A 72,089-nucleotide genomic window follows, 5' to 3' on the forward strand; every position below is an offset into this window, starting at 1 on the left:
AGGGTCAGTATCCTGTTTTTCTCCATCCTGAATTCCCCTCAGGACACACGGTCCAAGGGCAGTTCAGTGGCTGATGGCTTGATGGCCGGCAACATTCACTGTTTACTGAAATGGCAGGCAACATTATTTTGTCCGCAATGTGATGATTAAATGAGGTGCTGTATGTAAAAATCTTAGTGCAGGATTCAGCCCATAATAGAGATAAAATAAATGTTAGTATCATCATTGTCGAGAAGCTCAGTAACTTTCTCCTGGACAAGCCCTCCCGGCTCCCCTGGCACAGACCCTCCTCTGTAGCCCAGGGCAGACGAGCATCTCTCCTTATCCTTTTTGAGGATGTCACATTCTCCCTAGGACCACCTGGTCCACTTTCCCTTGCCCTCCCAATTTCTGCTTTTGTTGGTCTTTGATAGTCCAATCTCTGATTCTGGGGTTTGTGGGCAGGTGAGGGGCACTAGGATACAGAAGCTGCAACCCACTTTCCACAAGAAGTGTCCCCTTGGCTAGAAAACCAGGGTGTAGAGCTGGTACTAAGTTATGGCTCTATTTCCAGAGCTGGCCTTAGGTAAATAATCTCTTTACCAAAAGAGATGGCTCTTGTGAAAAACTGCTGGGTGTTTGCATTTCTATCCATTCATCTATTCAAAGAACAGTATATTTTCTGATCCTGGAGTCACAAAGATAAACAAGGAAGAAAAACCTCTGCTTCTCTTCTTGTAGGAAAGGAAAGGAGACACCATGGAAAGCAGGCTTAACACCAGTGTTTATTAGAGCAGAAAAGGAGAGAAAGAAAAAAAAAAAAAAAGCAATGACCAAAACCCCGGCCGCCCCAAGTGGTGTGCTTACTTAGCTGAACAAGGCTTCCTCGCTAACCCCTCTCCTGTTCTGGAGGTCCCAGCTCCACCAGCCCCAGGAAAGATTCTCCTTCTTCTCACCCTTCCACAGCGGTAGGAAGGCCATTGCGGGGGAGGGAGGGGGGCCTATAGTTTAAGCGATTGGTTTTAATGAGTTGTGCAGGTTAGTCAAATGAAGCAGCATAAATATCTGCCATCAATCCCCAAGGCAACCTTTGCTGTGCCCACAATTCACAAAACCTGAAGACGTCCATTCCACAGCTGCAAAAAGAAACGAAAGGAGCCTCATCTTGTGTCAATAGTATCCGGGCCGTTGTTTATCAAAATGCTTGCTGGAAAAGAACAAGAAAATAATGTTAATGTGATGATGATGTTGATAAAAAAGAAGAAGAAGGGTGGGAAAGAGAGGAGGGAGAGGAGGGGAAGGGGGGAGGGGGAGGAGGAGGAAACAGCTATCAAGCTGTCATTTCCTGAGCACTTCCTAGCATGTGCCAGGGCAGCGCTGTTTTCCATGCACTGACTTTTTTGATGCTCAGAACAGCTTTATGAGGGAGGAACTCTTACATGTTACAGGTGAGGAAACCGAGACAGAAGTTAGGAATCTTTTCCGAAGTGGAGTCACAATCTGAATGCAATCTGACTCCAAATTCCAAGTTGACCCATCCCTCCAGGCACTACGGCCTGGTCTTCCTGGTCGAAATGGATGTTGCCTGGAGCGAGGCCTCCAGTGGAATCCTCTGTTTGGCAGGAGCAACCCCGCCCCGCCACCACCAGCGTCCAGGAAGCCTCTCCCCTCACCTGGCCTGCACCATGGTGACAAGCGCCTCTGCTCATGAAGCCAGTCACTATGCTCCAGGCTCTGTAGATATCATCACTACCCCAGTTTACAGATATAGAAATGGAGACTCAGAGAGGTTAGGTGACTTGTCCAAAGTCACAGAGCAGGAACACAGAGCACCAAACCCAAGTCCACCCAACTCCAGAGTCTGAGCTCTTAAGTACTCCGCGGTGCTGTGTTCTGAAAGAAGCCAAGAGCGGGCTTCTGGTGCTGGAGGAAAAAGGTCCCTGGTGCCAGGGGTGGGAGAAGCTCTGACCTAGAACAGGCATCCAGAGTCAGTGGGGACCAGAGCAGGATGTCAACCCAGTCCCTAGCCCTCAAAAGCAGAACTCCTGTTCCATTCCTAGGAGATGCTCCTCTCACTGTTTGTTAAAGCCCCTCACGAGGACCGTGCCCGCCCCCATCCCCAACACAGACACACACCCCCAGGTTCCAGCAGTACAGCCCGCGGAAAGCTTGCAGGATTTGGAGTTGTCAGAAGACAGGCATACCAACTACTGCCCAGCATGACTTAGTAGCTTAATCACGCTCAGTTAGGTCCCCTGTGAAACAGAGTTAAAACACACGCCCTGCAATGACACAGGGGTGTTAAGAGGATCAAATGAGAGATTTTGTGCGATAGCACCCTGAAAATTATAAAGAGCAATCTTCTAAAGGGAGTGTTCCTGTGTCAATTCACAGCAGCACAAAATAAACAACAAGGAAACAAGATTTCTCTTAACAACAAATGATCAAGTATCCAGTTATATCCTGTCCTGCTTAATACACACAAATTACAGAGGAGAAATGAAACTCACTAGGCTTAACCTCTGAAGGGATTTTGTTATGTAATCTAGCAAGAATTGGAAAGGGGACGAGGAGATGGACACAGACACACTGTGAGCGAAGCAGCAAACAGCCTCCGCAGGAACAGAGGTGCAGAGGTGGGCTGTGCTGGGAATGCTGGACCATGCAGGTCAGGGGGACTGAAAGGGCAAAGCCAGAAGAAGAGGGAAGATGGGACAGGCTGGGCAGAGTCCCAGTCTGGATGGCTTGTGGGGAGGCAGTAAAGAAGTTGCTGATCCTGGTGACAATGGTGACGGTTGTGATGGATGTCACCAGTCAAGCCCATTGATGCTGACCCCACCTGGAGAGACCCAAGTCTCAACAAGCCATGTTTCTCCAAATTTGTATCCCAGAGGGACCCTTTCTGGATGGCAAATAGGGTCACATCCTTCCTGTACTTGGGATCTCTTGGTGACTCAGCAGGAGTCAGGCCCCCGTGCGCGTCCCCAGTGGTCCTCTCAAGCTGCCTCCCGCCAACCTCTCCTGCCTTGCTCTTCCCATTCCCCAGCCCATAACCAGCTCACCCGCTGGTTCCCCTAACACCATGCTCTCGAAGGCCCCCGAGCCATGCCTGCACTGCCCACCGCCGTCTCCCTGAAACAGAAGGCCTGGGAGAAGGAGCGTACCGGGGGCTGGTCCGAGCTGCTTACACAGGATGGACCACGTTCCTGTCGCAGTGGGGCTTGCAGCGCGGGTTCAGCCAGTGCTCCAGGAACTGCTCCTCAGCGCGGTGCTCCAGGCGGAGCAGATGGTGCATGTACTCCTGCCAAAACAAACCCACGTCGAAGAGAAGCTTTTATTCACGGTTGATGGTCGAGCTGCCCATGTGCCGGGTACAGCTGTGGTTCTGAGACAGGGCAGCACAGCCAGGGAGGAGAAACCGCCACCAGCCCTAAGTGCTGAGAGGGTGTGTATCCATGGGAACTCACAGACACTGCTGATGGAGAGTTACATGGAACAACCACTTCGGAAAACAAGCGGTTGCCTGCAATCCAGAAATTTCACTCTTGTTTATATCCTAGAGCAATGATTCTCAAATTTCATCAGGCATCAGAATCACCCAGAAGACTTGTTAAAACCTACAGATTGCTGGGGCCCCACCTTCAGAGTTTCTGATTCAGTGAGTCTGGGATAGGGCTCCAGAATTTGCATTTCTAACAAGTTCCCAGCTGCGAATGCTGTTGGTCACTTTGAGAACAAGAGCAGATATGAATGTTCACAGCAGCAATAAATTTGTAGTAGCAAAATTCTGGAAACATCTGGAAACGTGTTAAATATCCATTGACAGGAGGATGGATAAATAAATTATGGTAGGGTCACAACATGGAATATTATACAGCAATGAAAAAAGTTAATTATAGCTACATACAACAACATAGATGAGTCTCAGAAAAGCATAACGAGTGGAAAGAGTGTCCAAGAAGACAGTGTTTATAGTGTGACACCATTTTAATAAAGCTCAAAACATGCATAACTAAATAATATATTTATTTATTTATTTATGGCAGCACACATTTGTGATAAAATCATCTTTTTTAAAAGGCAAGGGATAACTGTAAGAAAGCTGGAGTTGCTATACTATTATCAAACAGAATAAACTTTAAAGCCAAAAAAAAGTTACTAGGGATAAAGGGGCATTTTGTAAAAACAGCCTAGGAGTTCCTTAAGATGCTAAACAGAGTAAACATTTGACCCCGCAATTGTGTATACAAGAGAAGTGAAAGCATATGTTCACACAGAAACGTGTACACAGCTGTTCACAGCAGCATTATTCATCAGAGCCAAAAAGTGGAAACAACCCAAATGTCCATCAGCAGATGAATGGATAAATAAAATGTAATGTATCCCCATACAAGGGGAATATATATGGCCATTACGAGGAATGATGCATGCTACAACCCAGATGAACCTCGAAAACATTATGTTACGTGCAAAAGGCCAGTCACAAAGGACCACATGTATGATTCCATGTCTATGAAATGTAACTGGCTCTGTGTGTTGGTGTGTCCACAACAAGAGAGCAGCTGATTGTCCGGTGCTGCCCATCTCTGTGACCAGCATCTCCGACTCAGGAACCCGAGCTAGACGTGGACCATCATGTCTCCCTCAGACTCATCCTGAGACTGAGCGTGAGGACCCTGAGCCTATCTCCGGAGGAGTTCTCAGATGACTCCCTCCGTCTCTGCCACTTCTGCAGGTCGGGTCTCCACCGTGGCCACCCAGGCTGTCCCAGCTTCCTCACCCCTCCATCCGTCACTCTACCTCCCGTTCCGCCCACACCACGTCCCACATCCCCCCACCATTTCTGCTCCAACCTAACAGAGTGATCTGCCCAAATGCAGCCCTGAAAGGGCCACAGCTCTTCAGAGGCCTTCGCCAGCACTGCCTTCCTGCAAGGAGGGAAAAGGTGATGACCAACTACCCCTTGGGCTTGGTCTGTGGCTCTAGATAATGTCACCGTAACCAGCACGTGAGGACACCTCCTCGTGGGATCTACCACCTCCCGCCATTCTTCACAACAGCAGAGAGGGCCCCCTCCTGCCCTGGTCCATGGTTGTCACTGACCACAAAGCTTTGTTGGTCTCTGAGCTTCTCTAGAACCACAATTTCTCCTTCAGATGGTTCACCTAAAGGAAGTTTAATGAAGGAACCATTCACAACCATGTAAACAGGGTTAAGGGAACCACCAAAGCTCATTCCAGTACCCAGGGACTAGCAATAGAGAAAAGCCCCATGGCCGTGCCTAGACCTGCAGGGCCCAGGGGAAGGGCTCAGCCTCTGTAAAGCAGGGAAAGAGCAGGAGACAAATACCCCATCCTCTCTCTCCTCTTGCCCTCCATCTCCTGCCAAGCCCACGCAGAAGCCAGCCGACCAGGGATCCAGGCGATGCAGTTTCTGGGGGCCCACCTCCGGAGCCGGGCAGAGCCAGGTGGAGGATAGACGGGGGACAGGGTGGAGAAAACCAGCAGCTGTACCAGGATGGTGGCGTACGAGGGGTGTGCTGTTGCCCTTAGAAGCAAGTAAACAGCGTAAATGATAGCCGTTACTGATGTTCGCTGCAAAGGAGCCGGCTTCTTGGGCTGTGCATCCGTTGACCATCGACCACTGACTACACTGATCCAGCTGGAGGAGGAGCTATCGTTCCTTTGCATGCAGTTATTGTCTCGCCCCCTCCTCTCCCTCAGTGTGCTCTTGCCCTGCCCTCGATCAACAGGAGTGTCACTTCCAGGTTCAGGGTAAACCTTCTCTTCCCAACGTGGCTTGATCTTCACCAAAGCCAGTTCAGGCTGTGAGTTTTCTGTGTATTGTTTCTCATTGCATTATCCCATATAAATGATACACCAGAAAAAGCATAAATCAGTAAGATGCTTCTTAAATAAGAGTGAAGTGTTAACTTCTCTTGTCTTAATCACTTACAAATTCTCTTCTTTCCCTCCATACCTTGCCTCTCCATCCCCTGATGCAAACAGAGAAGGGGTCCATGGGCACTGCCCAGACCACCAGCAGTAGTTCTCCACGCGTCTGGCCGTGACCCCACATGGCTGGTAAAGCAGAGTTCCAGCCTGCTCCTGGGCTCCCTCCTCTTCCCCACTCTCCACCCCCACCAGCCAAGCAACCCCTAAATCCCCTGGATGCTCTTGGACCCCATCTCCCCATCCACATTGCCCCTGCCCAATCTCAGTCCCCACCCTCCTGCTAGATCCCTGCCACTGTATCTGGAGGGTTCTCCCTGTCTCTCGTCTTACCTCCTTCCTCTACATTCCACTCCACAGCCAGGGTGGGTTTTTTTTTTTTTTTTTCTATTTTCTTTTTAATAGACTTTATTTTTCAGAGCACTTTTAGGTTCACAGCAAAATGGAGCAGAAAGTACAGCAATTTCCCATATACCCCCTGTCCCCACAAACGCACCATCTCCCCCATTATCAACATCTTGCCCCAGAGTGGTGCATTTGTTACAAGAGATGAACCTATGTTGACGCAGCGTCATCACCCAAAGTCTATAGTTTACATTGGGGTCGCTCTTGGTGTTGTATATTCTATGGGTTTGGACAAATGTATAATGTATCCATCATTATAGTATCATACAGAATATTTTCACTGCCTTACAGTCCTCTGTGCTCTGCCTATTCATCCCTTCCTCCCCTCTAACCCTTGCAATGACTGATCTTTTTACTGTCTCCATAGGTTTGCCTTTTCCAGAACATCATATCATTGGAATTATACTGTATGTAGCCTTTTCAGATTAGCTTCTTTCACTTAGTAATATGCATTTAAGTTTCTTCCACGTCTCTTCATGGCTTGATAGCTCATTTCTTTTTAGTGTTAAATAATATTCCACTGTCTGGATGCACCGCAGTTTATCTATCCATTTACCTACTGAAGGGCATCTTGGTTGCTTCCAAGTTTTGGCAATAACGAATAAAGCTGCTATAAACGTCTGTGTGCAGGTTGTTGTGTTGAACATCATTAAGTTTTCAACTCATTTGGGTAAATACTAAGGAGCATGATTGCTGGGTCATATGGTAAGAGGACGCTTAGTTTTGTAAGAAATTGTCAGGCTCTCTTTGAAAGTGGCTGTACCGTTCTGTATTCCTAACAGCAGTGAATGAGAGTTCCTGTTGCTCCAAATCCTCGCCAGTATTTGATCATGTCAGTGTTCCAGATCTGGGCCATTCTAATAGGTGTGTAGTGGTATCTCATTGCTGTTTTAATTTGCATTTCCCTGATGACATATGATATGGAGCACCTTTTCATATGCTTGTTTGTGATCTGTGTTCTTCTTTGGTGAAGTATCTGTTCAGGTCTTTTGCCAGGGTAGGTTTTTAAAACGTGAAAAATGAAAATGGCTTTATTGTTTTTTTACCACAACAGTGATACATATTACTGTTCTGAAATTATGTAACAATAAAAAGTTATAAAGAAGAGAGTGAAAAATCCTTGTTTGTTCTGTTGTGTTTGTCTCTTTATCCTGTTGCAAAGTGACATTTTTTTAAATCTACCCATGTTATTTCCTCACTTGAAATACTTGAATGGCTTCCACTGGGCTCAGGAGAAATTCCAGTTCCTTAAGTGTTTTGTGGGGCTCCCGATGATCCAGCCTCACCCATTTCCTCTTCTCCCACCATCAACCCTTTGCACTCCATCTTTCCCTGGATTGGCTACACTTGCTCTGCTCTCTAATCTCATGCTATTTTCTCTGCCTGGAACACCCCTGTGCCTTCTCTTTTTCCTGTCTCACTCCTATCTGACTTTTCAGCCCTCAACTTAGATGCTTCTTCCTCCAGGCAGCCTTCTCAGATTCCCTGTGACCCCATAGCTCTCTGGACTTCTCCTGGCATAGCCCTGGTTACTCTGTTTAGCAGTGACCACGCTCTGACAGTAGGGACTTAATTGGGCCACATCAGATTTTTTAGTGGAGGTGCCATGTGTCTTGGCTCACATATTGGCATGTGAACTTTATGTTTTCCCCCAGAAGAGATAAAAATGACTTTTAATTTGTAGGATGTATGTTGTCGATATTGCCCTGAAATAAGCCTTGGTGCTGAGATTATGGGATGGGAATCATTGCAAAGTGTGCATGGAACAGTCCACATAAACACATATGGGTAATCCAAAGCTGCAGGCCATTAATCAGAGAAGTGGCATTTCACCTTGGGCGAGAGTAGTCATATGTGGTAATATAAGATTATTTTGGCATGTATAGATATAAAAATCCTAAATCATGAAAACCCTCCTATGGCATTAATGAAGCTTTAACAGACGGTCTAGTCTAGAACTTAGAGTTTTTAAGTTTCAAGAAAAACCTCTAGGAAGTCTACATCCTATTTTAAATATAACTTTTCTTTTCAATTTAATGACTGTGCAAAGGAATGAATTATGAGGTGTCCAATTTTCCTGAAATGTTTTTTCTTTCCCCCAGGACTCATGCAGTTTAACATTGTTATGATTATCGTTGTTTTCATTTAACTCATCAAAATGCACCCTGTGTCCTGGGCGTGGAGTCTCCAGGGCAGCTGGGGAAGGGGTGGATGATGGGATGGCTCCTTATGGGATCCAACAAGGATTACCCAGCAGCTTGCTGGACGTGTTTGTGAGTTTGGGGCTGAACCCTGCCCTGTCTTCCCTGTCTGAGGAATCTTTGGCCAGAAGAATAGTCATTGGGAGGAACAGGAAGGCAGTGTGGAGTCTTGTAAATAAGGAACAAAGACTTCTCAGCGTACAGCTTTACTTATTCAACTGTTCCGTGTAAGCAGCTCACTGAAGGAAACCCACGTTGCCATCTTCTTGCCTGCCTGTTTGCCAGGGCGGTGTGGTGGAGAGGCTAAGAGGTTCGGGTCTGGGTCTGGATCAGGGTCTGGTTCCAATCAAAACCCTGCCAATACTATTGTTTTACCTCTCCAGCCTCAGTTTGTCCATCTGCAATGTGGGGATGGCCCTAGCACTTATCTCACTGGGTTGCCAGGATTAAAGGAAATGATACAAATAAAGCTCTGTACCAAATATGTAGTCTCCATGTTCACTTCTAAACCCACTCTCTCCCCTCCTTCACCTGGCCTTTTGCACTAAGAGGCTGACCTAGATGAACTGCAACCACAGAGTCTTTTGTCCTGGGGTCTCCGGTTGGGTTTGGCGTATAGGAGGCGCCAGCAGCGGACTAGAGGTAGGAGGGGAGAGGTGAGGGTATGTACTCCCCTGCAACGTCCCTGAGGAGTCTCGGCAGGTTGGCTGCATCCCTCCCCTGAAGACCCAGCTCCTAGAGGGCTGCCATTCCGGGTCTGGGAACCACACTCTTCCCTTCCGCCCTCATGCCTCAGGAGTCTTAGCCCTGCATCCTTTATCATTTCTTGTTAGTTCACCTTCATCCTGCCACACCTTTGTAAAAAGTCGCTTTATTAAGCCCTCCTCAGTTAATTTTGGTTACTATTAGACATGGAAGATGTGAGCATGCCTTGAGGTTGTAGATGGAGCATGTCTCCCAGGAACTGGTCCACAGGAAACTTTCAATAAACGTTTGTTGAATGAAAAAAAATGCTGTGGTCCTCAAAGCATGGTCTGTGCTCCCCTCGGGGGTCCATGATGTCAAAACTATTTTTCGAGTAATACTAAGACATTTGCCTTCTCACTGTGTGCATTGGTGGGTAAAACTGACGCCTTGGCAGAAGTCAAGGCAGCAGCACCCAACTATCCTAGTGGTCGACGTATCCTTCATCACACAGTCAAAGTTAAAATAAATAAAGACAATTAAAACATTCTCAAAATGCCAGTTTCACTGAAGCACGCCCTGGTGAAGCCGAAGAAAATGACCAACAGGAAACATGCAGGCAGCACTTCTGCTGCATGACAAAGTACAATGATTTTCTCAAGGAAAAGCACCTGGGGGACTGTTGGTGTCAAGAGTTGAACTAGGTGTGTTTTATGCGTGTGTCTGGCAGACATCTTCCCAAAAGTGAATGAAGTGAGCTTATCACTTCCAGGAAAACTGACAGTGCTTGTTACAAAATGGTAAAATTTGAGCTTTCAAGGGGAAATTAGAACTCTGGAAAACTTATATGTGTGATCATGAACCTGACAGCTTCCCAATAGTTAAAGACTTTTCCAATGAGATTGGTGGTGATAAGAAAGAATGTCACCACTGATATACAACATTTATGCACCACTTATAATTATATGCTCATTGGCAACCTTATTCATTTAATCCCTGTCCGTCTCAGCCAAATACCCAACTGGCTTTTTGATGAGACTGTCCAAGGAATACCTAGTATACGGTTTAGTGCTTGGCGCATAGTAGGGCCTCAATAAAACTCACAGGAGAAATGTACAAACAAGTGATGAATAAATGAAATGACTCTTCTTTCTCCATAATCTTACTAAATCCTCCTTGGGAGGCTCCTGGGCATCTGCGTCAATCTGCTCATTATAATGGCCCAGGCCAAATGCACATAAAAAGCATCAAAGAGTAATATGTATTTCACACTCCTAAATAGAGGCTGAAATCACTGTTGAAGAAAAACAACCAAAACAGACACACACATAGAGAGAGAGAGAAACAAGCCCTGGTTTCCATGACATTTCACTATTTATTTAAAATGTTAGGGAAATGAATACGCCACAAAGGCCTAAAAGCAATCATTAGTCAAAGATGAAAAGCCAAACTGCAAATCTGCTGAAAACCACAAATTCAACAATTGTGTTGGCTAAGTTAGAAATGACCCAGCATTAATGATAATCTCAAATGTTCCTGGATCAAGAAAGAAGGGGTAGATGAAAAATAAGTTTTCATTTTTTTTTAGATTCCTTTTTTCAAGGGGAAAAAAATTAAAGCAAAACAAAAACTAATATCTGCATTTTGTGTCCAATGCCAACTGGAATGATTTAAGTAAATAATTTCTCAAGATTTAGAGCAGAAATTGGAGGGGGTCCTTTATGATGGCACAGGAGAGGTGTCATAATGAAATTAAATACCCACTGGAACCTGATCCAAGCTGAGAATCATAAAGTAGACAGTTAATCTATCAAGGTGGGATCTTTTTCCAAGAAGGCAAAATCCTTCCCGTGACATTTGCATGAAATTAAATAAAGGTCCATCGACATTTGGATGAACTATTTTGCTCATTAGTAAAAGCAAGATAATCATACAGGCAGAAGGGTGGCTCAGAACTTAACTGCTCTGGGCCACTTAGAAGGCTTAGCCCTAAAAGAAGGCAAATCAGTGATGTGCACAATTTGTATCTCAGTCGCTCTGAACTGGTCTTGGAGATCACAGGGAACAAAAGGGTAATGGAGTTACTACATACATTCGTCAAGGGGCTAAATATGAAAGCATATTTTACAAAGACTATTTACAATAAAGCTAATATGATTTATACTTGCCCCACAAGAACATTCCTTAAAGGAACACAGGCCAAAATGGAAAGCATATTCCCAGGGCACACAAGTGCTTACGAATACAATCACAAAGGACATAATTTTAGCTCGGATGTCATCTTTTTTAGAGAATTTCCATGGTTCACCCCAGCAGTTGGCAATAATTTTTTCCCTAAAATTTGGGACGACTAAGAGAAATTTAATGAATTTAAGCGAGGCAATAGAAGATTTCTTTGAAAACCTCCAGGTTCTATGGTAGAGTAATGTCCTACAAAATTTCTCCCCTGGAGAGAAGCAAAGAAAGGAATGGAAACAAGTATAATGAGCATTTAGTAAATGTCAAATTCTGTGCTTGGTGCTGGGGACCCAGAAGTGAAACAAACAGTCCATCTGCTCAAGCAGTTTAGAGCAGTCTAGTAGGAGAGAGAGAGTTTTTTTTTTAAGTAAGAAATAGCAATTTTGTGCTGTGAGTGCTAGGCCAGAGGGATGCTCTAATTCATGGCGGGAGGGTAGGGGCATCAGGAAGGCCTCTCAAAACAGGCATCATTTCAGGTGCATCTCTACAAATGAGTAAGAGTTAACCAGGTAGACAAGAGCAGAAGAAACAAGTACCAAGGCAGGTGCTGTCAGAGAAGAACTTCAAACACACCATCATTCCAGACAACCTGCTTCTTCTCCTAGGTTTCTAATGCCAATGAGTGGCACCAAGGTGTCCACACAGACAACCACACGTCCCTAATCCTCCCTTACTGCATCCACTCTGCCCCAGAAATGGCCAACTCATATCCAATTTAAGATATCATATCATGCTCCCATTATCTTTACCTTAAAACCTCTACTGGAACATTCTCTTGGGTGACAAGACATAAATTATTTTTTAAAACTTTTAGAAAGCAATGTGGTAATATATACTAAAAGGTTTAAAAATACTGTATTCATATCCTTGGATCCAATAATTTATTTTCTGGGAACATATCCTTAGCAAATAATTCAAAATATTAAAAGCACTTTAAGAACAAAATTTTAGAGTGTTGTTTATAATAGAAAAAATAGTGGGAAAGGGAACCTTCCTACATCGTAAGTTGGAATGTAAATTGGTACAACCACTATGGAGAACAGTATGGAGGTTCCTTAAAAAACTAAAAATAGAGCTACCATATGACCCAGCAATCCCACTCCCGGGCATATTTCTGGTGAAAACCATAATTCGAAAAGATACATGCACCCCAATGTTCATTGCAGCACTATTTACAATAGCCAAGACATGGAAGCAACCTAAATGTCCATCGACAGAGGAATGGACAAAGATGTGGTACATATATACAATGGAATATTACTCAGCCATACAAAAAAGAATGAAATAATGTCATTTGCAGCAACATGGATGGACCTAGAGATTATCATACTAAGTGAAGTAAGTCAAAGACAAATATTATATAATATCACTTATATGTGGAATCTCATAAGATGATACAAACGAATTTATTTACAGAACAGAAACAGACTCACAGACTTTGAAAACAAACTTATGGTTACCAAAGGGGAAAGGCGGGGGGAAGGATAAATTAGGAGTTTGGAATTAGCATATACACACTACTATATATAAAATAGATAACCAACAAGGACCTACTGTATAGCACAGGGAACTCTACTCTTCTGTAATAACCTATATGGGAAAAGAATCTGAAAAAGAATGGATATATGTATAACTGAATCACTTTGCTATACACCTGAAACTAACACAACATTGTAAATCAAATATACCCCAACATAAAATAAAAATTAAATTTAAAAAAATAGTGGAAATGATCTAACTAACAAAAGAGGGTAATTCACTATCATTATGGTTATAAAGAGTTTCTAATAATGTGAGGAAATGTGTATGTTATAATATTAAGAGAAAAACCAGGATACAAAATTGTAGAGTGTGATTATACTTTTTAAAAATACACACAAAAAGACTAAAAAGAAATACATCAAAAATGGCAATGCTGTCTTTGGGGAGAGAGAGTAAGACTACACCTGATTTTTTTTTTCTTCTTTTGACCCTTTCTTGGTTTCCAAGTTTTGTATAATAACTATGAATGGCTTAAATTTTTATTTGTAATTACACAAGTAACACATGAACATATTGTTACTGTTTAAAATTTAAACGTCAAATATAAAGTTCCTAGATCAGTACCTGCAATCTTAACCTCCTGAATGAGATGACACAATTAAGAGTCAACTGATCATATTTCTAGACCTTTCTCTAGAAATTTACATACATATAGATGTACCTATATACAGTATTGTTTTGTGAGTGAGTACTAGGAGGGCAGGACCAACTCAGGGGAGATAGAAAAAGTGACAATGAGAATGAAGAGGAGGGTACCAGGCATAAATAATGGAGAATAGCTCTGCAGGCCAAGGGAATCATTTGTGAAAGGATGCTGAGACCAGGGAGAGGATGGTTTATTTTGAAAAACAATGAGAAGTTCCAGGTGGTTGGAGCATAAATGGCCTTGGACAAGTGGCAGGAAATGGGACACAATGGTGGCTTAGGGCTGGTCTGTCTCCCAGGCCAAGATACTTGGCCCTTATCGTATAAGCAGTGGGGAGCCAAAGAGGTTTTTGTTTTGTTATATTTTAAAAAGTATTTATTCAGCTGCTGCTTTGTAAAAAACAAGAAGAATGAGAGCCAATGTCATCACTCAGGCACTGTGCTTTGCATGCCTTCTCTCACAGTAAGTCTCTGAGGTAGGTTTGATTATCATATCCCATTTTATAGATAAGAAAACTGAGACTTACAGAGTTTAAGCAACCTGGCCAGGATGTGATAGCCAGTAAGTGGTGAGCTGGGATTCAGACTCAGCACTCTGCTGCCCCACTCTTAAACCCTCTCCTCTGTTGTTTTTGGTGAAAACTACACATACATTTATTAAAAATAAAAAACTGAATGTCCTGAATTGAATAATGTCCCCCAAAATTTCATGTCCACCTGAATCCTGTGAATGTGGTCTTATTTGGAAACAAGGTCACACTGGAGTAGGGTAGGCCCTAAATCCAAAGACTAGCATCCTTAGAAAAAGGAAATTTGGACACAGGGACACACAGGGAAGAAGGCCATGTAAAGACAGATGCAGAGATTGGAGTAATGTAGCTACAAGCCAAGAAATGCCAAAGATTGCCAGCAACCACCAAAAGCTAGGAGAGAAGCATGGGACAGATACTCCCTCCAAGCTCCCAGAAGGAATCAACCTTGCCAGCTCCTTGATTTCAAACTTCTAGCCTCCCAAACTGTGAGAGAATAAATTTCTATTGTTGGACTTCCTTGGTGGTCCAGTAGTTAAGACTCTGCACTTCCACTGCAGCAGGTGCAGGTTCAATCCCTGGTGGGGAAACTAAGATCCCACACACTGCCTAGCACGACCATTAAAAATTAATTAATTAATTAATTAATTAATAGATAGATAAATAAATAAATAGATTTCTATTGTTTCAAGCAATCCAGTTTGTGGTACTTTGTCATGGCAGCCTTAAGAAACTAATATACTAAGTAATGGCAAAAAGCATGAAAATAAAAAGTATAAATTTGTCCCAAATTTTATCATGGAGAAAATAATGTCATTATTGTTTGGCAACATGTCTCCATATACATATGAAGATAGAAGAGGAGATAGGATTTCTTTCCATTTTGAAAGTTGTCCACACAAAACTTTCATAATATCAAGTGTTGACAAGAGTACAGGGATCTAGGTGTTCTTACACACACTACTGGTGCGAGTTGGTAAGTCAGTTTGACAATTTGGCAGTACCCATTTCAACTGGAAGTACGTAGACCCTCTGACTCAGAAATTTCATTTCTTATCACTGAACTCTGCAAAACACACATGTGTACAAGGATCTTCATCATTGGAAATAAGTAAAATGGCCATTGTTCCAGGAAGGGCTAAATAAATAAGTTGTAATATGTCTCAGTCCATTTGGGCTGCTATAACCTGAAATACCACAAACTGGGCAGCTTATAAACAGCAGAAATTTATTTCTCACAGCTCAGAAGGTGGAAGTCCAAGATCAGGGTACCCGTACGGGTGGGTGAGGGCTCTCTTTCAGGTCACAGACTTCTCATTGTATCTTCACGTGGCTGGTGGGACTAGAGAGCTTTGGGGGCACCTCTTTTATAAGGGTGCTAATCCCATTTACAATCCACGAGAGCAGAGCCCTCATGGCCTAAGTACCTCCCAAAGGGCCCACCCCTTAATACCATCACTTGCGAGTTAAGATTTCAACATACGAATTTGGGGTCGGGGGGGACACAAACGTTCGGACCATAGCATAATACATTTACCCTATGCTTCAATTTAAAATGAGCTAGAACAAGACGTATTATTGAGTGAAAAAAAGCAAGTTACAGAGTAAACGCAACACTGCTTTCCACATAGCCTGAACTACATCAGTGAAGGGGCAAGCAAGCCTGACACATTCAAGGCGCAATGAGGAGGCCAGCATGGCTGGAACGGCGGCAGGGGTCGGGGGGCGGGGATGAGATGCAGGTAGAGGCCAAGGAGGGAGCAGAGGGAGTGGACAGACCTCTAGGGCCTCGTAGGCCACTATAGGACCATGGATGTTTTTGGAGTAAGGCAGGAGGTCATCGGAAGGTTTTGAGCAGGAGAAAGATGGGATCCGGTTTACGTTTTTAAGAACTGACTATTGGGCTTCCCTGGTGGCGCAGGGGTTGAGAATCTGCCTGCTAATGCAGGGGACACGGGTTCGAGTCCTGGTCTGGGAAGATCCCACATGCCGTGGAGCAACTAGGCCCGTGAACCACAACTACTGAGCCTGCGCATCTGGAGCTTGTGCTCCGCAGCAAGAGAGGCCATGATAGTGAGAGGCCTGCGCACCGCGATGAAGAGTGGCCCCCGCTTGCCGCAACTAGAGAAAGCCCTCGCACAGAAACGAAGACCCAACACAGCCATTAATTAATTAATTAATTAATTAATTAATTAATTAAAACCAAAAAAAGAACTGACTATTGCTGCTCTGCTGAGAACAGATGCAGAGGGATCTAGAGAGGAAGAGGGAGGCAGGGTAAGAGAGTATTGCTCAGTCCACTCTAGGGACTGGGGTGGTGGCAGGGGAGGGTGAGAAGTGGTCAGATTCTGGATTTGGGGCCCCTGCAACTAGGAGGAGGTGGCCCCCCTTACCCCAACGTGGAAGGCAAGGGCAGGGCTGGTGTAAGGCAACAATCTGGAATTCCTCTTGAGGCTGTTAAGTCCGAGGTGCTGGTTAAATGTTCCAGTGCAAACAGCCAAGTGGACAGTTGTGTGAGGGAGCTCACAGACAGAGTCCAGGCTAGAGACACGAGTGTGTGGCCATCAGCACAGAGGTGATATTTAAGCTCGGGGACTAGAAAAGGCAGAGAGCAGAGTCCTGGGATGCTCTGACATTTAAAGGACCATCAAGGGCTAAGAACCCAGCAAAGGAAACTGAGCAGCAAAAACCACAAAGCAGGAGGAGAAACCAGGAGCCAGGGGTCCTGGAAAACAGGAATCCACGTGAGCAGGGCGTCCAGAGGAAGGGAGAGGGATCCTTGTGTCAAAACAAAACAAGCGCAGGCTGGTTCTCAGTGCCCAGGATGCCGGGAGCGGAGGCTAAGAGCCACTTCTCTGGGACAGCACTTCTTAAACTTAAATGTGCACCTCGGTCACCCAGCCTTGGGGTCCAGATCCGCCTTCAGGTGTGGCGAGGAGCCTGAGGCTCTGGGCTCCCAAGTGAAGCCCAGCGGCCGGGCTGGGGACCACTTTTTGAGTTGCAAGAGTTCAGCCCTAATCCCTGAAAATCAACAGAAGCACAGTCATGACTGAGGACACATTCCAGGGAAAGCTCAGGATTCTTTTTCCTAGCTTCTCCCCTCTAACCACAAGCCCAGCCCTTCTTCTCACACAGCCCTGTCTTCATCAGATTCTCAGATTGTTTCTCCTCCATTAGGATCTTGAGGCTTTGTTACAAGCTCTTCTAACATGATGTCTTCACAAACTGAAGTCCTAAGTCCTAGAGTAGTAAATGAATTCAGCTGAGACCCGGATGTCTCCAGATGGGGTGTCCCCACATGAATCCCAGGCTTCCTGGAGCGCCCATCCCACTCCTGTGACATCTAGAACCCAAATCCCCAAAATCTCTGAAGATCTGGGACTCGTGTTTCTCCACCACTGCAGCGTCCAGATCTGAGCGATTACCTTCCTCTTTCATCATCCCCCTTCAGCACACACCTGCCATCTGTCATTCCCCCAAAGAACCACTAACACAAGGTTGCTGTGCATAACAGACTTTTCCTACGGTTTGGAGGCCGCAGAGGGTAGTCACAGCACAGAGCTGAGAACAAGTTCTAACTCAATGTCAAGGTGTTGCCATAAAATAAATGTGTTAGCTATTTCCTGCCACAGGGAATCTGTCAGGTCTGGGCCCTCTCTACCTCCCCACCTGCCCCCTCTCTCTGACCCTTGCTCACATCCCCCAGCTCTGGGCCTTTCATCCTCTTCCTCCTCGGCTGCCTCCATGCACTCAGAACCCCTCCTGCTTTCTTCCCCGGAGCCGGGTCTCCTCTTCCTCTCTCCCCCAATCCTCACTGAGGCCCCACCTTTCTCCATCAAGGGTGCCAGCAAGGTGTTCCCGCTCCTCTGGGGTGGAAGCCAGCCCTCCCCACAATGCAGGGCACACACCGCGATCTTTTCAATGTGTTATCCACCACACAGTCAAAAAAGAACGGTTGTTGCCATGAATAGGCAGGATATAAGCTGTCAAAACGGTCCAGCCCCTTGCATGTGTGGGCACAGCTTGTCTGAACCTGTTTCGGAAACACCTATCATCCCGCAGAAGCCAACATCTGCCAATATTAAAGCCAAGTGTCAAGAATATAACACTGTTTTATAGATACTCCTGAGGAGAGACTACAGCAAATCTTCATGTGTGCTTTCATTTTGAATTCTTAATACCTCCCCAAAGCACCATCCATTTACTCTCGTCAACGGCCTCTCCCCTCTCTGAAAGGGTTTTCTTCCGCTCAGTCCCTCAGAGGGGAGAAGCGAAATGAAATAACCCACCCGGTCATCCCTCGGTAATTTTGAGTTAGTGGAGTCGCAAAGCTCAGCTCCCGAGGGCACACGCATTCCCAGAGATCACTACCTCTACTCATCCGTCCCAGCCCACCTGTCTGTCTCCAGGCTGCCATGGGAAGGAGGTACAATAACATGTCCAAAAATGTAATTTCCCATGTCCCATGTATAATGGTAACTGAAGGCCAGCGTTCAAGAGGCTGTGTCCTGAGCCTCTAAACGGCTCCTGCACGCCAGCCCTAATCACATCATTCCCCCACTTCAAATCCCTTGGTGGCTCCCACTGAGTACAGAATGAAAGTCCCCTCCACTATGACAGCCAGGTCCTTCCGACCTGGCCCCGAGAGGACCTTCTGTGCCCGTCACCCATCATCCCATAAATCCCAGACACTCAAGTGAAGGTCAAAAGAGAGGAAACTGGAATCCAGAGCTTCTGAAAAAATTATCCTGCAAGGCCTTTTCCAAAACACACATGCACACACAGAATCGTACACACACCCATACACAAACGCTCACATACACACGCACACACCCCCTCACACATGTACACACACACATACATATCCTCACGCACACACCCTCACATACATATATATCCTCATACATGCACAGTCATACACAAACCTTCACACACACTCACACACACAATCCACACATACACGCAATGTGTACCATCCTGAACACACAGGATGGTGTGTCCATCTCTAGCAAAGGGATATGTAAGCAGATGGTTTGCACAAAGAAAGGAGAGTAGAAGGTGGTCTCAGCAAGAGGTAAAAAGCAGGGAAGGGTGGTTCCCTTGGCCAGAGGTCCCACCTCATGGCCTCCTGGTGACCTGCTGACAAACGTGGGGTCACTGCGTCCAACGCTTACATTCAGCAGTGATGCAGGCTGGGATGGCTGTGACATCTGTCAGCTGCTCAGATAAAAGGGGTGAATCGAAACAGGGTCCTACTGTATAGAACAGGGAACTACATTCAATATCCTGTGATAAACCATAATGGAGAAGAATATGAAAAAGAATATATATATATAAATGAGTTATATATATATATATAAATGAGTCACTTTGCTGTACAGCAGCAATTAACACAACATTGTAAATCAACTGTACTTCAATAAAAAATACTGCAATTTTTTTAAAAGGGGGTGAATTGCTTCTTTTTATATAACAAGTGATTCGTGTTATTCATCTTGCTCTCAGTAAATCCCTTAAAAGGAAAAGTCAACAACAAGCCACAAGGGGGAACCAGGTCAGACAGCAAGTGCAGGAGGCCGGGTGCATGGCAGCAGGAGGAGGGGAGGCCCTGGTGTTTGAGAAGGACGCCCACACAAGCCCCTCCAGGGCCTCCAGATAAACCCCTCTGGCCCTCACCAAGTCCACAGCCGGCTGCCAGGGCTCTTCCTCCCAGTTGCTGACTGGCACCAAGAACCCGGTCGTCCTGAAGCTCTAGCCAGACCCTCATATTCTACATGAGACCTGGGATGAACCTTCCAGTCAGACTCTGGGCCAAACTCTGCATTTTACAGAGAAAACTGGGTTCCTGGAAAAGGAAGGGACTCATCCTCGTTCTAAAGCCCAAAGTCCACAGCCAGTTTGTGCAGAACACCGCCTGGAATCACACTGAGGGGGAACTCTCTTCCCACCTCGCCCACCGCTGCACTGCCTGCAAACTCCGCATCCTTCAAGCCTCAGCTTGGTGGCGCCTCCTCCAAGAAGCCTGACCAGCCTCTCTCCTCCTTCCAGGTGGAGCTTGAAGGCCCTCTCCTCAGACCCCGTGTGCCAGATAACCTTGTCAGAGGACTGGAAACAGGCTGGAATGCTCTGGCTCGTCCGTCGTCATGCAGTGGACACAAGCATCTCAAACGAACGAAGAACGTCTAGTCTATGTCCTCAGTGCCTGGTGCTCGGCAGGGCACAGTCGAGGTAAAGTATAATTAAGTGCCCATCTTGGTCAGCAAGGAGTGCTCTCTGATCGACCACCTGACCCTCTCACTCTCTCTCTCTCTGACCTGCATCTGAACAACCATCCCATCTACTCTCCAGACCCTCAGTTCAACACTCAGCTAAATGCATTCCCAACCGGACCACGGGAGCTGCTGTTACCCACGGCGGGTCTCCCCCAGAAGGCTTGGCCCACTGGTTCTCAGCTTCGGTTGCACATTGATGCCACCTAGGGGGCTCTCGCCCCCCCCTCCCCCATGCCTAGGCCACACCGCAGGGCACCCCTCTGTGAGGGGGACCCAGGCATCAGATTTTTAACCTCCCCATTTGGTTCCAGCATGTGGCCAAGGTTAAGAAACATGCTCCTAAGAAAAATGTGACTCCAGAAACTATGTGTTGGTTCAGCCAGTACTGCGCGTGGGTGGATGTATGACAGTGCGAGAGACACGCAGAGTGACACACGCAGTAAAAGAGAAAGAGGCTGTCCATCATCATAGACAGTGTTCCTCACCCCCAGCACTATTACATTTCAGGCCAGATCATTTTTGTTGTGAGAGCTGCCCTGTGCATTGTAGGATGTTTAGCAGCATTCCTGACCTTAACCCATTAGATGCCAATAGCAAACCCTCCTCCCACCAGGTGTGACAACCAAAAACGTCTCCAGACATTGCCAGATGTCCCCGGGGCGGGGGAGCAAAATCACCCCTGGATGAGAACTACAGGTATAGACTAGCTGCCAAATAACTTATTGTATATTTATGTTCACATTTCAACTGTAGGTCACACAGGCATTTTTCCAAACTTGACTGAGTGGCTGAGGATTCTGGACACAGGTCAGTGTCTTTGTGACGGACATACAGGACTGTACCATACAAGGGATGGGTGGGAAATGGTGGGTGAGTCTAGAGAGAATCACAGAAACTAGACCAGGCAGGTTCAAGGCAGCTAAGATGAGTCAGTGGTGGTCAAGCCTATAAAAGATGACCAAAACCAACAAAACCCAAAAAGCCAGATATTCAGTAAAATAGCAACGCCAGAGGCAAGCAGAGGGTTGTCACAGATGAAGGCAGGTGATGACCAGGAGCCAGGAAGAGGGAAATGGTCAGAGAAGGAGCTCTTGGAAGTTCTGGGCAGGGAAGGACCACACCAAGCAGCGTTTGGGGATAAAGTGTAGCACGGTGTGTAGCTGGCATGGGGGGAGGAAGGAAGCTGGGGGCGGAAGCGGAGCCGTAACACCCACACCCACATGCTGCCTGATGCCTAAACCACTCCAGTCCCTGCCCAGGCCGCCGTTCCGCAACCAGAGCTCAGGGCAGCCAGGGCCAGATGCTGGCAGAGAAAACACCCAGCCAACTCTGGAGCTGAGCAGAGCCTGTCTCCTGAGCACCTGGAGGGGCCTTGCTGCTTCAGAGCCCCTTGAACCAGCCTCCCACAGCCTCCAGGGCCCCCGAGGAAGAGCCTCTGGAACGGCCCCTCCAGACATCACCCCAAAAGAGCAAAGAGCCAGTTGGAGCTCCCCAGGGACCCTCGAGCCAGGCATCCTGCTCCCCACTGGCTCCCTCACCATCCACCCCGCCCCTTCCCAATCCTCATCCCCCGTGCTGGAGGCTTGGTTTCCCCCAATATCCCCTCACATTCCTTCTCATCCCCTCAGGATCCTCTGTCTCTGCTCACCTCTGAGCCCTGGTGTGCTCAGACTTCAATCCTGGGCCTCTTCTAAATGCATCTCAAACCATCTGTCTAAAACCCGACTGTGCACTCCCCCATTCGAGACATCCTTTGATTGTCCTCTACTGAACACAAGGTAAAGTCCAACGTACCCGAACCCTTCCTGCTCTTGCGCCGGCCCACCTCCCAGCCCCCTTCCACCTGTGTGTGGAGATTCCAGCCACCTCTGACTTCTCCTACCAAGGAGAACAAAGCCACGTCCACCCTTAACAGCCTGAATCGCTTGCTCGTTTCTAAGCCATTCTGTGAAACAGGGATTTGCTGATTCTTCTGTGTCTGCCACCAACTCTGAGCAGAAACCCAGGTGACTGTCTGCAGCCTCGCCCCCCCTCCCCCTGTCCCCGCTACTTAATACTCAAGGGAGTTGTTACTGCTTGCTGAGTACTATTTTAAGTGCCTTACTATGAATTACTTTACTTTATTCTCATAAAGTAGCTGTTTCATGCTCTTATAATAATAATATTATAGAAATATAAGTAATAATATTGTTTACCCCCTTTTCACAGTCGAGAGTACTGAGGTACAGAAATGTGAGGAGACTTCTTCGAAGTTATATAGTTTGAAAATGCAGAGATTCAAACCGGGACAGTCTGCCCACAGCCAGTACTCTTCACCACTGTGCGACCCGGCATCATACTGAGAGACTTTGAAATGAACTAATCCAACTACCCCCATGATTCTGCAGGGAGCAAAGGCCAGTACTGCTGCACATCCTCTGGGCCTCAACACAGAGACGCAATGAACAGAGGGTGGGCATGCGGCCCAGCTGATGTGGGCACAGGTGGGAGACCAGCCTTGACCACAGACACGGCTTCACAGACATGCTGACTCTGCCTGGGTCCCGGCTACTTACCTTCACCTGAGTGGGGTAAGAATACCAGGAATGTCAGCACTTCCGTCATGGGAGGGAGAGACAAGCCGGGCCAAACTGGCCTGAGGCCAGGGTGGCAGGGTCTAGTAGCACCCACCACAAGTCACAGAATGAAGGCAGGGGAGGGTGCCCTGGTTCAGAAAGACCAGGTGGATTCCACAAACCTACAGGGCAGAGCTGAGGCCAAAGACCAAACTCAGAGGCACGAGGTGAGGGTGGAGCCTGGTGGCAGCAGGGGCAGAGATTCCGCCTACCCAGACAGAGCATCACTAGCCGGGGATGCTGGTCCAGCTTGCCCGGCACCCAAGGGAAGAGGGAGAAGATGGGGTTGGCACCAGCCTCAGGGCACAGCTCCCTAGCAACCCGTTCAGGGGAGCCACCCAGCCGCCCACACGGGATTCTGGACTCCCACCATCGGCCCCACTGTTTCCACTTTAAATACTGTTCGAACAGTAGGGGAGCAGAGCTGGCACCTCCGGAGAAGAAAAGGCGTGAATAAGAAGGTGAGATCACCTTACACCTGAGACTCTACAGAACCTCCATCCAGCACCCATGCTGGGCTGGGACCAGCATCTCATTTGGTTTCATAATGAACAAGCATTCAAATGATCTCTCTCTCCCTTCAAAGAGCCAGAGCCCGGAACTCACCCACATGGGTTCATCAGGGAATCCGGGTTTGCTCGGCCTGTCCTGGCGCCGGGATCTCAGGACCTGTTTGGCCCGCTTTTCCGTCAGAATCGGGGAGGCCCCTGAAAAAGTCAGGAAGGGACCTTAGGGACTCTCAGACACACGCATCCATGCTCCATCTCACTGTCCAAGGCGAAGCATTTGCAAGTCCAGTTTGGGTCAACACACAAAAGTTCTTTCAAAGGGACCTGTCCCAAAGGACGTGGCATTCCAGAGGGCTCAGAGGGGAATTTTTAATTGTTTCTAATATGGTTAACTCAGAGTAAAAGCCGCACAACTGAAGCATATTTACCTGCTGCCGCCATGGCTCATTCCTCTAAAAGTGGCTGTTAATTTAATGAACATGTTTCTTTAAACATATTTTCTTCAGTTCTCTGGTCAGTGTGTTTATTGTCCTTCAGGGTTGCTTTGGTGGGATTCTTTTAAATCCTCAATACACTAAATCAAGTTTAAGTTGTTATTAGAAAATTCCCCCATGACAATAAGATTATATTAAACTTGATAAGCACCCACGATCCCTCAAAGAAAATATTATAATTAAAGTTAAGTCAAGTTTTGATAATCACACACAAACTCTAAAAGATACTATTATAATAAAAGTATATCAAGGGAATTCTCTGGTGGTCCAGTGATTAGGACTCCTGCTTTCACTGCAGTGGACCCGAGTTCAATCCCTGGTCGGGGAACTAAAATCCCACAAGCCACGCGGCGTGGCCAAAAAAAAAAAAAGGAAAAAAGAAAGTATATCAAATTCTGATGATCTCAGATAAACTCTAAAAGATGGTATCCTTGAAGATTTATCAGCATTTTTGAGAATTAGTGTTCAATATGTTTAAAGATTAAAAAAATAATTTATCCCTAATTATACCAATTCCGGGAGCCTGCTCTTAGGAAGAAAAAACAAAAGCAGCATTGAATTATTATACATTACATATTATTTGAAATTTTGAAAAAATACTTTAAAAATATAAAATAGACTTATTCCAGTTTATCTTGGCAGCATAGAAATAGGTTTCAGGAGTTAATGCTCACCTGAGAAGAAAATCAGTAAGGTGAGAGACAGCACAAGCACAAATAACCTCTTCATCCTGCCTTGATCCCTCTCTCCGCCTGTTACAGAATGAATCCCCCCCCCCGTCAAAGAGCCAGCCTACTTGAAGAAAGCCACATCCGGCCCAAAGGCTGTTTATGCTTTGACTAACAGCACTCACAGCATGATGCTAAACGCATCTGACGCTAAATTTTCAGTATGATCACGAAAATATTTTCCTCTGAATTCCTATAAATTTTCATCCTGAGGAAGGAAATTATCCGTCATAAAACTTTTGGAGCTTGAATTTGACAAAGCAACACATGACAACCATGTCATTTAAATAGATATGTCTATATATACATCATGGAGTAGTTTGTGTTTATCTGTAGCTTCTGTAGTTTATGCTCCTACTGTTTCATTGAGAATTAATCACCTCTCACATTTACATATTTTATGACATTTTTCCAAAACCCATTCACCAATCCATTTTGACCTCCCCAGTAATTTCAGAAATTAGCAGGGAAATTAGCAAGGAGCCTAATGAGGGGAAAAATTTTTTTTCAGCTGACCTTGAACCCAGATAGACCAGGGTTCACGCCCAGGCTTCCCCTCTTTCTAGCAACATAACCTTCGGTCAATCACTCATCCTTTCTGAACTTCAGTTTCCTCTCCTGTACAAAGGGAATAACAGTACCTACCACGTGGGGTGTGATTAAGGATGAGGGATAAGGGATGAGATGCATGGCTCATCTTCATTTTACAAGTAAGGAAGTGGGGTTCAGAGAGGTGAAATGATGTTCAAGTTCACACATTTTGCTGAAGTCGAGCCAAACTCTTCTGTTTTTAAAGCCTGGTGCTCTTCCCATCATGCCCCAAAAGGGCCTTGTGCAATAAGTCAGTAATACTGTAAGCAGCCTTACTCCACGCTTAAGTTTATTTTTATAAAGATAATAAAATCTCAAAAAGCTGAAGTCTTTTTAAATTCAAATCACCAATATATATTACATAAATTATTAAATATATTATAAAAATACGTGTGGAAGGCATGTGGCATTTATTGGGATAAAATTCTCAGTTCAGAGAAATGATCTGATGTTTCTGTAGTTACTTTGCCAGCTCAAAAGAAAACAACCCCCTATCGGTGGTTGCCCAAGTTTATGCTAATGTTGTGTAACTGATATTAAACTTAAGTGTTCTGCCCATTCTGCTGGTATAAAAATAGTCTGAACCGACTGTTATCAAGGAAAAGAAATCATGCATTGTTAGCAAAGTTGCCTCATATGTTAATTTGCTCAAAATTAGATGTTTGGTTTTATGTACTCTGTTGCTATTAACATCCTTCTGTTCTCATACAGTTTTCAATAACTGAGAAATTTTAGGAGCACTATTTTAGGAATATACACTTGTCACACGAAGCATCTTGGTTTTTTATGTGCATTGTCAAGTTTTTTATTCCTTTTATTCTTTGTGGTTGGAACAAACACTAACTGCATTGTTTTGTCATATCAAATAAACATCTCCTATGGACCAGAAAAAAAATTTATACCTAGCTAGAAATTTCTAACGTATCCAATGTAAATTCAGTATAAAAGTATTTTTTAATTTGGTAACTGTTGTCTATATCAGCACTGTCCAATAAAATCATAATGTGAGTCATATGGACTACTTCTGTGGCTGGACTACTCCAAGTAGTCCAGCCACATAAGTTAAATTTTTCTGGTAGCCACATTTTTTAATAGTAAAAAAACAGGTAAAACTTTTAAAATTATATTTTATTTAACATGAAACATTTTTAAAAATTATATTTTGTTTAACATGAAATATGCAAAATATTATTGTTTCAACATGTAATCAAGATAAAAGTACTAATCAGATATTTTACATTCTTTTTTTTTGTACAAAGTCTTTAAAACCTGGTGTGTGTTTTATACTTGCACATTTCAAGTGCTCAGTAACCACATGTGGCTAGTGGCTACCACACTGAACAGTGTGGGTCCAGATTCTTCCATCTCTCTTGCCACTACCAGAGTCTAGGTTACCGCTACTTCTCACCCAGCCTCCTGCAGCAGGCTCCCAACTGGTCTCCCAGCTTCCCTCACTGTTTGCTTCAATCCATTCTCCATGCAGCAGTAATGATGGTCTTCTTGAAACAGAAATACAAAATATAAAGTGGACCTCATCACTTCCCTGCTTACAAATCTTTCTTTATCTTCCCACTGGGTTCAGAACAGAATCAGAATCCCTATCATGCACTACAGGACCCTGTGTTATCTGGGACTGTGGTTCTTTCCAACCCCACTCCAAGCGCACCCCTCCAGCTCATGCCAATCCAGCTACACTTCGTTACTTTCAACTTAACAAGCTCTTTCCCACCCAGGATCTTTGCACATGCTCTTCCTCCCTCTTTTAATGACTGGATTCTTCCCAGTCTTCAGGTTTCAATTTGTAATTTCTCTTGCTCAAGCAAGCCTGTCTTTACCAGCATACTTAATGAAGGTTCCCTGCCACCCCACCACCAGCATGACTCTCTACCTCACAGCACTCCCCGTAATGGGTAAATGTTGTCTTTGTTTACTTTTTAAAATCTGTCTCCTCCACTGGACCGTAAGCTCTAGGTAAGCTTATGTTACTTTATTTTTTTAATATTGTTTCTAATATTCTCCAATTATTTATTTATTTATTTTCGGCTGTGTTGGGTCTTTGTTGCTGCGCGCAGGCTTTCTCTAGTTGTGGCGAGCTGGGGCTACTCTTCGTTGCGGTGCGCGAGCTTCTCATTGTGGTGGCTTCTCTTGTTGTGGAGCACAGGCTCTAGGCGCGGGGGCTTCAGTAGTTGTGGCTCACGGGCCCTAGAGCGCAGGCTCAGTAGGTATGGCGCACGGGCTTAGTTGCTCCGTGGCATGTAGGATCTTCCCAGACCAGGGATTGAATCCGTGTCCCCTGCATTGGCAGGCGGATTCTTAACCACTGCGCCACCAGGGAAGTCCCGTGTTACTTTTCTAATTAAAAAAAAAAAAAGAGAGAGAGAGAGAGAAAGAAAAGGGAACCTCGGGTGGACAGGAGAAGTGAGACTGGAGAAAGCCTGTATCCCACCCTGGGATGCTGGTTCAAGGTCTCAGGTGGAGAGGACCCCTCAGGTGTGATACTGGCAGGGTCATTCAAATACCTTTCAGGTGGGCTCTGGAGATATCATCTCAAAAGGGGGAACTATAGAAAAACTGAAAGAGCAAGGTAACCTGATTGTGAGTGTCACTCTGGTGGGGAGAATTCTCTTCTACCTGCCTATGCTCCTTTCTAGGGAAAGTGTCAGCCAGATCAATTAGGTGAGTCAACAGGGCTCACAGTAGAAGACACAATTCCCAAAAAATCCACAAGGTGGCAGAGTAGAGAGAAGAACCTGGGACAACCAAGGTCAGGGGAAAGACACTTCAGGCCACCAACATTCACCATTCCAAAAGTTGACAAGAATACCAGGGAATCCACTGGAGGTGGAGAGAGGTGGCACTGCAGTGCCTCAGACTATTTTCCTAGGATTTTAATTGATCTGAAGGTCCTCATCAGATACTGAGACATGGGAAAGCTACACTACCAATTTGACAACATTTAAGAATACATAAAGGAAGAGTGCTACCACCCATATCACAGCACCCTGACATAACTGATATTTTCATTCATGTGGGTTTCCCATCTCTTTTAAAAAGAAATTCTTAAATGTTTAAAGATCAGTGATAAAGCCGACACCATCAAGCTCTCAACACCATCACACTGCATACTCTTTCAATAGGATAAGACAGTGATTTCAAATTCTGTGAGCTAAAGAAACTTCAGAAACAAGGGAACATCTGTGTTTTTTTTTTTCTATAGAAAGCTGCTGAATCTGTCTCAAGAGAATTATAATGTGTCCACATTCTTTAGGCCCAGAGCCAATAAAATAAATTCTAACATTCCTTTTTGCAGTTGTTTTCTTTTTTATTATTAGTTTTTTTGGCTCCCTTTCCCACTAGACTATAAACTCTATATTTTTACCATGTACATATAATTGTTGTATACTATTCATAACAGTACCTCCATAAATCTCATGTGTACCTACCCACACGTTAATTTACAGGCACACTGTGTGGGCAGATGTTAGGTTTGGGTTAGGTAGATTGAATTATTAGCACCAGTTCTTCACCATCACCACTGCACATCTATGCTCTTCGCCATATGACTTTGCAGTCCTGCCCCTTAACTTTGGGCCCAACCACGTGACTTGCTCTGGACAATGGGATGGTAGCAGACATGACACAAACAGAGGCGGGAAATATGTTTGCACAGTTAGGTGTACCCTCTTGCATTTTGCAGCCATTGCTACAAAAAGAGCTTCCCCCAGACAGCTGCCATCCTTCAAGCTGGGTCTCAGAATAAACTCACATGGAAAGTGTCTACACAGATGTGCAGTCTCCAGCAGACCCACCCAGCCCAGCCTCACTCAGCTGACCTCCAGCTACCACCACCTGTAGCAGAGCCTCCCATTAACCTGCAGACCCTTAAGACTAAATGATTGTTATTTCAAGCCACTGAGCTAGGAGCACTTTGTTACACAGCACTACTCTGACAACAGATAACTGATACACGGGGTATAATGGGATGGTCAGCGTGTCCAAATCTGGGTGCTTTTGGGTCTAAGTTAATAATAGGGTCCTGCCAGATGCTTCATTCAAAAGTGAATGAATATCTGCTGTGTGGGCTGAGTGATATAACGGTCCAGATTGTGGGCTGCAGAGTTATCAATAGAGCTGGGCTTGAATCCTGGCTCTGAAACTTATTATCTGTGTCACACTGAAGCTGTGTGACATTGGGCACATTTCTTTACTATCCAAATCACTGTTTACTCACTATTAAAAAAGAATAATAATTATAATAAAACTTACATCTTAAGGTGTTTTGAGACTTTAAAGAGAAAGTGTATGTAAAGTACTTGACAGATATAGTAACTAATACCTGGAAACTACTGTTATTACTGTTTTATTATTATTCCTCCTTCTCTGTGAAATCATTCTTCTTTATATTTGCATACCCTCCCCATTCTCAGACACATGATAGAAAGCCTGTAAAAAAATTTTTAATGACCAAATGATATCGAGATTAACCAAACACATCTTAAGATAATTTTATATACTGTTGAAATAAAAATACATCTTCATTAGAAAATAAAATATGGCCCCTTTTAAGTGTGAGTTGCTTTCCCCTGCTCTGTCTCCACACCCCACGCCCTGAGTTTCTTTTCACATGTCCTCAGTCCTGCTACACAAACACACACCTTCCTCTTTGGAGCAGCAATACAATGGTAAGACGGCTTAGCCTTGGACAGGGCCCTTTCCGGCCTGCTGCATGCTTCCCCGAGCAGGCTATAATTTCTGCTCTGGGCCAGGACGTTGGCCTCAACTTACATCTGCCCAGCAGGTAAGGATGGCCAAGGTCTCACCAGGTCCCTGACGACTATTGCCAGGCTTCTCTCCAGCCTAAACAGGAATGACCACGGCATTGGCAAAGGTGTAGTAATATAAGATGGTACAAATAAATACATGAGGGATGGAGCATGGACTGAACAGCTCGTGAAACCACCTCTAAAGCTACTGTCATATTTCATTGAGGAAAAGGGCTAAGCCTGTAACTGGAAGAGAAAAGCTCCAATTCTTCTGGAGAGAAAAATACTGAAATATGTGTTGTTTTTCTCTGTGGGATTTCAGTTGGGATGACAAGCTTGAGGGATTAAGAGACACTCTAGCAGCGGTTCTCAAATCTTAAGGTGCCTAAGAGTCACCGGGAGGATCACCAGACATCTGAGAAAGCCTCTGACATGGAACATGAAGACAAAAGAAACTACAGGAAAAAGCAACTTGAGGCAATCACAGATCAGGCAAGGAGAGGAAGGAAAAAAATAACTAACAGTATCCTCCGAGAGGTGAGAGAAAAATTTTGCTCCCATGAAGCATGAATAGGATGCTGTAAAAAAGTAAGACTCAGAAAACAAATCAACAAAAAAGTTCTTAGAAATTAAAAACTCAATAAAAAGATTCAAAAATAAAGCTATGAAAATCTTTTAGAATATTAGAGCAAAAATGAGAGATTAAAAAAAAACTGAGAAAAAAATGTTTAAACAGAGGACATTTATCCAAAGGATTTGTAAACTTATGTCCACACAAAAACCTGCACACAGATGTCTCTAGGAGCTTTACTCATAATTGCCAAAACTTGGAAGCTACCAAGATGTCCTTCAGAGGTAAATGGATAAATAAACTGTGGTCCATCCAGACAATGGAATATTATTCAGCACTAAAAAGAAATGAGCCATCAAACCATGAAAAGACATGGAGGAAACTTAAATGCACGTTCCTAAGTGAAAGAAGCCAATCTGAAAAGGCTACACACAGTATGAGTCCAATGATATGACATTCTGGAAAAGGCAAACCTATGGAGACAGTAAAAGGATCAGTGGTTACCAGGGGTGAGGGTCTGGGGAGAAAGGAATAAGCAGAACCCAGATGATTTGTGGGCACAGTAATATCCTGTATGACACTATAATAGTGGATACATGTCATTATACATTTGTCCAAACCCACAGAATGTACAACACCAAGAGTGAACTCTAATGCAAACTATGGACTTTGGGTGATGACGCTGTGTCAATGTAGGTTTATGGATTGTAGCAAACACACCACTCTGGTGCAGGACGTGGATAATTTTTCTGTACTTTCTGCTCCATTTTGCTGTGAATCTAAAACTGCTCTAAAAAATAAAGTCTATTTTAAAAAGAGAGAGAAGAGGGAGGGGATATGGGGATATACGTATGCATATAGCTGATTCACTTTGTTATACAGCAGAAACTAACACAACATTGTAAAGCAATTACACTCCAATAAAAATGTTAAATAAATAAATAAATAAAATAAAAATAAAAAGAGAGAGAACAGTCTAGGAGGTCCAACATCCAGATAACAGAAGTTTCAAAAAGAACACAGAAAATAGACAGGAGGAAATCAACAAAGTAATTCCAGAACTGAAGGACATGAGCTTCCAGACTGAAAGGGTCCAGCAAACCTGGCAAAATAGATGAAAACAGACTCACACCAAGGCACATCTTGGTGAAATTTCAGAACACTGGAGAAAAAGCGAACATTCTACAAGTTTCAGGAAAGCAAAAACAAGTTGCGTTCTAGGAATCAGGAACAAGAGTAACGTCAGACATCTCTACAGCAACACTAAAAGCAAGCAGAAATGGAGAACTGTCTTTAATGGTGTGAAGGAAAATTATCTCCAACTTGGAATTCTACATGCAGATAAATAATCAGGTATGGAGGGTGGAATAGAGACATTTGTAGACATGCAAGGACTCAAAAATATGCTTCCCATGTTCCCTTGCTCTAAAAGCTACTGAAGGATGTGCTCCACAAAAACTAGAGAATTCACCAAGAACGGGGAAGTCACAGGACCTAGGAAACAGAAGGTGCAAACAGGAGGGCGGTGAAGGGGATCCCGGATGACCTCTGTGTTCTGACATCGGGGGCAGGAGGTCCAGTTGCTTCTAATATTTTAGAAACAACTTAAATAGCCAACAACGGAGTTAAGGTTACATAAACTGTGAACTGTATTCATAGAATGGAATATTATGCAACCATTAAATACAAATTTATAAAAACATGTAAAGGTTATTTTGTAATGTTAAATGAAAAATTAGCTAGATAGAGACTATATCTACCATATGATCAAAATTATGTGTACAAAAAAGTAAACCATTGTTTCCATAGAAAATAATGGAAGAAAATAGACCAAAATGTTCAAACACAGAGTGTCTTTGAGGTGAGAGATGGATGATTCTTTTTCTTCCTTTTTATTTTTCTGTATTTCCCAAATGTTCTATAATGGGAATGGGGAGGGGGAATCCTCACTTTTTAAAAGTATATTCTTTTGTTACCTTTCCAAATCTAAACTAATTTAAGGGCTCTGCCTCAACTAGGATTCATAAAAGACAACGATATTTCCATACACATGAAGGCTATCAGAGGGGAAGGGAAGCTTTAGAGATCTCATCCAACTGTCCCATGTGGCAGATGAGGAACCTGAGGCGCAGAGAGATGAACAGAAGCACAGGAAGACATAATTAGATGTGTGAGGGCAGGAATCTGAGCCCAGGCCTCATAATGCCATCTAACTGCTCTTCCCATTTCACCACATGCCCTCCCTCAATCTTCACAATCCAGGTTATTAAATGTTTCAGCATTGCCACTCCAAGTGTGGCCTGGGAACCATCAACATTAGACCAGTTATTAGAAATGAAGACTCTCAGTCCTCATCCCTGAAAAAGGAAATAAGAATCTGCTTTTTAACAAGACAGTCCAGGGCAAGTTTCTCAGAGAAGTAACAAAATAAGAGAAATTCTCTCTTCGATGACGAAGTTAAAACAAAGTGATCTCAGCCCCAACACTGGGTTTGTGACAACAATCACGTACCTCTGTTCTCCTCATCTGTAAAATGGGGATGATAAATTTAGCATGGCGCGTGGTTGCAGAGATTGACGCTGGCGTGCAGTAAGCCATTACAAACAGGGCTAATAAATCCTTCTTGTTAGGCATGTTTCAACAGTCCTGGCACTCTGGGAGAGCTGGGGCTCTTCGCACAGTGTTTGGCACATAGTAAGCCCTCAGCTTTCTGTTTAATAAGTAACTAGCGAGAGCGAAGGTGACAGCTACCAATTTTTTACTTGGATTGTCCTGTTCTATCAGTACATAACACTCTCAAAACTGTCAGTTTTCTCCCTTACAATGTTCAAAACTGCGCCAGCTCCCACCTCCACCAGTGAGGCTGGAAGTCACAGAAAAGGTTAATTTATACTGTGTAAATCATTCATGCTAGAACTCTCGCTGATTACACACTAAGAAGGCTCAACCATCCATCCTCTCTAACGCCCCGACCTAATTGTTACTCCGCCCACAGGGCCCGCCCTTCCCATCAAGCTCCTCCCCCTCCCCACGGCCCTACCGCCTCAGGCCTCTCGGCCTTCCGGTCGCACCTCACACCTCCGCCCAGCCGCCGAGCTCTCGCCGCAGGCCCCTCCCTCGCCCGCGGCTCCAGTGGGCCCCGGCAGCTCCAGTGGTGTCCGCACGCCCCCGCAGGCCTCCTGGCGGCGCGAGAGTGGGAGGAAGGCCCGCAGCCTAGCCCCCCGAGCCGCGCCACCGCCCCAGGATAGGTAGGGCCGGAGAGGCGGGGGGGCCGGAGAGGCGGGGGGGACCGGAGAGGCGGGGGGGGCCGGAGGGGAGGGCGGGGCCGGAGGGGCGGGCGGCCGGGGCCCTGGCCCCCGAGGCCTCGCGAGAGGGGCGGGGCCGCGCGGTGGGCGGGGGGCGGGCCTGAGGGAGGCCGCGCGGGCCCGGGAGCTGCAGAGCTCGTGTTTGCTGGGCGTGGGCTAACGGTTACTGGCGCTAGCCGGCTCCGTGCGGCCCACGCGCGCCGTCGCGCCCAAAGAGTAGGCGCCGCGCCGGCCTTTCCGTGGGGGCAGCCTGTACATTGTGCTTGCGCCTTTCCCCGTGCCGGGTGAGGTGAGGAGGCGGTGGCCGGGCCCGAGGAGGAGGGAGGGGACGGAGCGTGATAGCCCTGGGCGCCGCCCCTTCGGCGCCCCAGGTCCGCGGCCCGGCGACCCGGAGGCACGGGGGTCGGGCCGCGGGGAAGACGGCGCGCGTGCCCCTCCTTGGAGAGAGCGGAGCCACCTGGGCCGACGGCGCTTTTGGGATCCCCTGAAAGGCAGGAAGGAGGGCGGGACGGGGACAGCGAGCCCGATGTGGACCCGCCCGTGTCTCTCCTAGTTAGAAATAGTCCTTGGCGAAGATGGAAGGGGAGAAGCGGCCGGCGCCCTACGAGGGCCTGTTTGCCGACGGGCACCTGGTCCTGTGGACTCTGTGCTCGGTGCTGCTGCCCGTGTTCATCACCTTCTGGTGCAGCCTCCAGCGGTCGCGCCGGCAGCTGCACCGCAGGGACATCTTCCGCAAGAGCAAGCATGGGTGGCGCGACACGGACCTGTTCAGCCATCCCACCTACTGCTGCGTGTGCGCGCAGCACATCCTGCAGGGCGCCTTCTGCGACTGCTGCGGGCTGCGCGTGGACGAGGGCTGCCTCAAGAAGGCCGACAAGCGCTTCCACTGCAAGGAGATCATGCTCAAGAATGACAGCAAGGCCCTGGACGCCATGCACCACCACTGGATCCGGGGCAACGTGCCCCTGTGCAGTTACTGTGTGGTTTGCAAGCAGCAATGCGGCAGTCAACCCAAGCTCTGCGATTACAGGTATGGCCTTTGTGGGTACTGATTGTCGCACAATGCTTGGAGGGAGTCAGGATTTCAAAGAGTGGGCGTAGCAGCCTGCTTTGATCTCCACAAATGGCCTCAACTGCCCACTTAGAGGACACAAGCTAATAACTAGCCCTGGTATTATACAGTGAGGCAGCTTTGCAATAGTCATTTGCCTAGTTGATTCATCTAGCCTACACTCCTTAGCCAACTTGCCCTTTTGGGTAATACAACTTGGCTCTTAACTTTCATCCAGAGGTCTCTAAGTGCCACATACTTTATGGCCACTGTATGTTATATTTTAGCTTCTGTTTCTATTGTTTAGCTCCATTTTGCATGAGGAAAAACGAAGTATGAACAAATTAACTTTTCCCTAGAGTCTCAAAACTGATTCATCCTGGGTGTTGTGTTATGAGTACAATGAAAATAAGTGTCATTCCAGGGGAGCACTTTAAGTATCTTTTCTAATCTATATTCGGTGCTATAGTGAAATACACTTCAAAAGAACACTCCTTTTGCCAGATGGTCTTTCAGGACCTGTAGCATCTTAGACAAGTGACTTTGAATAATCCAAGAATATTTTAAGAGCATTTAAGTACACACTGGACAACACATTTGTGTTCTTAAATATTGTCTGAAAATAGGTGGAGATGTCCTTTGTTCATGTTAGAGGTTGGTAATAAAAGGGGATGCTGCTTTGCAGATTATCTGTTCTAACTCATTTGACATTTGAGAGGATTTGATAGTTCAGAGAAACTTACTCAGTGGTAAAGTAGAACTGGCATCCCGAATTTGTAACCCCCAGTACAGGGTTAGGAATACTAACCCCTAGCCTCTTCTCTCTGCCTTAAGTCTGGACATCTTCATTGTGATGGGTTTTGTTTCTGACAAGTTGAAAAGTCCCTAAACGTGTTTAAGAACAGAAATAGAAAGCTGGCATGAGATAGCAAGTTACTTTTTTGATTATATTTTGTTTATTTTATTTAAAAATCCTTTTTTTAATTAGCATGAGCATTGTTATATCAACAATTATTTTTAAATCTTATTTTAAATAATTTTATACTTCAGATTTAGACTTTAAAAGTTACCAAAATATATACTTTAAACAACTACAGAGATTTATAACCATTATTACTTGATATCTTTCAAATTTAGATGTCTTTTTGGCATCAGTGAGAGCTAGGTTACCAGTGTCTTTTAAAAAATTTCATACTTGTCTCCCTAGTTAAGCTTCAGTCTTGGAGAATTGGGATTAGTTGGAAAGAAGGCATGAATTGAATATTGTTTTATTTCCTTCCCTTCTTTGTGTCTGTGCAGAATTAGATTAAAATGGCTTCTATAAATATCTTAACTGCATTTCGTATACTCCTTAACAAATAATCATAGTGCTCTGATTCTCCAACCAAATGATCTTTCTAGAAATGCATATCTGATTGGGGTTTCTGCTCTGTTTAAAACCCTTCAATTACCCCCATCACTTACAGTGATGGTCTTTCAGTGTTAACTCCAAGTGTTTAACGTGGTATACAAGGTCCTCGTGCTCTCTGGACCCTGCCTGCCCATCTAGTCTTATCTACCACCATCTGCATTAAGCTTTATGCACCGGCAACATCAGGCTGGTTGTGGTTTCCTTTAAATACCCTTTACATACTACCCTTTTTTTCCTCAAGGCTTAAGTATCCTCCTCCTGGCTAGATTCTAGGCATCCCTTTTAAATTTTTTTTAAAGATTTTTTTTTTTTTAATTTATTTGGCTGCGCCGTGTCTTAGTTGCAGCATGCGGGATCATTTAGTTGCGGCATGCAGGATCTAGTTCCCTGACCAGGGGTCGAACCCTGGCCCCCTGCATTGGGAGTGCAGAGTCTTAACCACTGGACCACCAGGGAAGTCCCGCTAGGCATCCTAATGACTCATCTTGTGCCCTTTACTCCAGGAACACTTCCCTAATCTAGGCAACCTAATGACTCGAGGCATCCTAATGACTCATCTTGGGCCCTTTGCTCCAGGAACACTTCCCTAATCTACTCACCCCTGCCCTCAATTTTTCCTTCTTAATGATGATATCATATCCTATATCTCAGTAGTTCTCAAAGTAAGGTCCCCAGACCAGCAGCATCAGTATCACTTGGAAACTTGTTACAAATGCAAATTCTAACACAGATTTAGGTTTAGCACACAAAATTAAAATAAAATATTTGTATTTAATACAAAATAAAATGTTTGCAATATTTGAGACATACTTAGACCAAAAAATTATTTGTTGTTTATCTGTAATTCACATTTAGCTGAGCATCTTCTATTTTTCCTGGCAGTGTTAGCCCCAGCCCAGACACACTGAATCAGAAACTTGGGCTGGCAACCAACAATCTTTGCCTGACAGGCCCTGCAGATAATTCTAAAGTTCAAGAACCACTGCTCTATTTATGTACTTCTTAAACATGAGCTTCTGTCCTTAATTTTTTGTTCCCTCCTTTGAGCACAGTGCACATGGCGGTGATAGGTCTGCTTTTCTGCCTTAGCTTGTTCTTACCGGTTACTGAGCAGTCTGCTCCCAGCACGCTGGAACTCCTCACCCGTGGTAAGAATGGTTCCTGTATAATTCAGGAAGTGTTTATTATTCCCAGGAGAAGAGAGCACAGTGTCCTGAAATAGTATGTATTTTGCAATGTTCTGATTTATTTTGGCAGATAATTTTATGCAGGATTACAGTCTGCTGTGACCTTCTGTAGGAATGAGATATTTTGGAAAAAGGAACAGAATAAATATTTACAACCTTTAAACACAGACAAGACTGTCCCTCTCTGGATTTTATCCAGCCCTGGGGAGGGCTCCTTCTGTGTCTGCATCACATTTTTGGGAAGTCTAAGATTTCAAGTGAACTATGAAGACTGTTCAACAAGGTAGCATTTTGAAGGGCCATATGACAGGTGGTAACTGATTTTAAAGGCTACAGAATAAGTGACAAAGGACTTTTAATTTATACTCACTGTCATTATTTAGTTTTCACATATTAAGCATATATTTTGTGCCAGGCACTGTGCTGGATCCTATTTTCCCTGTAGGCTTCTTTCTTTTCTGTGTTTTCCTGCCTCTGCCCCAACCACGGCAGAGTATGTCTGCACCTAGTATCATCTTATCACTGCTCCCCACACTTCTTTTGTTTCTTCTAACCTCTATTCTGACTAAAATAGGAAATTAAGTTCTATTTTTAAGTATTCATTATGTTTATTGAATAAACCTTTGTTCCTTATAGTGTTCTGCCTCTCATTAAGAAAACTTTTTGGTTTATATTGTATTTTTATTTATAAAAACCTTTATAAAACACTTTATTTATTAAAAATATCTTTTATTTATAAAGCCTTTTCTTCATTACACCCCCCTCCACACACACACACACACACACACACACACACACTGATTAATAAAGCAAGCTTCTGACTCTTAGAAGGTAATTACATTGGCAGCTTTACTCTAGGCTTTGATCTTAAACTTTATGATTCTGGGTTCTAATGTTTATTCATTTCATTAATTATCTGAAACAATGAAAGGATACCAAATTATCTTCTGGAACAGAGGTGAGCATACTTTTTCTGTGAAGAGCCAAAACTAAGGATTTCAGGCTTTGCAGACCATATGATCTGTTATAATTACTTCACTCTACCGTCCATCATAGTACAAAACTAGCAACAGACAGTACGTAAATGAATGGCGTAGCTATATTCCAATAAAACTTATTCACAAAATTAGGAGGCAGATGTATTTGTAGTTTGCCAACCCCATTCTAGTATGAATTTCATAGATGACCATCTCAGCTTCACATATAATTCTGTTGCCTCTTCCAGCATACTAAAGAAGAGAGCTATTGTGAACAGGTAACTTTAGAGAAAACTTTTTTTTTTTTTTAATAAAACAGTCATACTCCTGCACAAGAATGGCACATAGGGTAATGTTCTGTGTCTTCATAAGGATAAGTTACATAATTATGTTTACTTGTCAAAACTCAGCAGATGTACATATTTGCACATTTCATCATATATAAATTTTACATTGAAAGAAAAAAACCTATAAACAAATAATGAACTCAAGGTAATGATATGCCTGCTTGCCGAGGTGTTTAGGAGATATTCTAATGTCTGCGATTTATTTTTAATGCACCAAAAATAAGATAGATTAATGGATAGATAGAAATGAAACAAAGCAATTACAGTTAATATATTAATGCTGGAATATAGGTGGTGGGCTTACCTGTGTTCCTGTAAAAAAAATTTTTTTAATGCAAAACACTTAAAAAAGCAAGAAACTAATAAGGACCTACTGTATAGCACAGGGAACTCTACTCAGGGAACAGTACTACTCTGTCATGGCCTATATGGGAAAAGAATCTAAAAAAGAGTGGATATATGTACAACCGATTCACTTTGCTGTACACCTGAAACTAACACAACATTGTAAATCAACTATACTCCAATAAAAATTAAATATATGTATATATATGTGTGTGTGTGTGTGTAAAAGCAAGGAGACTATCATTGTTTTTTGGAAATACTTGCTGAAGTATTGAAAGGTGAAATCTCATAATGTCCATAATTTACTTTCAAATGATTCAGCAAAATATGAGTTTATTTTGAAAGAGAGAGAGAAAATGTGGGAGAAAATGTTACTTAAGAATCAGAGTTAAGGGTTGGTTTAAGGGTATTCATTTTGCTATTCTTTTGACTTCTGTGTAGGTTTAAAATTTTTCAAAATAAAAAGTTGGGGAAAGAATAAAGATCATAAACAATCACTCAAAGACATGACTGCTAAAACTAAAGTATCAAGACATTATTAGTAATGTCTTATTTTCCCATCAGGTTTGAAATCTAGGTCAAATAAAATACCAATTACAAAATATATAACGAGAACAGGTCTCGGTTTTGATTGTGGTATTTCTCAGGAAAAATATTAAGCTGAATAAGGAGTAAGTATTTTGGCTTTACCTTTACAGAGAAAAGGCTGATAATAGCCATCATCTTGGTTAAAAGAGTCTTTTCTGAAATTTATGAGAACTTATTAAATGATAAAGGTGTCACAAATCAGTGGGATAGAAAAGATTACTTTATAAATCGTGCTAGGACAAGTGCTCTTTGAGGAAGTAAAAGTTGACTCTTCATATCACACTCTATACCAAAATAAACTCCAGATGGATTGAAGCAGGAGTTCTTAGTTCATAGATAGATAAGGTTCCAGGAAGCCTGGCACTTTCATGAGATTCTCAGTGGAATCTGTAGCCCCAGAAGGTTAAGAAGCACTGAATTAAAGGCATAAATATGAAAACTGAAGTGTGAGGGAGGAATAGCTATAGGCGAATATCTAATTTGGAAAGGTAAGAGCATGAAAGCATTTAAATAAACCACAAAGGGAAATACAGATCTGTCTAGCAAAAAATAAAGTGCATTAAAAGGTAAATTTAAGAGAAAACTGAAATGTTTGTAATAACTATGACAGAAAAGAAGTTGATATCCTACATAAGTAAAAAGTACATGCAGTTATTAAAACCTAGTAAAAGATGATAGACCATGAATCAGTTCACAAAAAATTATGATATATCCATGTGATATTAATACATTCTTAACAAACCATGTTTTTTAAAAAATACTTAATGGCATAGGACAGAATTCATGATATAATTTCCAAAGAAAAGTACTGTCCAGATATATATATAAAAATACATCATATCCCTAACCTGAAAAATAAACATATAGGGACTGTAAAACTGAGAATAAATACATCAAAAAGTTAAGAGTAACTATCTCTGGATGACTTTTATGTCTTTCTGTATTTTCTAAATTCTAAAGCATAAGCCAATATCATCTAAAATACAGTTTTAAAAATTTATGCAAGTAGTTCATGAATACATACTGGTGTTTAGAAACTCAAGCAATACAAAAGAACATAGAGTAAAAAGAGAATGTTCTTCTCATCCCTGGGTCCCATTTTTCTTCCCAGAGGAAACCATTGTGAAATAATTCAGTGGGTTTCCTTTCAGGTTATTTTCAGTAATAATATACTAGTTTAAAGTTAACAGTAGAGCAGTAGGTGGAGGTGGTATACTTTGGCTGCATTAGCAGTCTGTCGTCGTTTCTCAAGCTTAGGTTGAAAGCAAGTGTTAACAAGGTTATCATGCAAGTTAATTTACAGTTTTCCCTTTAACAGATCCTGCAGATAATTGTAATTTCAGCAGTAAATAGGATTCTTGAGTTAATAGCAGTAATTACTTGATAAACCTGAACATCCAGCTGAAAAAAAACCTTAAAATAGAAGTCCAAGAGAGTTGACCTTGGGGTGAAAGTTTTTATCCTCTTTTTTTCTTATTTTTATTTATTTAATTATAACCATTGTTTTCTGTTGACCTCTTTTTGTCTGTGCAGTTAGATTTGCCTTATCCGTGAGTGGATTAAATACTTAGCAGATTAATAATAGAAACCCAGGGCCTTTGCCAGCACTATTCTCTGCTTGTTTCATGCATGCGTTCAAATGTAGAGGCAAATTTGAACATAAATATCTGTCTGTACTTCAGATACAAACATATAGATTAGTTTCATATTAACTGCCAATAAGAAGTTGACTATTTTACTATATTTGCTAAAGTGTTCACAGATGGTTATATGTCAGGAGGTTTTCAAACTGGACCCTGAGGAACTCTTTTAAGGACGCAGGCCAGTGGGGCATTTAAGCTGAAGGCCTTTAGGCCTCACGAACCTATTCCAGCCAAAGCACAAATCGATAGTACACAAAACCATTGTTCTAGACCAGCTTTGTTTATGTGGATTATATCTACTAATATTTACCACGTTGTAAATTAAAACTGAGAAATTGTTTAAATATTCATTTTAAAAATAACAATAATGGTAACAAAATATTTTTGTGAAAATTTAGTGAGAAGATGGGCATCGTTTTACTTTTTTGGTACATTTCTTTGGTGTGGAAGTCAGCTAGCGCCTCCTATCTACTTCTGCATTCAGTCTGTTGATTTAGCATGTATCATATAGCTTCCGGAAAACTCTACTGTATACTTTGGATAGAGTGAAGGTGAAATAACATTATTAAAATGATTTTAACCTCAGAGACACCCTGAAAGGATCTTCCCCAGACCACACTTTAAGAACCACTGTTAGATTAAACTGTCAAGTATGCTCAAAGTTTATTGTTTTAGGGACTTCCCTGGTGGTCCAGTGGTTACGACTCCGCACTTCTACTGCAGGGGGCACGGTTTTGATCCCTGGTCAGGGAACTAAGATCCCACATGCCGCGTGGCCCAAAAAAAAAAAAAAAAAAAAAAGGGACGTTAAAAAAAAAGTTTATTGCTCAGATACAATTATAAATTTTTTATTTGCCAGATTTTTTCATTGATGATGAAATTACTATTTCAGGTTTTTTTGACAAAAATGATTGGTTTGCAGATGAGTAAGATTGTGGTTTAAAGTTAATTATTGTCTTTGTTTTTTCCTTCCCTCAGGTGCATTTGGTGTCAGAAAACAGTACATGATGAGTGTATGAGAAATAGCTTAAAGAATGAACAGTGTGATTTTGGAGAATTCAGAAACCTCATCATTCCACCAAGTTATTTAACCTCCATTAATCAGATGCGTAAAGACAAAAAAACAGATTACGCAATGGTAATCAGAGTTTACTTTTCCTTATGTAACTGATTTCCAAAAAGTTATTTAAGTCAGTGTATGAAACACAACTGTGTGTGTGAGAAGAATCATATTAGTGGTTCCTAAATCACTGAGTCCAAATCACTTGAGGAGCTTTTTAAAAATACAGACTTCTAAGCCCACCTCCATCACCATGTTTGATTTAGTAGATCTAGGGTAAGTCCCCGGAATCTATTTTTTTTAAGTCCTCAGATGATTCTGATGAACAGCCGGATTTGGGATTCATGATTATTGTCAGTGAAAAGAAAACAGAGATTTTCCTCACACGTTGTTCTAAAAGAATTTTTTCGTTTGGAACCTCACGTAGGGTGCCTGGAGATAAGTTTATGTTGCACATTAGATGCTCCCACAGATAATGGTGAGCATTAACGCTTGGCAGTATATATATGTATGAAAATTGGTACAAACATCTTTCAGTCTTCATGTAGCTCTGAAGGAAAAACTGTAAAATCTGCATTTATTTCCTACTTGAATGTCCCAAAGTAGTTAAACTATTTCATTCTAAAACTAAATTCTGTTTTTTCCAAGTTCGGATTTTATATCTTAAATGTCATCTTTGTCAATATTCCTGCAAAAGAAAGAGGGATGTTAAAATTTAAAAACATGTTTAATGTTGTTGTGATACTTTTTTTTAAATGGACAACTCTTACGTATCTGAATTCAATCTGAGATCATGGGGGATGAGAATCACTAAGTAAAACCGTGGAACATCTTCATTAATGTTATATCCACAAGGAGAAGGGGAGAGGAAAGAAGTGGTTAGATTAGAGAAACATTAATTTCATTTGACTTTGGGCTTTGTACAGTTCTGGATTCTTGAATCTATTTCTGAATACCCCATTTAAAAAAAAGCTTGAAAATTAGAATTCATCCAGAAAAGGAAAGTCAGGGTTAAGAGATCAGAGAAAATCAATGTCCATTCTATGAAGGGTTGAAACGTGTTGCCTGGGAGACAAGACTAATAAACAATATAATGCTTCAGGTGTTTGAACACAACAGGTATATGGAAGAACAAATGAAATTATTCCTTGCCTCAGGAGTCAAAAGTAGAACAATGAAAGTTGTTGAAAGACAGATTTTTAACTCAATTTAAGTCAGAACTTTCTAATAATTTGATTTAGCAGTGGAATGGGCTGCCTTGTTAGTGAGTTTCTTCTTACATGAGTATCCAAGGATATACTGGATGACTTATCTAGAATAATGTAGAAGAGAATTATATATTAAGCAGAAATTAGTTCATTTCTAAGGAACTTTTCCATTCTTAGAATTCTTTGATTTTTATATTGTATCGATTGGGATAGTTGTTGTTCTCTCAGCAGATTTACAGCACTGTTGTTATTAAGAAATGAAAAACTTACTGCTCACCATCTTTGAGATATTAAGGTCTTTTCACTCACATTAATTTTTTTAGCTAGCGTCTAAGCTTGGAAAGCAGTGGACTCCATTAATAATCCTGGCCAACTCTCGTAGTGGAACTAATATGGGAGAAGGACTGCTGGGAGAATTCAGGATCCTCCTAAATCCCGTACAGGTAACCAAAGAGAAAACCTTCCTTTCTGTATTAATCTTTTCATTTTTAGTTTTACATTTTCCCTAAATTGTAAGGGTTGTTAATGCTTGAAACCAGTAATCATCTGATTGTAGGGAAGAATAATAATTATGAAAGTACTGAGCCATTCAAATATGTGGAGAAAGAGGGGTTCTCATGGTGGGGATGTAAAATGCTGCAGCAACTTTAGAAAACACTTGGGCAGTTTCTTAAAAAGTCAAACAGGGATTTCCCTGGTGGTCCGGTGGCTAAGGCTCCGTGCTCCCAGTGCAGGGGGCCCAGGTTCGATCCCTGGTCAGGGAACTAGATCCCACATGCCACAGCTGAAAGATCCCACAACGCCGCAATGAAGATCCTGCATGTGGCAACGAAGATCCCGCATGTGGCAACGAAGATCCCGCGTGCCACAGCTAAGACCCAGCGCAGCCAAATAAATAAATAGATATTTTAAAACAAAAAAGTCAAACATAAATTTACCGTACCCCCTAGAACTTCTAGGAATCTACCCAAGTGAAACAAAAACATATATCCCACAAACACTTTTATGCAAATGTTCATAGCAGCATTATTCATAATAGCCAAAAAGTGAAAATAACCCACTGTCCATCAGTCAGTGGCTGGATAAAACAGAATGTGATATACCCGTATGAGTGGAATATTCAGTGATAAAAAGGAGCTACTGATACGTACATACATACTACAATAAATGAACCTCAAAAACATGCTGAGTGAAAGAAGCCCAATGCAGGGGACCCATATTGTATGATTCCATTTATGTGACATGTTCAGAAAGGGTAAATCTATAGAAACAGAGTAAAACAGTGATTGCTGGAAATTGGGAGTAATTGCACACCGACATTTTTAAATGTAAGAATAAAAGACTCAGGCCATTAAGATTGAGCTGACATGTTAGCGGCTTCTATTTTGAAAAACTAAACAATTCATTGTACAACAATCATAAATGCAATAACTTTTCTAATTTGTAATTTCCCTTTCAACATTACACAACTTAAGGAAATATAAAAATAATTTTAAAAGGAAAGAGAAAGGGGAGTTCCCTGGCTGTCCAGGGGTTAGGACTCAGCACTTTCACTGCCGTGGCCTGGGGTTCAATCCCAGTTCAGGGAACTAAGACCCTGCAAGTCACGTGGCACAGCCAAAATAAATAAATGAATAAAATTTTAAAATAAAAGGAAAGAAAATCACCTGCATTATCTGCACACAAATACATCAGTTGTTTTCATTTGCCCATGTTCTTGCCGTGAATTGTCTGTGCATTTACATATTAGCATTTCTGTAACAATAATCTAGGTACAAGTTTACATTCTGTTTTCTTTACCTAAAAGTATATTTTTCTGTGTTGCAACATAATCCTCATAATTATGTATGAAATGACTAAGAAATCATCAAATGGATATATCCGTATTTATCCAGTCTCCTGCTGTTGGAGGTCAAGTTTCTCTCTAAGGTTGTGCAATTATAAGTAATGCCACACTAAATATCTTTACACACAGGGCATTTTCGTCTTTTGAAATATTTTCCTAGATCATTTACAGAATTATAGGTATCAAGGATCCTTTCACCTTTATGTCATTTTATGCATATTGCAGAATTGTTTTCCAGAAATTGGTACTAACTTGCACTAGTAATGGAGTTTTTAAATCCAGTATAAAATATGAAGCACTAGTTAAAGGTGAACTTAGCACGGCCTGGTTTTATGTGAACAGCAAAGAGGCAGTATTGCGTAGTGGATAAACTACAGGATTGAATTTGTATATCAGCACCTAATTATCAGAGGAAACGTAGGCAAGTTATTTAGCCTTCCTGTGCCTCCATTTCCTGGTCAGTAGAATGAGGTTTACTCGTGCTTTGTAGGGTCAACGTTGGGACGATCCACAGTGAATATAGTCTGGCATAGTGCCTGGCATATTGTTAAAGATAAACACATCATAGCCAGTATTGTTATTTAAGCATATCTATGTACTCATCTAGAAGGAAATTATCCTCACAGATGGATGACAGTGTTAGATAAAATAACTTTTCCCTTTTCTTTCACGTCTAGGTTTTTGATGTTACTAAAACTCCTCCTGTCAAAGCCCTGCAACTTTGTACTCTTCTTCCCTATTACTCAGCTCGAGTCCTTGTTTGTGGAGGGGATGGGACTGTGGGCTGGGTCCTGGATGCAGTTGATGAAATGAAGATTAAGGTATCCATCTTTAAGACCTACTTGCCTTTCACAGAAGCACTTCTAAGATAACTATACAGTATTTGTGCTTATATTTTTTATTATGCAGATGAATATTAGAAGACATTGCCAATTTTAAGTATTGTGATTGAGCAGTTATTATTATATTTGTATCTTTATTGCTTTGGCTTTAAATTTTACCAAATACTATTACCCTACAAATAGTCTGAAGAGAAAAATCAAAAATATATCTTCTATATTGTAGGGACAAGAGAAATACATTCCACAAGTTGCAGTCTTGCCTCTGGGAACGGGCAACGATCTATCTAATACCTTGGGTTGGGGTACAGGCTATGCGGGAGAAATCCCAGTCACACAAGTCTTAAGAAACGTGATGGAAGCAGATGGAGTTAAACTAGATAGGTAAGTTATACTTCCCCCCAAAAGCAGATTTCTTGAGCTTTGGGAATATTGTTTGGATTATAAATGAAGGCTTATATAGTTATAAAGTTAAATGTAGTTTAAATGTAAAAAACTATGTTAGTTGTACTTATACATGGATACTGGTGTTTTATTCTGTTGCTGTATATTTTGTTGTTATGTAAGGACTGAAGTCATAAATTAGGCTGAGTACTCATTCCAAAACTTACATACTCACTTTAATGCGCTTATTTCTCCAAATGCTATTTTAATAGAAGAACCTCATCTACCAGGTGTCCAGAGTTGATTGGTAATAATTATAGTTAATTGGCAGTTAATTTGGTAATAATTACTGATTCTTTTTTTAACTTCTGCTTTTTAGATGGAAAGTTCAAGTAACAAATAAAGGATACTACAACTTAAGAAAACTCAAGGTATGTTTTTAGGGCTGCAGTTTCGAGTGGTCTCAACAAGTATGATGGTGTGCTTCCACTGTGGTGCTGTGGTGGGACGCAGCGACAGGTCCTTATCTCTAGGGAGCTGGTTATGAAATAGGCTGCAGGTGTGCCTGGTTCCACCCTGGTAGATCAGACTGGAAATATTTCAGGGGAAGTGACCTGGGAGTTGGTCCTTAACATGTAAATACAATTTAGATCAACAGAGAAAGGAACAAAAGGCTTCCCAGGTAGAGGAAATAGAGACGAGAGGGTGCACATCATGGTTAGTAAATAGCAAATAATACAGAGATAGCAGGTCTGTAGTTTTAAAAAGATACTCTAGAGATAGTGTGAAAATAGCTTAGAAACCTGCACTATGACCCAAAAAAAGGGAATCTTAGGATGAGGACAATTCAGAGACGTTTTAGAGGTGGAATTGATCAAGACTTGGCAGCTGATTGGTGTTAGGGGAAGTGAGAAAAAAACATTACTACCAGATTTCTAGTTTTTATGACGGGCTGTATAGAAGTGACATTAACCAAGATAAGAAAAATAGAGTTTCAGGTTTGAATAGGAAGAAAATGCGTGAAGATTTTGGGCATGTCAACCTTGAGTCTGTGGCCCACTGAACAAGAAGTCAGAAATGCAAGCGTATTGCTCAGGAAGAAGACCAAATGCAGCTAGGTTGAGGGAATCCAGGCTGGATTGGGAAGTAAGATAAGTGGGGACCAATAGCCTGATTGAGACTGAAAAAGCTGAGAGCCTGAGAGTTGCAATGGAAGTAAAAAGCAAATGTAATGGGAACACAGGAGTGGAAAGCCTGGGTGCAAGGTAGAGCCATTTAGATGTAGCATATTAACCAGAAATGGAAAGTGAAATTTGTATCTTATAGGATCAGCCTTTGAACTGAAGCTTTATCTCTGGAAACTTCACTGGATAGCATAAAATAACTCTACGCAAAAAGTGAATGCAGAAAGTACTCAATTTTCATAAAGAACACAAAGACTAAGATTTACATATTTATTATATAACACAGGTTTGGATGGAAGCATAATCTGTTGCTTATTCTTACCCTTTTCCACAGGAATTCACAATGAACAACTATTTTTCTGTTGGACCTGATGCTCTTATGGCCCTCAATTTTCATGCTCATCGTGAGAAGGCACCATCTCTGTTTTCTAGCAGAATTCTTAATAAGGTGTGTTGGATAAAATAACCTTTCCTGCTTATCACCTAAGGTACAGTAAAAATCAAGAGTTCAATTATATCTAGCACTCTTTCAACTAGATTGAGATAGAACTAACTTATGGAAACATTTACCTGTTCTGTTTTATGTAAGACTGTCAAATTAGATCCTTAAAATGTATTTTATTAAAGTATTTCATAACCATGACAAAATTTTTTTAACTCAGAGTCGGAACGCTTTACAGCATATTTCGCTTAGATGGCAACTAAATGGAATATATGAGAGCTTATCTTACTTAAATGGCAAGTAGAATTGGAATTAAGTTTAGGTAGGATAAATTTTTGGTGAAGTCATTAATGGAAAACTAGATTCCATTGGCCTGAAAAAACTCTTAAGAGGCAGATGAGGTAAGAAAAGGAGCAGTTTGTTTACTGCACTTTTAACTGAGATGATCTCTGGTTTCTAGTACAATTGATTCCTTTGGTGGAAGTTTTGTCTTGGAATTTTTTTAATGACTTTTGGTAATTGAGCAATAGGATGCAAAAAATAGATGCAAAACAATTTTGTTCCTGGTTCTGTTTTACAAATATTTCAAATTTACAAATAGCTCCCTTTTATTAATATAGTTACTAAGGCAATAAGAATTGCTGTTTATACAGTTGCTAATTAACATCTCAGTGCTTCCATCAACCTTTCTGTATTCAAAAGTGATTATAAAATGTTTGCTAGATTTACCTGTGTTACTTTCATTAAGTGACCTGAAGGTAGTAGGAAAAGGTGGAATTTTCTAATTTTAACATAGTATTTCTTTATAAGGTGTACCTGTTTGGATAAACTGGGAGAAAACAGCATTTAAGCACAAACCACCCCATCCTACATTCCCCTGAAAAAAATGGGCTAATTAAACTCAGAAGTGATGGTGCCCCTTCTTCCATCTGTATCTAGTCCACTCTGGATACATGACTCAACCATCACATCAGGGAGCTTTGGTTCAGTGTCTTTTTCTTGCTTACAGAGCTTGTTAGATTGCTTTAATATCATATTTTCTGTCCATTTCTCATAGGCTGTTTACTTATTTTATGGAACCAAAGATTGTTTAGTGCAAGAATGTAAAGATTTGAATAAAAAAGTTGAGGTAAGCTTTTAAACTTTTAGGTGGTCTCTGGATTATGAACTTTTTTTTTAATGAAAATGCTGAATTTTCTATTAACATATTTTGCTAACACATAGGGAGTATTTATTGTGTACCAGACGCTTTACTAAGTGCTTTATACACATTTTCCCACTGAATTCTCACTACAACCTGTAAGGCAGGTACTATTATATTCCCATCTTGCAGAAAACTATTTGAAATTAAATAACTTGCCCACATTTACAAAGTGCCCAAGGATACAGGTAACCAGGACTTGAACCCAGGTTTATGTAACTCCAGAGTCTGTTACCTAGACAGACTCTGAACAGCGTCCATGTGAAGTTTTCTGACATAGTGCCTAACTCATCATGGACTCTCAGAGGAAGTTTAAGCCCAAAGTTTAACTCCTATTATGGTTGTGATGTATCTCTCTTACATACTAAAGCAAAATAGAAATGTATGAGCAGTAAAGATAGGATATTCATGATTGCTTATTGCTACAGCACCCCGACATCACGATATTGGCAAGGTTTTATATGTATTCTTTGCTTGCTTCAGAAAAGAATCTGTAATGGTTAATAGCAATGGCAAAGACATTAATACAGAGAAACCTGGAACTACTAAAATAAGTAAAAAGGGGGACTTCCTCAGCAGTCCAGTGGTTAAGACTCCACACTTCCACTGCAGTGGGCGTGGGTTTGATCCCTGGTTGGGGAACCAAGATTTCACGTACCATAGCTCGGCCAAAAAAAAAGTTAAGAAGGGAAGAGCCAAACAATAAACAACTTAGGGAAAGAGTGAAAAATGAGCCCGGAGGGAGGAGCCTGACTCTACACTCAACCAGGGAAAGCTGCTGCGGTGAGGTAGACGCTGAGCTCACGGCACAGGAGGAATGGCGAGGGTTGCCATAGAAAATGTTTCCTTCTGCTTTATCATATTTCCTTTTTCCTGGGCTTCGATAGCAGGGGTAGAGTGAAGCATACAAGGTAGCACTTTTTTTTTTTTTTTTTTTTTTGTCTAATAGTTTATTTATACAAAAATTATTTGTGAAACCACCTACAAAATGCCAGGCACTGTTCTAGGTACTAGCTGTACAGTGATAAATCCCTCGGTCTCACTAAGTTTACAGTCTGGAGAGAAGAAAGACATTGAAACCATATTGCAATATGGCATGAGAAGTGATCTGATAAGGAAAATATGCGGTCTCAGAGGAATAGATAAGAGCAGTACATAACCCAGGGACTGGAAACTGTCTAGGGAAAGTGACTGACAAGGAAGTCTTTCTGGAAGAAGTGACGAGCTGCAGTCTGCAAATTAAATAAAACTTAGCTAAGTGAAAAGAGGTGAAAATTATTCTAGGCTAAGAACAGCATGTGCCGAGGCCCAGAGACAAGAGAGAACGTGACATATTTGAGTGTGTTCAAGCTGGACCATAGCTTGCGGGAGAGAAAAGGGTAAGAGAGCTGAGGCTGGAGAGATGGACAGAGGCCAAGATCACAGAGGAACTTGTGACTTGTTAAGGAACTTGGATTTCATCATGAGCACTGAGTCAAGCCATTGAAGGGATGTAATAAGGGGATAAGTGTCAGTCTAACCAATCTTTGAGAGATGAATAAGAGGAGAGTAAAGCTAGAGAAATGATGGGCTGCTGGACTAGGGTACTGTCAGGAATGATGGAGAAGGATGGATACTTAGAAGAAGCCCCATCAGTTGTTTTTAGCGATTAATTGGTATAGAGAGTAAAGGCACAGAAGTCAAAGATAGTTCCCAGGTTTCTGGTTAGGCTTGCGGCGTTGGGGGCGGGGTGGGGGGTGGTGCTACTCTTTCTTGGGAAAGTAGATTGCAGAGAAGATGCTTAACTCAGTTTTGTGCATGGGAGTTTTAGGTGCCACAGTCAGTTGGCAGTGTTTTGTGGGCAGTTAGATATACAGATCTAGCCCAGTTCACTTTCCTGGACAAGCAAAATAGAGCCATCAGCACAGAGATGGCAATTAGCAAGATAGAAGTGGCTCCGATTTCAATCCAGAGTGTGTAGAGAAGAGAAAGGAGCCCAGTACATAGCTATGTGGAATGCCTTCAACGTGAGGTTGGGAGTAGTGACTGAGGAGGAACATCCAGAGAAGTAGTCTCGTTCCCAGAAAGCAGAGTGTGAGGTGCTATTAAAACAGCAAGTTAGATAAAACCTGAACATATAAGGAGATTCAACAAAAAAGGATTTCTTTGATGACCTTGGTTTTTAAAAAATTTCATTTGTTATAATCCATTTATTACAGTAAACATTGAACAGGTGAGAGAGGCCAGATTACCTGGAGTGAGGAGTAGGAAGCAGTCTTCATACCAGCTGTCACATCTTATGTGTATGAAAATGGATGGGAATTCTAAGTGACTATGTCTGGAAGTAGTGTGCCCTGAAGTAACTTACTCCTTGTGTTTCTTTAAAGCTAGAGCTGGATGGTGAGCGAGTAGAACTGCCGAATTTGGAAGGTATTATCGTTCTGAACATTGGCTACTGGGGCGGTGGCTGCAGACTGTGGGAAGGGATGGGAGATGAGACTTACCCTCTAGCCAGGTATGTACATTTGCAAGTGGTTTTTTATGTCACTGGTTTCTGTTGTTCTTTGTAGACTTTTAACGTTTTTCCCACGGATTTTCTTTATTGTATACCTTGTTAATATCAATGCTTAATAAGTTGTTGGTCCACCTATGTTAAAAAGTAATTGTCCTATTGGGGCTGATTTTATTTTATTGCATCACATAATCCATATTTCCTTTGTCCAATTTTAGGCATGATGATGGTTTACTGGAAGTTGTTGGAGTATATGGGTCTTTCCACTGCGCTCAGATTCAAGTGAAACTGGCAAATCCTTTTCGAATAGGACAAGCACATACAGTGCGGGTAGGTGAAATATTGCTACCATGGACTAATTTGTCCATTTCTAAGCCATTGATGTGTAGAAGTAAATATACATGCTATACCTTGCCTTAAACCAGCATGTGGTTTACAGCCCATGCTGTTGGTCACCCTCCACCAGTGGTGAGTAGGATGGGGAGAAACAGGAAATATGACCCTCAATCCAGCTGAAGAAGTGAAGTGTTCAGTGAAAAAGAATCCCTTAAACCACTGAGGAATAAAGATATATTCAGATTAATTTTCTAAGAGTGAAATGCTAATAAATGTCCCTGAGAAGGGTTAAGGGACTTGGGATGTTATTAAGGAAGATTTTTCTGAGCTTTTTGGGGACTGACTGTTTTCTCGTTATTTGTCCCTAATTCTAGCTGATCTTGAAGTGCTCGATGATGCCAATGCAGGTAGATGGGGAGCCATGGGCCCAGGGGCCCTGCACTGTCACCATAACCCACAAGACACACGCGCTGATGTTATATTTCTCTGGAGAACAAACAGATGACGACATCTCTAGTACTTCAGATCCAGAGGACACAAAGGAAACGGAGTAGGTGGAGGAGGAAAAGAGAACTTAGTGTAGAATCCTCACAAACGAGTAGATACACATTCATCCAAAATAGAACTCTGTCAACTGGTTTAGTCTTCATTTCATCAGTAGTGTAATGGGTATACATTTATGTAAATAGCATTCCAAAAACAGCCAGAGCTCCGGTTGTTTCCAAATGCCTGGTTTTTTTTCAGCAAACGCTTTGATCATGTAGCACTAACTGAAAGTCACAGGACGTTCCATGAAGGCTCTGTGTTTGAGAGTTGGCTCGCTGAAGTGTGCGCTCTCGTTCCTTATTCTTGAACCACACAGTTGATGGACACATACATGCAACAAGATGTGGGTGGAAAAATCATTTCCATCTTAATTTTTACTGTGGTGACACCGTAACGTTTTAAAAATTACTTGCGTTTTTGAAAGGAGATAGTTGGTGTCAAACTGCCATGGTTCATGCTGGAGATCCTCCCTGCAGCATGCCTCTTAAGATTTCCTACAGCCCAGCACCAAGTGGATCCATAAAGATCTGTTTCCAGGAAACCCCAAAAGGAGAAATGTAAAAGGAAGACAACACTCAGATTTTTTATTTTAAATTTTATTTTAGGAACATTTTCAGACCCCCTAATGGTGTTTGGTTAACTCTGTTAATGACCAAGTTGAGCTTAAATTCAGCATCTTGTTTAATCCCAGTGTAGCCAAAAGAGAACCACCTAGGTGAATTGCAAAATTAACGCTCAGAGCACTTTGGATTGGAAGTTACAGGTTGTGGAACTTCCCTCGTGGTCCAGTGGTTAAGACTCCGCACTTCCGTTGCAGGGGGAGTGGCCAAAAAAAGAAAAGAAAAGAGAAAGTGACAGGTTTAAAGCTGGATGGTTCACCAACTTCTCTTCTGATTAAAAGCAGTGTCAACAATTCAAAAAAATGTACTAAAGAAAATTTACCAGATTAATTGCCAAAAAAAGTTCAGTGTTAATTGATAAGTTTTAAAAATTTAGTGGTCTGGTAGTATTTTGAAATATAGTAGTCTTTTATATCCAAAGTACTTAACAGAATTTCCCCTTGGGGAAAGTGGATATAGAATCCTCTGCTAAAATGTTTATATCATATTTATTTTAAAATGAGAGATATATTTTTTTTACTTATTTATTTTCTTCATTGTCGTGTACCTGTGTTTAGTGTTTACAATATATTTACAATATTGTCGTATACCTGTGTTTAGTGTTTACAATATATTGCTTTGTTTAATAAATTGATCACATAAATTCTGCTACTCACAATCAGATAGAAGTGTAGCCTAAGTAATAGTTGAAACCCATAACTTAATTCTCCTGACAGATATATTATGTAGACATCCTCATTCTTCAGGAATATGCCGAGGGTGCTCCTCTGCTGCTCCCCAACCTACTCCCTCAGGTCCTGCCGTGGGGCCGCCCCAGGGGGCCTCCAGCCTGGTGTTTTTAGGACAAAAGGCCCATTTGTGGGTTTGGTGGTCTTTCATGACATTAATCTCTGAAGGATTGGAATGTATCCCCCCAAACACCATTAGCTCCCCTTAAGGGTCTATTATGAATCTGTCATCTATTACGGATTGCCAGAAACTTACATTTCAGTCGCCTTCAGGCCCAGGCCATGTTTTGAAGGAACAACTAAGTAGTGTATACAGTAGTCAATACATTACATTAGAATGCTTTTATTTTGCTTAAATTAACCTCTTCCAGATCTCGGTGGGAGCAGCTAAATTCTAGTATTCTTAAGATTTTGTGAGCAGAGCTGTTTTCACCTTATTCTTATACCATTCATGGTGGGTTACCTGTTGCGGTGGTGGGAGAGTTTGTAGATTTTCTTTCAAGGGGCTGATCATGTTTTGAGTATAATGAGCTTCATTGTTTAATTCACGGTCAAAATTGTTACAGATATCACATTTTACAAATATACTGTTAAATTCACTTTGCTTTAGACTATATTTTATCTATAATTCATAGTGCTAATTATAGGATCAAAGAAAATAGTTCATATGGGATATCAGAATTAAAATAATCAAAATAACTATCGTTTTTTTAATTTTTAAAACTGCATAATGTTACATCTGATTTAGAACAGATTTATATACAACACCCTCGTTTATTTAAAAACAAATTGTTTTTTCAGTTTTCATAATCCAGTGAAGTTTTTTCCCTGCTTGACCCTTCACAAAGTTTATCTGTTATTGTATTCACTCATTCAGACTTAATTTTTATTTAGGAAAGCTATTTCAGAATACCATATCATAAAACATACTATCTTATTTTTTTAAAAATTCACTAACATTTTAGGCACATTTACTCAGCATTTCAACTAAATGTGTAGGCATGTGCCTTGTTTTAAATAAGTACAATTTATAAGACTCATGTTTGCAAGTTATATTTTAGGGTAGCAATTGTTGACATTACCAGGGATTCCACACTTTACAAAACATAATTTGCCACAGGATTTTTCTGTTCCATTTTAAACTGTCTTGATTTAAAAAAAAAAAAAAAAAGTAACTTCTAAATTCTCAGGAAGAAATGTAGTAAAGCATGTCTTCATGTCTGTTTTCAGATTTCTCTCATCTTTTACTGTTCTAATACATTCCTAACTCCTCACAAACTTGGTAGTTTAAATACTGAATACCTGGCAGCTCTTAGGGATCCTGTAAGTAGATGGAGATAATTTTCAGTGCTTTGTTATGTTTAATAGAAATCAAACTGACTTGTGTTTTAAAATACAAGTTGTCTAATGGTAAGATTACATGATCTTAAAATGTGTTTTAGGTTTTCTGCAACAATTAGCTGTGAACCCTTAATGTAGCTAATGTTTATAAAATTTTTTAGTCAAAATTATTTATTTTTATTTTTTTAGGGTGTGTCAAAAAACATGTAGTATTTGCTTTTTGAAATATGTTTGCCTACTTAGAGTTGGAAAATATACTTTGACTCAGAAATTGTAAACAGTTCTTTTTGTGCTGTAAAAATGAATACTACCAGTATGTCAAAAGAAAAATAGTATGCATTTGTAATATAAAGTAAAATTGTATTTAATGTCTATTATGGAATTTTAAATTTGTGCTTAGAAAACTTTAAAGGTGATGTTAATTTACAGATTCATGTGGATCTGAATACGTAATTTGTACTTGTTCAGCCGAAAAGGTCAATAGAGTGGCTGATAGCTTTGTGTGGTTTTTCCCTCAAAATGATAACACTGAAACAAGAACCAGCACTTTATATTCAGACTTTTTAAAAATTCTGCCCAATTTGGGACAATGGAACGTAGGTAGATTTACTTTAAAAATCTAGAAATTTAAAAAGAAAAAATAGTGTTGTTACTCTATCCCAATCTGAATGAAGGTGTGTTCTCAGCAACACGACGGAAGAGGTTGCTTTGGTTTTGCTTTTTAGAAGTATGCCCCTGCCTTTCTCAAATTTTCCCTTGAAGGCTTATCTCCTGTTTCTCAAAGTATACTCTGCAATCTGTCTGCAGCATCAGAATCACCTCAGGAGCTGGTTGACAGTGTGGCTGCCTAAGCCCAGCAACCAGCCCTTGACTTGAGGAATCGGGGTCTCTGGAGGTGGGACCTCGGCCTCTCTGGTTTCCTCAACAGGCACCTCACGTGCTTCTGATGCGCACTGAAATTTTAAAGTTACTCGTCTGTACCTCCTGTGTTCACCCAGGGCTTTTGCCGGCTAGATACTACGCAGAAATTTTGAATTAATTGGATGTTCTTAAATTTGTTTTTCCTTCACTCCACTAACTGCTTTCTTCCCCCCAAATCTTTCTTCTAAAGGAACTCTATGAAAAATTGGTTTGTCTCCTATCCAAATTGATAAACTCTGTTACGTAAAAATTGGTAGCCTCAGATTTTTCTGTGGAACTATATGTTCTGGGCTATGATCCGTGGAGTCTTGGAGGACAAGCAGTGCTTCAGGGGCCAGTGGAGTGGAGCCCACTGGGGCTTCTGCTTTCTCCCCACGCCGGGGTGCTGCTTCAGACCAGATTTCAGTAGATAAAACACTTCCTTTTTTTAAAAAAAAAAAGTTTCCACTATTTTCTTTCAAAGAGTTTGGAAGCCACTGTAATGACTCTGTCACCTGGTTAATTTTCTACTGATTTTTACATATTCAGAAACCTCGTGTTTTTTTGTAAAAAGAATATTTTGGATGTCTCGGTTGCTGCCTGGAATATGGCCACTTGGAATATGGCTATTTCACAAATTTTGAAGGCATTTTGTTGAATAGTAAAGCACTGACTTAGCCTCTGTTCCTTGTACTTCTAGTTTTAGTGAAGTATAGAAATGGTCTGTGTATTTAATTTTAGTTATGTAAATACACATACACACACACATTTACCCCCATGGCCCTGACTGTGCAGTCCTAGTGCATGAGGCTCACAGGTCTCAGACAGGTGCATTCTAAGGTTCTGGAGAAAGAATCAAAAAATGCCACCCTCTAATACAGAAGTTCACAAAACTTAAATGAAATGATTGAGGTTAGTCACCTACAGAAATGTCTGCAGAAAATAAGTCACCTAGAAGCTATAAATTTAAGTGTACTGCTGATAGTAGACCTAGGACACTTCCGTCTCTGCAAAAGTGCCCTGAGCTACCTCACCGATAAAGGAAAGTGTCAAAGCAGAACGCGCCTTACAAGATAAACTATAGGAAATCGCCATCACGTGGTACTTTTTTGATGACTGACACGGAATGTGGAAAAGAGAACTGGAAAGTTAGATTGCTTTCCTTGTTCCTCTAACATTGTCCAGGCAAAGGGACAACCTGATCGGATGAGAAGATTGGGCTATCTGAGCAAATTCCTCTAGAGTAAGGAAGGGCGCTTTGTGTACTTGGGTGACAATGGCTCATAAGAACTTTTGTTCTCATTACTCCGGTTCTGGGCTCTGCCAGCAGTCTTTTTTTCAAATTTGATCAGCTTGAATGAGCCCAGCATGTAAATCGGCGCTCTGGTTTTAGTTCTGTTTTGTGCAAGTTTAGAGCAGCCAGATCCTTGGCCCTGATCACTTGCAGGTGAACTGACTGAATCGGCTCTGTGAACCCACAGTATCAAGGACACTTGTGACGGGTCTGCTCGAGCAGCCAGTTGGCCTCATGTACTTTCTCCCCCCCTTGGCCTCAGTACTATGTCCCTATCACTAATTACCCTGTGTTAATTGCTTTTGTTGTGTTGGGTCTGTATTGTGGTCAATGCCTACAGACAGAGAAATGTGAATTAAAGAATTTGATACGTTGATGATGTTTGCTTGTTTTTTAATAAAGTGCAGCACTTGAAAAGTGTGATCCTGTGTTGCTTTTTTTGACACAACAGTGAGAAAACGGCTTTGAGTTACTTTCACAGAAGATGGTCCTTGGTCTACAGCAGAACAGAAATTAAAATGTGTGGCAAGTTCTGGGTCAGATACGTTTGGACGGAAAGTACCAACTGGCTTGTGGCAGAGTAGAGCAGTAAAGGAAGTCAAATAAATGAGGTGAATTCATCTCATTTTCAGTTGTTACAGTGGAAAGAGAAGAGAATTTATTTGAAATATCTAGGTTGAAAACCCATCCTCTACCACTGTTTAACATTAGGCAGGTTACTTGTTCTGCTTGAGCCCCCAGTTCTTTATAAAAGTGGGAGCTATGCCAATGGAGAGGTTGCAGACTCAGGTGCTTAGAGGAGAGAGGCAGGTGACGAAGGTGGGGGTGGTGGAACTGGGCAAACTAGAGCACCTAACTGCAGGGAAGCAGGTCCAGGAGCACAGAGCTCATCTTTCTAGGAAAGGTAGAACTGTGGGCTTTTTATATGAAACCTAATTTTAAAATACGGGTTGGCAACTAATTACCTGTAGCCTCCCACAGGCTTATATGATGATTATAATGGGAGGGAAAAGTGAAGGCATCTTATACTTGGCAGAAATTTGCACTTCCTTCCATTTGAATTTTTATAAAGCTTTATGGTTTAACAGCTGTGATCTGGATTTCATATGACGTTTTGTGGCAGATAACATTTTTATTCATTTCATTAGAGGAAAAAGTGCAGTCCAGCTTCATTCTGTCATCTTTACTCAGAATTCCATTTTTACAATTTTTTTTTGAAATAACTTAAAATTCACTGCTCATTTGCCTGTTTGCTTTTTTTTAAACAGACAATGCTAAGCATAATGCACCCTTTCTTGATCATAATTTTAAACATGAGTTATCATGTTTGGCGGTGATATCTACAGAAGTTCCCAAGAAAGGGTCTCTATTAACTAAATAGCCCCTGACAGTTCCATGTTTTGACTTTTTTTTTCCTTTTTGGCCGTGCCACGCCCTTTGCTTAGTTCCCCAGCCAGGGATTGAAACCGGGCCATGGCAGTGAAAGTGCTGAGTCCTAACCACTGGACTACCAGGGAACACCCCATGTTTTGACTTCTTAAATTACAGCTTGGGCACTTGGGTATTATGCTAGATGTTTTATTTACTTTTATCTCATTATAATCTACAATTTTGTGAGGTAGACATTATGAACTCCATTTCACAGATTGGTAACTCAGGGCTGGTTGTTAATCCCAGGTCCTCATCCCTGCTGCTTTTTCATCATCAACACAACCACCACCAACAGTATAAAAAAAAGTTGAATATAGGCAGATATATCATTGTGCTGGACACTAGGAATGCTAGGGTTTATGATACAGCCTTCAACAAGGAAACTGATCATATACATGGAAGGAATTCAGAGATTTTAATGAACTGAAAGTGATAAACATTGCCTATAAATAGAAATTTAATTTTTTTGGTACCGTTGTGGAACTAGAAAATGAAAACTTTTTATCGCGTGTGAGCAGACAGAAGGTAAATTCATCTATGAGAAAGCTGTGTACACTGTGAGCTTCTTGAGGACAGGTTGCTCACCTTGGTCATTTTGCATTCAAATTAATGAGTATTTGCACGTCTTTTTGAAAAGTCTGTTCTATGTGTTATGGATCACTTACTCTGCAGGGCATTATACTCAACCTCCAATTTCCAGCATAGGCGGGCACCCAGGAGTTTTGAACAAATGAAGTTGCTGAGGCGCTGCACTCGGAGACCAACCCTGGCAAACAGCAGGACTGTGTGCTGCCAGAGCCTGTGTGTGTGCTCCTACAGCGTGTCTGCGTACATCTCAGGCCCCATTCTCTGGGAAGTGCTCCAGCCAAGGCTCTGCCAACGGCCGTGAACGGGAGCAGAGTTCTTATCCCAAAATAGCCACTTTGGCATGAGTTTTAGTTTGGGCTAAAGGTAGTCAAAAACACAGTAGATTCAGGGATAGTTCTTTACTTCCCCTTCAATTGCTTAAATTTACATTGGAAAAGGGCCCTTACCAGAAGAGAGCTGTTATCAGATATACCTTCTTACCGAAGAAACATCAGCATAACAGGACAACCTTTGTTTTTCAAACATCTCCTCTAGCTTCCTAGGAATGGCCTTCCTCCCCTTTGTACCCTCAGATCCCTACCCCTTTCTTTAGCTCAGGATGTTGCAGAAGCTTCAATTACCTGGCTGTCCTTTGGGTCTTCATATCTTTACGGGGCTCTCATATGTACATAATTTTGTTTGTTTTTCTGTTAATCTGTCTTATATCAATTTAATTATTAGACCAACTGAAGAACCAAGAAGGAAAAATGTTCCCACCCCTACAGCCATGTTTAGACCATGTGACCATTCCTCCCTTGCAGTTGATTGGACCCAGGAAGCCCATCCACAGACCAGCAGGCAATCAGATTATCCACTGGGCTTCGTTTTCACAAAATGCTTAGTAACCTTTAAATCTGTCCTCCTCAAAGTATGGCCCACAGACTGTTTTCTTCCAATCCACCAGGAAATAAGTACAGAAACTGAAAGAGTTTAGAAATTTGTATAGCTATTTTGTCAGTTGACTATTGGATCTAATCCTAATAAAAATGTGGCGCTTTTCCGGGCGGCGGGTGGGGAGGTAGGGCGGGCGGCCTGCTGGGTCCGCGGGGCCTCGGGGCCGGAGCCCGGGTCCCCGCCCGCCCCAGCGCCCGCCGCCGGCCGAGCCCCGCCCCCCGCGTCTCCATCGTGGGTCGCGGTGGTCGGATGTGCGCTCGGGTCCGCGGGACAGGCGGGCGCAGAGGTCCCTTGTGTTGGCGCGGGCGGGTGCGGCGAGGTTCCGGCGCCTCCGCGGAGCATCGTGGGTCTGGGGCTGTGGGCGCCGCGGATTGCTATCCTCTCCGCACTTTCCCGGCTCTGAAGCCTCGAGAACACGGCTAGGCAGCAGTAGTTTAATGGGGAGTTTGCCTGCTGGGAACTAGGGGCCTGCTGGGGTCTCAGTTCTTGGCTGGCCCCGGAACACGAGGTTGCCAGGTGTGTGACGGCAGCAGGTAGGAGTGACCCGCTGGTGCAGTGATGAGCAAGAAAGTACAGGAAGGACAGCGGCTGTTGGCCTGTGAACCTAGGCAAGAATGACCAGCCGACACAGTCCAGACCAAGGTCCGTGGGCCCAGCTCGGTCCTGTGCGTCTGGTCAGTGGAATAGACCTGCAGGTGTGGCTCTTGTCACTCTAGGACTGGCTTCAGGACAGTGTGAATCAGCAGTTCTGAGGCAGCAGGCGTGATACAGAAGTGTGAGCAGAGACCGTCTGGAATCCCCAGACTCCAGGGAAACTAAAGGTGACAGCCAGCCTAGTGAAGAGGACAGGAGTTGGGGGCCGGTGGCGGCAGCCCAGCAGGCGCCCCTCGTCTCAGGGCCCTAATCCTGGCTCCAGCCGGCTGGTCAGGGGAGCTGCAAGGCCTTCTGGGCGAGCAGAGCCCACAGTCCTGAGCTGTTCTCTGTGTTTGGGTCATCTCCCCCCATCCAAGGGGAGAAATCTAGATGAGGTTTAAGAATCAGTGCTTTAAGACTGTGGATCTCGGAGTTGAAACCTCGGAAGACATGTTTTCAGCACGGGGTGTTAAAGTGAACGGAAGGATTCAACCCCTTTTCAAGGAGGGTGGCTCCATGTGGGCAGAACTAGAGAATAAATGGGTCTTGAATTAAAAAAAAAAAAAAAAAATGTGGCTTGTATTTGTGTATGTCTCTTTATGTCATTTTTCTCTTTATTGTATTTTATAAAAATATTGATACATGATGCTGTTGACCTAAAACAATAGACTGCCGAATAGTTCTCCAGCAAAGATAGGTTTATCCATGATCAGCAAAGAATTGTAATTCAAGGTCTATAACTATGGCAAGCCACATGCAAGGGAAGGAGCACTCTTTTATAGAGGGGAAAAGGAAGTTGGGAGGGCTATAGTAAACAAAGATTCCATGGCTTTTCATTGGCTCAGTCCTCACCAGGAAAGAAGAGGAATATTTCTCCTTCCTGTTGGGCCCTACTATCATAGCAGGGTCTGAGAGCTCCTCATTCTTGTCTCCTGAGTCTTTTTAATTGAAATTTCTGTTTATTAATTTTTTACAGTGTATTAGAATTTTTTTAAAAAAGAAAGAAACAAAAAAAAAACACTTGATTTTGGACTTCCCTGGTGGCGCAGTGGTTAGGAATCCACCTGCAAGTGCAGGGGACACGGGTTCAATCTCTGGTCCTGGAAGATCCCACATGCCGTGGAGCAACTAAGCCTGTGCACCACAACTACTGAGCCTGCCTGTTGCAACTACTGAAGCCCGCACGCCTAGAGCCCATGCTCTGCAACAAGAGAAGCCACCGCAATGAGAAACCCGTGCACCACAACACAGAGAAGCCCCCGCTCGCCCCAACTAGAGAAAGCCTGCATGCAGCAACAAAGACCCAATGCAGCCAAAAATAAATAAAATTTAAAAAACCAAAACCAAAAAAACACCTGATTTTTCACCACAGATGGTTTAAGAAGCACTGCTTTAAATAACATGCTTTCTTCCACTGGGAAAGGAGGGGCCGAGCTGCAGTGAGTTTCTGTTCCTTAGAAAAAAATAAACTCTGACTAACATGTTGCAAGAGGTTTGCTTTAGTTTGGTAAAAGTAGCAGTGACCTTTAGTATCTGATACCAAAGCTTGTGACCATGATTCAGGTAATAGCAATGGACTCTGGACCAATGAAACACCCAGACAACAGGAGGAGGAGATAAGACTAGAAAGAAACTATTATTTCAAGAGAGGTAAGAAATTATGTAAACCGGAACATATAAACTAAGAACCATATGGTCTGGAATTAAGTAGCATAATAACATATTTTTAGAGCATTTCATCATCTATAAAGCAATTTTATATGAAGTACTTTCTTTATTCCTCACAAAAACCCAATTGATTAGGCAGAGCAGATAATAATTTCAATTTTCCAAATGAGTACACTGTGATTCAGAAAAGTTAGTGACATACCAGTGTCACACAGAGCTGGGATAAGATACCAATCCAGTCTTGTGACTCTAGAATCTAGTGGGGTTTGTGTTGCTTATGTTTTTTTCACTAAGTTATGTCACCTTCTGTCTAGGTCAGGGGTTCTTAGCCTTTACTGGGCCACAAGCAGACCTCTGTAAGAAGCTGATTATAGTTATGGACACACATACACACGTTGCTATACACATTCAGCAGGATTTTGCAATGAACTTCAGGGGCCTCCTAGACTCCAATTAAGAACCTCTGTACCAAGAACCAGTCCTAGCTGGATTCCTCAGACATATTTAGTATCAACTGGCAATGAACTTGCTTTGTCTAGCTATCTTCTGCCATCTTCAGTCATTTTGTATTCTGACTCATCCACAAGCCCACTGAGTACTACAGAGAACTCAAGGGCACACAGGTTCAGAAGAGCTGGCGGTGGAGGGATGCTTCAGGAAGAAAGGAAGTGTCGTTAGGCTAAGCCTCACAGGAAATTCTACTCTGGCATATTCAAAGGACAGTGTTGGCCAAGCTGGAGAGAAGCAAATATTTTTGTGTGTTTTCTTTCGTTTTTTTAATTAATTAATTTATTTTTGGCTGCGTTGGGTCTTTGTTGCTGTGCGCAAGCTTTCTCTAGGTGCGGCAAACAGGGGCTACTCTTCGTTGCTGTGCCTGGGCTTCTCATTGCAGTGGCTTCTCGTTGCAGAGCACGGGTTCTAGGCTCGCTGGCTTCAGTAGCTGTGGCACGTGGGCTCAGTAGTTGTGGCGCACAGGCTTAGTTGCTCTGCAGCATGTGGGATTTTCCCAGACCAGGGATCAAACCCATGCATTAGCAGGCAGATTCTTAACCACTGCGCCACCAGGGAAGTCCCGAGGAGCAAATGTTGATGTAGAAGACTAGTGGAAGATGAATTTGGAGAAATAACAGAAGACCAAGTTGTAGAGCATTGAACAAGAAGCTAAAGATGTCAGCTTTAAGTCTGTGAACCGTATGGTGCCATCTATAAATGGCATTTTAAGAAGATTACTCTAGAAGTACTGTGGAAGATGGATCGGAAGGGGATGGATTGGAAACAGGAAGCCTAGTTTTACTATAATCCAGGAGCAAGCGGACTAGGGTTTGAATTCAGGTAGAGACAACAGACATGGAAATAGAGGCAGAAATGAGAACATTTATAGAGGAAGAGTTGACAGGTCTGGATGAAGGATGCCTTGAAGAAAGGATTAAATAGTCTCTCAAGATTTTGAACCTTGGAAGAATGAATTTGTTCAACAAATATTGATGTGACTGATACAAATGGGGAACTGCTGGGTGTCAGGTTCACACATACAAGGCCAAGGCCAGCACCTGAATGATTCAACCAGTAAAGTTATAAGCAGCCATTTTTACAAGTAGCAAAGTTATAAGCCAAAGGTGCCAACTCCCCATGATTTTTGTACAGCACCCAAAGAGGCAGAGTGACTGCAATGTGAGTTATGGGACACCCCATTGCTAAGGAGCTAATTCTAGATTGGAGGAAAGTGGTTTGAAATTCTGAAGCCCAGGTCTCACCAGAACCCCAGAGAAATGGGAAACTGGCTCATGACAGCTTCCCAGGGGGTATAAGGACACGAACAGAAGATGACCTTGTACCGGCTCCTTATAGGCTTCCCATCATCTCATGCCTGGGAATGGAGCTGTTCCTCTACACTGGGGGTGGCAGTGGCTGGGGGGTGGCGGCAGGAGCTACTTTTGAGGAGTAGAAGATACCCTTGATACTAGATACCTAGACTATAACGTTAGATCAGGACATTCATGTACTGGCCAGACTACAGGCACAGGTTTTTGTGTCATTCACAGAGAGGTGGGGCATACTGAGTGTTGGACTTTCACCTCCGGGTCCTGGGTTCAGGTCCTGGCTCTGTCACTCACTAGGTATGTGTTCCAGTCACCATGGCTGTGTGACACATTACCTGAAAACTAAGTGGCTTAAAATAGCAACATTTATTTTGTTCCTGAATCTGCAACAAGGGCAGGCCTCTGTGCATTTTCACATGAGTCAGATTCTCCTCCCAGCATATGCTGGGACAGCTTGAAGACTGGGGACTGAATCAGCGGAAAGCTCACCCATCTGGCAGTTGCTGCTGGCTGTCAGCTGGGGCTGCAGCTTCCTCACGCGTGGTGTCTGAGTTCCCAGGAAAGCATCCTGAGAGGGAGAGCCAGGCGGAAGCCCTACTCCTTTGTGCCCTAGCCTCAGAAGTCACACAGTGTCACTTCTGCCATATTCTATTCACCAAGGTAGTGGCAAAGCCCTGCCCGTTTTCAGCAAGAGGAGAAACAGACAGCCTCTATTGGGGGTGGGGAGGAAGGTTCTGGAACAGCATGCTGTCCTGGAAAGAGTGCTGTGGCCATTTTTGGAGGATACAATCTGCCAGAATGTTAACCTGATCTCTCTCTCTCTTTTTTTTTTAATTGTGGTAAAATACACATAATATAAAACTTACCATTGCAACCATTTTTTTTTAATTAATTTCTTTCTTTTGGCTGTGTTGGGTCTTCGTTTCTGTGCGAGGGCTTTCTCTAGTTGCGGCAAGTGGGGGCCACTGTTCATCGCGGTGCGCGGGCCTCTCACCATCGCGGCCTCTCCTGTTGCGGAGCACAGGCTCCAGACGCGCAGGCTCAGTAGTTGTGGCTCACGGGCCTAGTTGCTCCGCGGCATGTGGGATCCTCCCAGACCAGGGCTCGAACCCGTGTCCCCTGCACTGGCAGGCAGATTCTCAACCACTGAGCCACCAGGGAAGCCCCATTGTAACCATTTTTAAGTGTGCAATTTGGTGGCATTAAGTACACTCACAGTGTTGTGCAATTTTCACCACTATTCATTCCCAGAAACGTTTCATCATCTCAAACAGAAACTCCAAACCCGTGAGACAATAACTCCCTATTCTTCTTTCAGTCCCTGGTCACCTCTGTTCTGCTTTCTGTCTCTGTGAATGTGCCTATTCTAAGTACTTCATTGAAGTGGAATTCATACACCATTTGTCCTTTTGTTTCTGGTTTATTTCACTTAGCATAATGTTTTCAAGGTTCTAACATGAGTCTCTTTTCTCATCTATAAGAAAAATGAAGAATAGAACAGGGCTGCTTGGAGGATTTAACAGATAATACATGTTACGGTGTACAAATTTCTTGATACTCCTCCCATCAAAAAGTGAAATCTAATTCCACTTATATGGACTGGCCTTAGTGACCTGTTTCCAATGAAGGGAATGCAGCAGAAATGGGGGTCTTCTGAAGCTTGGTCATAAAAGGTGATACGACTTGTGCCTGGTTGTTGGGACACTTGCCCTTGGAACTCAGCCCTTTCTTCAGTATTGCACAGAGAAAATATATCTGCTGCCAGGAAAAGCCCCCTAGCCTTAACTGTCAGATGTGTGAGTGAGTCAGCCTGAAGACGATTACAGCCCAGCCTTCAAGCCACCACCACAGACGCCAAGTGGAGCAGAAATGAGCTGTTCCAACCAAACCCTACACAAGTTACAAAGTCAAGAGCAAAACCGATGTTATTTTTGTGTTTTTACACAGCAGTAGATAACCAGAACATAAGTTTCTGTTCTTATGTTCAGAGCCAACCAACCAACCAACACCCATTTCCCTCTTCTTCCTTGTGCCCCCAAATGACAGCCAAGTACTTGGAGAAGGTGACCTCACCCCAACTCAGGGGTAACCAACATGGTGATCCCATTCTCTTGGCAGCTGGAGGTGGACATGTGACCCAGTTCTAGCCAATGAGACATAATGGGGAGATCTGCTGGGATACCTCCAGAAAAGACTGCCTGGCTCTTAAAAAGAGATACAGAGAGAAAGAGATGGTGTCATGACTGTGTGGGATACCTGCAACCACTGAGGTCATTTTTTTAACCAGGAGGTAAGCAGAACTGAGGGCAAAGCCAACAGGGCAAGAATGGCAGTGTGGGAAGTTGGAAAGACCCATTGATGACAATGTTGAGGCACTGAGTCAGCCAATCCTGGAACTGCCCTTCCTTGGGACTACATGGTATGTGAGATGAAAATTTTCCTTATTTTTTAAAGTTGGGTTTTTTGTTCATGGCCACCAAAAGCAACATCCTAACTGATATGTTTATGTCAAGTGTGGTATATTATAAGGAACATAGGAACACAGTAAGTGGAAATAAATGTCAGCTATGATGATGATGATGGTGATGAAGAAAGAGGGTGGATTCTTGGAGAGCAGAATACTCAGGTGAGAGTAGCAGAGATTCTGGATTTTGAAGAAAACGCTCCCCTTTATGGGGGAGTGGACAAGTAGAATCAACAGAGGACAAGGTGACAAATAACCAGGAAAGGAAAGAAGACGTGAATTATGATGCAAGCCAAGGAGATGAGATTACAGGTATCTCCCACTTTCTGAAAGTTCACATTACACTATTTTGCTTTTACAAAACACCTACCTTAGTCCCTGTTTTCAACAACCGAGAGACATCCAAAGAGGATTTTCGCTTTTATGAAAAAAAGCCATTGCCATATTAAGGTACTAACGTACATTTTTTGTAAAAGCAAAGTGATCTAGCTCAAATTATTTGAAAGCAGGAGGATACTCTTTGCTTTATGCCATATAGGAGCACTCTACTCTCAGATAGCAGGGGAAACCTGTATCAATACCAAGGGATGACTCCACCATATAGAATCCTGCAGAGCAGATTCTCTTGCCGTCCCATCAGTGGTGAGCTCAAAGGGGACAAACTTGACACGCAAAACCCAGGTGGTCGTATTTGCTGATACCCCATGAGGTGTTCTGCTAGATCAGTGATTCTCAAAGTGTAGCCCCCAGATCAGCAGCATCAGCAACACTTGTGAACTTGCTAGAAATGTAAATTCTCAAATCTCACCCTACACCTACTAAATCAGAAACTCATGGGTGGAGCCCAGGAATCTGTTTCCACAAGTCCTTGAGGTGATTCAAATGCTTCTAAAGGCTGAGAATCACTCAGACTTAACACCTAGATGCTAGGAAATTTGCTCCTAAGGATGTTGTGTCTATGAATTGCCCTGTGGGGAGAAATGGAGAGAACTAAATCTGGGGGCAAAAGCAATTCTTTGGGGGGAGGGGATTGGTGAGAATTTCCCATAGGGGTGTTACTGAGTCCAAGCTCTCTCTGCTTGCTGCATGACAGGCCAATAAATCGGGAGACAAGGTGTTGAGGCAAGGAATAATGACTTTATTCAGAAAGCCGGCAGACCGAGAAGATGGCGGACTAGGGTCTCCAAAAACCATCTTATTGGGGTCTGGATGCCAGTTTCTTTTATAGAACAGAGAGGGGAGGAGGTGAGGAAGTAAAGTAAAAAGGCCATTAGTTTTGCCTGGCTTGGCCAGCATCAGGGAGGGGATGTGTTAATTTCTTCTTTTCTGCAGCCATTCACAGGTGGGCAGGGTCAGATTGTCTTCCTGTGTGCTGAACAAAGACACTTTAGTTTAACATGCAGGCTGAGGAGCACGGTTCCCTGAGACAGGCCATTATGTATGATTATAATAACAAAAGCAACGAAAAGCAAAGGTCAAAGTCAAAGAAGCAGATCCAACATGGAGTCAGAATTGGTTCTTCCCTGTTACAATTTTCCACTGTCAGTGTCCATTCCACAATCTTGTGGAAAAAGGGGTGACAACTATTCTAACTGCTTTGTCAGATGGATCTTTCTGGGAGGGTCCACCATTGGTGCCAGTGTTCCAAATGGTGAGATTTGTCTTTTTTGTTCCTCTTTGGAAAGTGTCTACTTTACATCTGTAGACTTAAAAAAATACTCATGACCTAAAAGTTGAGACTTATGTTTTATTCAGTGGGAATTTTGAGGACTGCAGACCAGGAGGCAGCATCTAAAGTTAAGGAATTTAGCACTTTTCTATGTATGGGAAGATGCAAGATTCCGGGCTCACTGAAATCATTCCTTTGATATGCACCTCAGATATCTGGAGCCTGTATCCTGTATTCTCATATCCTGAGTTTCCTCAGGGCTTGCCATAAGGAGTGGCTGCAGTCTGATGGCTGCTAGATGGCAGGTATTCTTCTCGTTCCTGAGTTTCCTCAGGGCTCACTGGCTCACGTTGAAGGGCTGCAATTGCTGATGACTGATAATGGAGGGAAATATTCCATTTCTCATATCTTCTCCTCTTGGTCAGGAATTTGACCAATATATGGGAGACATTTCATGATCAAATTTTGTCCCATGGCACTGGGAGGCTCATCCCAGATCAGGGGGAAATTCTTGATATGTCACTCCAGGTGTTAATTTTTGGATTAGGCCCTATTGATAATTAAAGATTCTCTGGATCCTCTGTCTAATTATGATCCAGGAGACATTTTCCCTTGTTGCTTCCTCCCATACCTAGAATCACACTATTACAATTATTTTATGTTATAAATGTGATCTATTTCCTCAAGATGTTTAGCCATAGAAGTTTTGTTGGAGGCCTGGTTACACACTGGGTAGTGTAAGAGACAACAATCTTATAAAATAGACAGGATATAAGTAATGCAGCTAGTAACATTGACAAAGACATAGTTCAGCAGGGAGACACAAAGCACAAACAATTTGGAAACAAAGAACAAATTAAACCAATGATTAGTATAACTAGTTGTAATCCAGTTGCAATAACAAGCAACCAAAGGAACCATAACTGATTTAATGAGCCATCCGCAGTTTCACTGTACCGGCCATGAATACTTAGACGTGCATGGCTTAATCTCTGAGACAAGCATATGGTACTAGCAGGATCAACCAGGTAGAGAGAAAAAGATAAATGTTTCAATTCTACTTACCAAGGTATAATTTACCAAATTACTGTAAGTCATAATTAGTTTTCCTTACACCTGGAAAGCACAGATTTAAAGCAATAATTTTTCAGATAGAAACCATAAAAATTATAACCATATTCACCAGTTTATTCAGTCCTATGTAATTAATTCGTGTTGATCTGGATGAAGTAATCAGGTTTTCCATTAGTTTTGTTATTCATTACCCAGTCCAGTGATATTATCTAAAGGCTACCAGAAACTTATATTTGTTAAAAAATTCCTTTTTATGAGTCCTCTTGAAAATCTTCATTTTGTAAAAGCATCAAGACAAAACTTAAAATAACCTGATTAAAGATTTGAGTACAATACAATTAGCAGGAAACTTGGATATTTCTGTGACATGTAACATTTTAGAATAACTAGAATTATGATTGATAACATATCAGGACATATCAGATGTTAGGGATTCAAATTAAATTTTGGAATATCTATATTAATGACATTAATACATACTCTATAACCTAAGGTTCATCTCCAATCACTTGACAATATTTCTGAAATAATTTAACATGCCAAATAAACTTAGTTTAACATTCCTCTCTGAGATGTCTCAGAGATGTTCTTTTGAAGTATTCCAGAGTCAGCAGGAGGCTAAAAAAGCTTTAGTCAGATTTTGATATTTGGGAAGTTTGTTAAAAATATCAAAAAGGTTTTAAAACACAACAGGATCATAGGTCACTGTGAAACAATACTTATTCATTTAACCAAAATCACAAAACGATTAAAAGAAAACAAATATGGATCTCCTAAGGGCACAGAAACTCATACAATCTGTTATCAAAAAGGAGCACTTCTAACAGAGAGAGAGGTCAAATTCCAATCTTGTATTAGCTTACTTAACAAAATCCGTTTACTTAGTTAACTTCAACCTAAATTTAGTTCATCCTGACCATGTATAAAACTTTCTCAGTAAAATGTACTTCCATTCCTCACACTTCCGTAACTGAAAACACACATTCTACCATACTGAAATGTTTTATTATTTTCGGTAGCTTTAATTATATATTTAAAATAGAATCCCTGACTCTTAAAAATCTTAATTTCTAGTGAAAACCAAGAGGCAAGTAATAGTTACCAAAATCTGGAGAGACTATTTTAGATAATTTTTCAAACCTAAAGGCTCTTATCTCGTTTACATTTTCTTTCCTTAGAAGTTTCTTAACATCAAGTTACTTTACTTGCTGACTAATTTGCAACAGGTATAACAAGATTTCATTTAACTTCTATTAAACCTAGGTGCAGTGAAAGTATTATACTTAATGTTGATGACTCTAAAGACATGTCTATATTAATTAGATCACAAACTTAAACATTAATTTAATACTAAGTATTTCCCAGTTCACGTGAAACTGAAACTAATTTAGCTTAATTTCTCTTGTATTTAGAATTGTTTGGTTTGTAAGTGCTTACTTTTCTTTAAGCCAGTTAAACAGAGCTCATCCACAAATCAACCTCAGCAATGTTATCCAAAGACAAAGACACATACAAACACAGAAACAAACAGAGAGACCTCATAGTTCTCATTTCAAAATTTCAGCCCTGCAGGTACAGCAATGTAAAACTCATCAGTTTACAAGAGGTTGGATTAAAGTTGGGTTTCTGGTAGATCGAACAATAAAGCTCACTTCTCTAGATGATGGCTAAATATTTACAGGAATAACACTGAGGATTTCTATTTACCCTTGACAAGTCAATTTCTAAATTACTTTACACTTTTTTCAAAATTTGCATTTTAAAAAGATGGCAGAGATGAGGGTTCTTGAGAACACCAAATAGGACATTTGCATCTC

At 42.3% G+C, this 72,089-nt stretch overlaps 2 protein-coding genes across 2 annotated transcripts; one reads left to right on the forward strand and one right to left on the reverse strand.

Annotated features, from left to right (window-relative positions):
• Window positions 1–744: 744 nt before the first annotated feature.
• C20H17orf67 (chromosome 20 C17orf67 homolog) lies at window positions 745–24,810 on the reverse strand. Its single transcript, XM_068531127.1, has 4 exons — window positions 24,740–24,810; window positions 23,669–23,769; window positions 3,144–3,280; window positions 745–1,186 (listed from the first exon to the last, which is right to left on the reverse strand). Exons 1-3 carry the CDS (start codon window positions 24,792–24,794, stop codon window positions 3,164–3,166), a joined length of 273 nt encoding a protein of 90 aa, XP_068387228.1. The 5' UTR covers window positions 24,795–24,810; the 3' UTR covers window positions 745–1,186; window positions 3,144–3,163.
• Window positions 24,811–33,768: 8,958 nt separating this feature from the next.
• Window positions 33,769–55,176, forward strand: DGKE (diacylglycerol kinase epsilon). Its single transcript, XM_068531126.1, has 12 exons — window positions 33,769–33,966; window positions 34,577–35,053; window positions 42,551–42,710; window positions 44,164–44,283; window positions 46,364–46,507; window positions 46,752–46,909; window positions 47,289–47,340; window positions 48,428–48,541; window positions 49,593–49,664; window positions 52,103–52,230; window positions 52,446–52,557; window positions 52,938–55,176. Exons 2-12 carry the CDS (start codon window positions 34,599–34,601, stop codon window positions 53,115–53,117), a joined length of 1,695 nt encoding a protein of 564 aa, XP_068387227.1. The 5' UTR covers window positions 33,769–33,966; window positions 34,577–34,598; the 3' UTR covers window positions 53,118–55,176.
• The last annotated feature ends 16,913 nt before the right edge of the window (window positions 55,177–72,089 follow it).

The sequence above is a fragment of the Eschrichtius robustus genome, chromosome 20, assembly GCF_028021215.1.
Source record: "Eschrichtius robustus isolate mEscRob2 chromosome 20, mEscRob2.pri, whole genome shotgun sequence".
NCBI classification, from domain to species: Eukaryota; Metazoa; Chordata; class Mammalia; order Artiodactyla; family Eschrichtiidae; genus Eschrichtius; species Eschrichtius robustus.

Coding starts and splice junctions, on each gene's coding strand:
- DGKE (XM_068531126.1), top strand. CDS start 34,599: ATGGAAGGGGAGAAGCGGCCGGCGCCCTACGAGGGCCTGTTTGCCGAC. Junction 46,910..47,288: donor GATGGAGTTAAACTAGATAG/GTAAGTTATACT, acceptor TCTGCTTTTTAG/ATGGAAAGTTCAAGTAACAA. Junction 52,231..52,445: donor GAGACTTACCCTCTAGCCAG/GTATGTACATTT, acceptor GTCCAATTTTAG/GCATGATGATGGTTTACTGG.
- C20H17orf67 (XM_068531127.1), bottom strand. CDS start 24,794: ATGAAGAGGTTATTTGTGCTTGTGCTGTCTCTCACCTTACTGATTTTC. Junction 23,770..24,739: donor CTTACTGATTTTCTTCTCAG/GTGAGCATTAAC, acceptor TGACTTTTTCAG/GGGCCTCCCCGATTCTGACG. Junction 3,281..23,668: donor TCCCTGATGAACCCATGTGG/GTGAGTTCCGGG, acceptor TTGTTTTGGCAG/GAGTACATGCACCATCTGCT.